The sequence below is a fragment of the Hoplias malabaricus genome, chromosome 1, assembly GCF_029633855.1.
Source record: "Hoplias malabaricus isolate fHopMal1 chromosome 1, fHopMal1.hap1, whole genome shotgun sequence".
Classification (NCBI taxonomy): domain Eukaryota; kingdom Metazoa; phylum Chordata; class Actinopteri; order Characiformes; family Erythrinidae; genus Hoplias; species Hoplias malabaricus.
Window position 1 is genome coordinate 38,513,062 of NC_089800.1, and position 69,203 is coordinate 38,582,264.

Sequence of the window (69,203 nt, forward strand, 5' to 3'; positions counted from 1 at the left end):
TGGTCTATGGGGCAGTGGGTTGGCCTCGGCTGGCCCGGACGCTCAGCTTCTGCATGATGATTGGATGATCTGTCTGAAGCTGAATCCCTTTTTGATTGACAGCGAAATGAGCGAATCAGCGATTCTTTGGTGTGAGAGCATTACATTTTCATTCTGTTCTGAGTTGAACCAGACTTTCTTAAACCTCTTAGCGGCATTTTCTTTGTTAAAAACGACTAGTGACAAATCGAGCTTCTATTTCTGGTGTTTTTTTTTTGTAGCTGCTTGTGTTTGGAGACTGACTTCTTTTACTCTTTCTGACTTCTATCGCAGTTTCTGTCCAGCAGGTGCTGCTGAGCCCCTCCACTGTCACCAAGTACTCACAGGCGGACACACTTCACATGGGCCAAGGCCGTTTAAGCAGCCTAGCTCTGCTGGCCATTGATAGGACACTAGTCAAGTCCCTGGAAAAGACGCCTTGTTGGTACGACAGGGTCACAGATCATTTTCTTGAAAAGGAACAGAGGGTAGAATTTACGTATAAATAAACCTTTACACATTTTATGATGTAGGCCGAAATTGAGCTTCCCCTCCTTGAAAGACAGGCATCCGCCACTGGTGTATATATAGTCCCTTTGTTTCAGTGTTCCCTTGTCGGTTATTGTGTGTGTAGATGTGTTTCTATGTCAATTGTCTTACACATTGCCACCAGTTCACAGTTGTTATGTTCCTGTTCTAGTTATGTTCAACTAAGTTCTAGTTTGTATCCTTGTCTCCATGCTTGTGTTTGTTTTCTGTTTATGTTTGACTTGGTTTAGTTTAATTAAATATTCCTTGCGTGTACGTCCGCTTCCTGCCTCAATTGTGACAGGCGCAAGGTGGGAACACACCCTGGAGGGGGCACCTGTCCTTCACAGGGTGACACACACTCACACTCTCAGAAAAAAATGTACAGTAGGAGGAAACCCACGCACAGAATTCCACACAGACAGTAACCTGGAGCAGGCCTTGAACCCACAACCCCAGGACCCTGTAGCTGTGTAACAGCGTCACTACTTGCTGCGCCACCATGCTACCATAAAAAATAATTGTTGCAATGAAATATGATTAGAATGGACAAGTGGACTCTATCACAGTAAACAAGATAAGGCTAGATAAGTAGTTGCTGGTGGTCCTAATTAACATTAGAATTTAAGTGTTGCCTCTCTGTCATTCAAAAAAGTCAAGATTGATCTCCAGTGGTCCCTCAGCCATCAGTGAACTCCAAGGCAAAATGATCTTCACTCTCTCTGAGCTAGAAGGATGTTGCTCACTCCACCTACAACTCTGCATAATTATAACCAACACTGCCTCCAATTAGAACAGTGGTTCTCAAACTTTTAGACCAAGTACCATCCATTATCAAACCAAAACCTCCAAGTTCCACCTATGATTTTTATCAGAAACATGTGCGCCCCTGGTTCTTCCTCTGTTCCAGGGGCATAAGGCAAAATCTTGCTTGAATTTTGGCATGTCTTTGTTGCTTTTTATTTTTATTTGAAATTTGCATGCTTAACACAAAATGATCTAAAATAATTACTAAAAATTATAGGGAGAATACAAATAACTATAGGCCTAAACTGATTTAAACACCATTATACATTTATGAGAACATATAAAAGTTAGGGGCAATAAGTGTTTTGAAAGAAATAAAAACAAGAAGAGGTCAATATAATACCAGTTATGTGCTTTAATACGCTACAGGTGAAAACAGCACGGCGTATTAGGTGGAGATTTTCAAATACCATGCCATAAACCTGTAAAACTACACTTGGACCCTTGTGGTTTGCCTTCTCTGATTGCCAGAAACTGCTTTGGAATAAATAAATGTGCAATATACTTTAGGAATCCTGTAGTTCTGTTTCATAATTTCAGTATTTTTTTGCTTAAATGGAGGATAATGTAATTCTGTACCTCAGAGGAAGCTGCAAAATGCTCTGATGCCTTTGAGGCAGATATGGAAGGAGTGTTGCTGCCTCAGAGAAAGCTGCAGAATGCTCAGATTCCTCTGAGGCAGATTTGGAAGGAGTCCTACTGCTTCAGAGGAAGCTCCAGAATGCTCTGATGCCTCTGGGGCAGATACGGAAGGAGTACTGCTGCCTCAGAGGAAGCTGCAGAATGTTGTACAATAAAATTCATGTCTATGAGGCAGATGCTAAAAAAGTACAATTGCTCTCTCTGTAGAAGCTGCAGAATGACATGCAACAAAGCTGCAGGAACAGAGATGAAGACACAAGAGAAGGGCCTGTGTGTGCAGCATCAAACTGTTGTATAAATCGGTATTAATCCATTAGCAATGTGATAAAGAGCAGTGAGGTATGGATGAGTTGATGAACTTGTGAATCCAGAATTAAACCAACATGCCAGAGTGTCTGCAGCTCTCCAGAGGTGTGTGCTTGTGTGTGTGTGTGTGTGTGTGTGTGTGTGTGTGTGTGTGTGTGTGTGTGTGTATGAGCAATCATAGCCTCACACCACTGATACACTCTGACAATGTTGTGGCAGTGCAGCTCGGCCATGAGCGAACACAGCGCGCTTCACACGGAGGCGCTTTTGTGCCTCTCAGGGCAGCCCCCCTCAGCAGGACTGTGCTTTTGTATGTCCAACGCAGGCCGACAGGGACACAAGCTCCGGATATCCTCTTGGCAATGACATGTTCTGGGCATCAAACTAGCTCCATAAAGAAAAGAAAACTTTGCTTGGATTTTCTCATCCCTCTCAGGCCCTTAGACTTAGAGATTCACGTCTCTCCCACTCACAGCTCTCAGCTCATCTACAGCAAACTCAGTCCAAAACGTTGTTCCAACTTCACCAATCACTACTCCCTTCACAATGTCCCCTCTACCACAAAAAAACAGTTTATATCCAGGAGAGGCCTATACTCTTAAAGTGTAAAGGATTCTTTAATAAAGACATGGGTTTTACTTTGAACTGTGAGTTCTGTAAACTATTTGCAGTGTTAGAGGGGTTACTTTTATAAATGTATTTCATTACATAATACATGCCCTACAATGTCATTAGTAATGTATTCCCTTACATTACTCAGTATAAGTAACATATTCTGAATACTTTGGAATACCTTAGCATTTTCTTATATTTTGAAGCAGTATGAATTGTACCTAATATGAGTGTTTTAGAAATTTCCTGGATGTATATAGCATTAACTGTAAAGGATTAAAGACTATATGTAATGTATATTAGGAAGAAAAAAGACACAATATTTCCTTCACTGTTTCCAGTATTGTTGGGACTGAAAAAACTTTAGACAAACAAAATACTTTCATCTGTTGTTTTTACATCAAATTAACTGTTGCTACACATATTTGCCGCAACGTTTAAAGTGGATCTGAGGGCTGAAATATGAACTGCTACACAGTTTAAAGTGGGACAGAATAGGAAGCATGGACACATTACAAAAAAGTTTTTTGGTGTGATTTTGGTGACTATTTTCAAAAAGGTGATCCATGATACCAAATACAATACATTTTCCATCTGTTGGAAAGAAACAATTTACCATGTAAATGGTTCTATATAAAACTCATTATTCTAAACCAAGAAACCATTGCTTTCATTAAAGAGTGTATTCCATTTATTCCATTCAATACATTCAAGAGTGTATTCCATTTATGAGCAATGAGATCACACTAATTAAAATACCTTAAAATAACTGTGATGCTCCACTGAGCTTTAATAGGTAGAATAAAGGCAACTCTGGATACGTTGCTGCACTACGTGTCTTTTGGAGCAGTGCAGGCCTCCTCCACTCCCTTTCACCTCCACTTTGTTTTCAGAACAGTGCTGTAAAAGTTGGAGGAGATGGCATGATGGTGCTGCAGGTAGTGTCGCTGTTGTGGAATTGAGATTAGCTCCAGGTAAGGGTTTTGGTGTGTTCTCCCCGTGTCTGTGTGGGTTTCCTCCGGATGCTCCGGTTTCCTCCCACGGTCCAAAAACACACGTAGGACTGGTGCCCAATCCAGGGTGTGTCTGCTTTGTTCCCAGTGATTCTGGGTAGTCTGACCCATCGCGACCCTGAACTTTATAAGCGGTTACAGACAATGATTGAATGAATTAAATGTAGTCCAGAAAAAAATATACCACATCTTACCTAGCATTTTTTATTTTTTTTAATGGGCCTCATTCATGAAACGCGAACAGAACAAATTCGCATGTAAGTCGCTTTTTCGTCTCCAGATTCATCAAAAGTCTCAAAATGTTCGTAGGTACGAACAAAATTTACACCTGCTCCTGAAAACATGTAAAGTGTGCATAATGTCTGAAAGACACTTAAAGTATTGCCTAAAATGACTGAAATTTAAATAAAAGTTATTAAATATCATTTAAAAACATTGCTCTGCACCCTGTTGCTCCGCTGTCATGCACCTCTAATATTTTATAACTTGCTTCATTCACATTTAAAGGAACTCGAATAAGGAACAAATGCACAGGCATTTATACCTCTTTGAGAGACTACAGAGAGTGTAAAATGGGCCAAAAACTCATAGAAGGAGCTTGTATGAAGAAAAACACCTTTAGCTTCTGTGCAGCTTCCCCTGCCTTTAGCAGAATTGTGCAGCGCAAATTGCAGTGAACGCGCAGTACTGTGTAAATGTGACAGGCCCTTAAAATTATCATTATTTAAAATAATGTATCTTCTAAATAAGAGTGGTGTTTATATAAAATAATATAATTGTATTATTATATATAATAATATAATATATGACAGAGCGTGAAGAAAAAAGTTCACACTTTATTTAGCAATTTTTTTTATGAAGTATGATTACCTCAAATAAAACTGCACTGCCACGAAGAGACGTGTTAAAGGTTAAAGAAATACATTAACACAGAGAAAATCACTACTTACTGTAATAATGTTGGTTTTTAATTTCTATTTGACCACATCTCAATAGAGAAAAATCTCCTACTGCTCAGATAAGAGTTTTTTTTAAATCTCATCTTCTCAGGTGCCAACAACTTTTGCACAGTACTGCGTAACTCAGCTTTTAGGCGGCATAATCAATCTAATGCCTCACATATATGAGCAAATAATATACATAGAACTAAACTAAAAAGTGCAGATTTGAATGCACTTCAATAAAATAGATTTCTGCTCACATCTTTTGTTTACCTTTACTTTTTTGTGGAGATGTTTAAGGCTTTTTTGCTACGGTTCCACAGTCTGAGATCTTCCTTATAAGGTGGGCATTTGAAATTCATGGGTGGGGATTATGGTTATGGTATGTATGTTAATTGCAAAGAAATGTGCACGCCCACCCAATTTGTAAACATTTAGTATTCACTAACATACCCCCTTTCTGCTAAAAATGCTGTTGTTTATTCAGCATACCTGAAAGCTTTTGGAAATGTCCATTCCCTTATGAATTATGCACAGTTTGCTTTTGATTTTTCATGAATGAGGCCCATTGTAGACGATTCTGGAGAAATACTGAGAAATACCGCCTCATGTTTGTTTTCATTCCAAAACTCTGCAACTTAAGTAAGTGTTTACTTTCATCGAAAGTTAGCCATTGATTTATATCCACCTTAAGTAATACATCTGAAAGGGCAACAGTAAGTCAGTTACTCATCTATGGAGTTCTGAGGTCTCTCCACTGTCCAAATGCCTCCAGATTCCATTTATTGGCTGTGGCTTAACCAGCAAAACAGAGAGAAAGCCTGCGCCATTTCGGATGGAGACATTTAGTTTCTTTCCCATTTACAGAGCCAAGGCTATATGTAAACCCTAAAGCATTCTCCAGCATGCAAACATACCAAATGTGAATGGAGATTTCTTTTAAAAAAGTGTATTGGCTTAAAATCCCAAACATCCTGAGAAATATGTGTGATAAACAACTCTGCAAACCCAAAATAAACAACTGTGACCCTCAATCCCTCAGACACCACTGCATTCTAAACCAGCGTGCTTCTGTAATGGATATTCACGCAAACCCAGGAATAATTTGACAAAACCAAGAAAGCTGTTTAAACTTTAGCAAAACACTCTTTAGGGAATGGGTCATCATTCTGGATATAGTCCGACAGTTGCTGCCCTGGCTCTTGTCTCCCTTTTGGCTACAGCACATGCTTCCCCCCGTGCTGCATGAGAAAGTGCTTAATGTGGTGTGGGAAATGTATGCATTCCACAACCTGCTGCTGACCTGCCTGAACTCAGCCAGTCTTTGTCCACACACACTAACACCTCATGACTGCATTTAGCTGCAGGAAAAGAAGGTCAAGCACTCACACACACACACACACACACACATATAAACATATACATATAGGCATATGTGCTGGTAACTTCAGTGCAGCAAAAACAAGCCTCCTAAACACAAAGGGCTCCACCAACCATGTGTTCTGGCATGACACACAGCAGGCTCATGAATTCCGTGGGCATACCAAAATGCCTTTGAAAATATTAACATTCAGTTTTGTTAACTGCCAGATATCCTTATATCTGATTATAAATAAACCATGCTATATCTCACGAAAGAAGAGTGGACCAATGACTTTGTTTAAATGACCATTTACATTAGCAAGTGGCATGCTAAGTGTCATCACATCTTCATTAAGCATTGCTTCAGGCCCTGTTCACAGTCTGTACCATCTTCATTCTTAAGCACTGGATTAGTTTTACCAGGAGAGGTCATGTAATATAAATTGCAGGGGATTGGCCTGGACGATTCATATGAGATAAAGTATATATGAATATGTCCTGTTTAATACAACCTAATTACTAATACAAGTGTAATATCTTTGCTGTTTTATTTTATTATACATATATACACTACAATCTATAACATTATGACCACCTCCTTGTTTCTATATTCACTGTCCATTCTCTCAGCTCCACTGTCCAAAGGAGCACTTTGTAGTTCTACAATTTATCCTATTATATTATATCATATTATAATCCATCTACTCTTCAGTGGTCAGGACCCCACAGAGAACCCCCCACAGATCAGGTATTATTTGGGTGGTGGATCATTCTCGGTGCTGCACTAACACTGATGTGGTAGTTGTGTGCTAGTTTGTGTTGTGTTGGTATGAGTGGATGAAACATAGCAGTTTTAAATCCATGTGTCTATTCATTGTCCACTCTGTTAGACACACCTCCCTCCTTGGTCCACCTTGTAGATGAGACAGGAGCTCATCTGTTGCTGCACAGTTTGTGTTGGTTGATCTTTAGTCCTTCATTTAGACCTTCGTGGTCTTTGGAGGTCAATTTTGTGGTGAACTGCAATGGTGTAATGAAGTGGACCAACATCCAACATGAGTCCCTCACCTTACTTACTCTTGAGGGGCATATTACCTATAACAGCTTTGAGTACTTTGGAGAAATTGCAAAGTATCAAATGCATTGCTGTATATAGTCATTGTCCAATTAAAATTATATATATCCAAAAATAGTAACTTTACAGAAAAATAAACCCTTAATTTCAAAGTCATTCTTGAACATTTATATTGGTGAATTCATCATTCCATTTTTACATAATGTGAAGGACAGCTGCTTTGTTCAAATGATGTAGTAAACTAAAAATGGACAAATATGGAGATTCCATGGGAGAGCGATGATATTAATGTTAGAGAAATCAACCACCATAACTTCACAATACATTAATAATTGTGCCTAATTTAAGACGAATTTAAGCAGATGGACCTTGCATGACTTCAGGTCATGTTACACAACATAGCTTTCTCCAGTCGGATAAACCAGGACACATCTCATTACATCTGAGTGAGAAGCCTTAATTAATGCTTCCAGTAATTATTCATAATAATGTAAAAAAAAGATTATTTACTTGTTATATTCACTTATAAGTTAAACATAACTTATATTAGACGCTTTCAATCAGCACCCAACATTCAAACCACATACACACTGGCGACAAGCGGCAGCCAAACACGCAGAGTACTCTCAACCAGGAATGACCGTCCACCTGGAGGACTGCATCGGGCACTAGGGTTTCACCCAGGATAGAGCACCAATCCATATCTGGGCACACACATATTCACTCACACATACAGACATTCATTCACATACACACTCATTCACTCACACTAGGACAGTTATTAGAGAAGCCAATTCACCTACCCCCATGTTTTTGGACTGTGGGAGGAAACCGGAGACACCGAAGGAAACCCACGCTGACACAGGGAGAACATGAAAACTCCACCCAGATGGGACTTGAACCCAAGATCCCAGCGCTGAGAGGCAAACGTGCTATCCACTAAGTAATAAAAGAATTTCCCAAGAGCTTCTTATGAAATAGATGAGGCTTACATTACAACAGACAGTGTCTGATCCATTAGATGTTGTCTGTGTTAAAGAACAAGAAGAAGTGAGACATAGTGAGACTCGCCCTCTCTGCAGTCTGCACAGTGGACCATCTGGACTTTTTAGGTCTGATAAAAGCAGGTGTCTTTACTAGTTGCTGGCAATAGTTAATTTTATATCTATGACACTCAAATAAGCTTTAAAATAAGATCAGTGACTGTTGCGATATGATGAACTTAAATACAATGTTAGACTTACTGGTGAATAACTGTTTTCATTATAAAAACTTATTGATGCTGAAGAATATTCTACACACTTACATTAGACATCTGTTCATAACCTCAAAATACTGTGATGTTTCACTGAGCTTTAATAGGGAGACCAGAGCCACTGTCATTGCTTCTCTGGGCTCAGCACTGCAGCAACTGCACTATGTACTTTTGGAGTATGGCAGGACTGGTGCTGTATCCGTGGTGTGTCATTGCTTTGCATTCAATGATTCACGATCCTGATAAGAATATAAAATGGTAACAGAAGATGAATGAATGAATAATATGCTCTAGCTTGTTGGTTTAAGCCTTTGCACATCATGTACATTTCTGACCATATCCTATTGGTCCATTTAGAATTAATGTTTTCACAGTCTGAGGGACAGCTACTGTGTTCAAATAATGAAAAAACTTATTTTTTTGTACAGACAATTTTGAACAAATATTTTTAAAACCTTTTCTCCTCCAATACTACACTATGCAGCATCATTTGGAAGCACAAAATGCTTGGAAGAGAACAGATTTAAAGAACTTCCTCTTTACTCAAAAGGTATGTGATCATTTGAGCTGTTCAACATGTGTTTCTTTAGATATGAAATTATGAAGTTATTTGATATGGATGTTAAAACCTTCCTAAACAGCATTTGTCATATATTACACATGAACCATGTTAAGCTGTTAACAGGGAAATCCAATTATTTTTTTAAAAGTCTTGTATTATTCATTCATTCATTCATTCATTATCTGTAACCGCTTGTCACATGTAGGGTCGCAGTGGGTCCGGAGCCTACCTGGATTCACTGGGCGCAAGGCAAGAACACTCCCTGTAGGGGGCGTCACTTCTTCACAGGGCAACACACACGAATGTTCACTCACACATACACACCTATGGACGCTTTTGAGTCGCCAATCCACCTACCATCGTGTGTTTTTAGACCGTGGGAGGAAACCCGAGCACCAGGAGGAAACCCACGTGGAAATGGGAAGAACACACCAAACTCCAAACAAGAGGCTTGCCTCAATGCAGCTTTGGCTTGCAGAGAGGAAAACTTTGACTGTTCTGTGTGCATATGCATGCAACAACAGCTCAGAGTATTCAACTTTCTTGGAGTTAGTAAGTGGAGTTCTGGAGAAGATTCCATGCACTGACTTTTTTGTTTTGCGGTGTAATGTTATTGGACTTCTGTGCTAGTGACGGCTTGTCCAGAACGAACTCCAAGTTCAATTACAAGGTTTCTGATACGTGTACATGGTTCCAGAGCACCTTGGGTCAAAGGTCAATGATTGAATTTGTGGTCATGTCTTCTGATCTGAGGCCATATGTTATGGACTCTTGGGTAAAGAGAGGGGCTGAGCTGTCAACTGATCACCATCTGGTGGTGAGTTGGGTCAGATGGCAGGGAAAGCTGCCAGATGGACCTGGTAGGCCGAAACATATAGTGAGACTGTGCTGGAAATAGCTGACAGAGGACTCTGTCGGGAGAGATTTCAACTCTCACCTCCAAGAGAATTTCTCACATGTTCTGGAAGAGGTAGGGGCATGGAGTCTGAATGGACCCTGATCCGGACTTCCATTGTGAAAGTGGCATATAGTGGTTGTATATAGCTTGTTAGTGCCTTGGCAACCCAAGAACATATTGGTGGACATTGGGTTGAGGGAAGCTGTCAAGCAGAAGTAGAAAGCTTTTTGAGTTTGGCTGGTTTGGGGAACTCCAGATTCCACCAGTGGCAGATGCTGGTCTTTCAAGGAGGGGAAGCTCAATTTCGGCCTACATCATAAAATGTGTCGGTTTATTTATACGTAAATTCTACCCTCTGTTCCTTTTCAAGGAAATGATCTGTGACCCTGTCGTACCAACAAAGCGTCTTTTCCAGGGACTTAACTAGTGTCCTCTCAATGGCCAACAGAGCTAGGCTGCTTAAATGGCCTTGGCCCATGTGAAGTGTGTCTGCCTGTGAGTGCTTTGTGACGGTGGAGGGGCTCAGTAGCACCCGCTGGACAGAAACTGCGATAGAAGTCAGAAAGAGTGATAGAAGTCAGTCTCCAAACACAAGCAGCTACAAAAAACACTCACCAGAAATAGAAGCTCGATTTGTCACTAGTCGTTTTTAACGTTTAAGTTTGGAGAGGCCAATGACTTCCAGGTGACCTCCAAGAGGTTCTGGAAAACACTCCAACAGCTCAGGAGGGCAAGGGGAACAAGTTGTGCTCAGTAAACATGGTGAAACTCTGAACTCAGCTGAGCGTATTGTCAGCATTGGAAGGAGCACTTTGAGGAACCTGGGAGACATCCTTCCTGTGCAAGAGGTAGGGCCAGAAGTGTCTGGAGTGTCAGATTCCATTTCCTTTGCTAAAGTCACTGAGCTGTTTAAAAAGCTTCACAGTGGCAAAGCCCTGGCAGTGGAAAAAATTCACCCGGAGTTACTTAAGGCCCTCGATACTGTGGGGCTCTCTTGGCTGACATGTCTTTACAATATTGCATGGACCTAGGTAACAGTGCCTTTGGATTGGCAAACAGGGTTGATGGTTCCCATGTTTAAAAAAGGGGACTGGAGAATTTGTGCAAATTATATTTGCATCACACTTATAAGCCTCCCTGGGCAAGTCTATGCCAGGGTGCTACAAAGTGAATCTGTCCGATAGTCGAACCTAGGATTTTTGGGGAACAATGCAGATTTTGCCAGGCCTTGGAAATATGGACCAACTCCTTACTTCCTCACAGATGATTGACAGTGCATGGAAGTTTGCTACTCCACTCTACACATGCTTTGTGGATTTCGAAAATGCATAAGACTGTGTAAGATAGTAAACGAAGCTGTGACTTGTCTCCACTTTTGTTCCTTATTTTCATGGACAAGGTGGCAAGGCATAGCCTGGGACAAGAGGGCTTCAGCCTCCAGCGTTCACTTGAGCAGTTTGCAGCTGAGTGTGAAGTGGTCGGTATGCGGATCAGCACCTCCAAGTCTGAGGCCATGGTTATCTCCCAGAAACAGATGACATGCTCCCTTCAGGTAGGGGGTGAGAACCTACCCCAAGTGAAGGAGTTCAAGTATCTCAGGGTCTTGTTTGCGAGTGATGGGGAAAGGGATTCTGAGGTTGACCATAGGTTAGATGCAGCATCTGCAGTAATGCTGTCACTGTATTGGACCATCATGGAGAAGAGAGAACTGAATCATAAATCAAAGCTCTGAATTTAACAAGTCAGTCTACATAAACACTCTCCCCTCTGGTTATGAGCTCTGGGTAATGACTGAAAGAACAAGATCATGAAATTAGTTTTCTTGGATTGATTACTGGGCGTACTCTGTGTGATCGTGTGAAGAGCTCAGGAATTATGAAGGAGCTCAGAGTTGCCTCCTACTGGTATACCAGGCATGTCCAACTGAAAGGAGGCCCCATGGTAGACCAGGACATGCAGGAAGGATTATGTCTCCTGGCCTGGGAGCATCTGGGGATCCCATAGGGGGAGCTGGTGGGAGTTGCGAGGGACAGAGATGCCTGGGTTTCTATGTTAGCTCAATTGCCACCTTGACCCTGAAATGGATGATGATGATATTTATGTTTTGAGAAATTATATATGAACGTGATACCTCTTTTCACAACAGATTTTGGAGGTGTACTTAAACATGACTTGTTTTTCTGTGTCACATTGCAGGGAAATCATGGATCCTTGCAGAAGTATAAATAAAAGACACAGCACAGACTAGCTATATGTAAAGTTATATGTAAAGAGATCACATTTGTTTTTATATCCAACTTCGTGGTCTTTTGGGGAGGTCCAAACTTTTCTTGGATTTGTGGTTGACTATTGTCTCCAGCAAGAGCTGGACAGTGCAACAAGGAACAAAAAACTCTGTTCTGTCTGAAGTGGGGTGCGGAGCTGTATTTAATGTTAATGCCACAATTTTGTTGTGGGTTCCAAAGTCCGTGGTTCCCATTAGAGTATTTTTCCATGTCATAGGCTACATTTCTGGGTGTAATGGAAAATCCTCAAGGTACTAATTACCAAAAATCAAGTAGAGTCGGGTAGAGTAGATACCATGCTGTGGAAAAGCACCATAATACAATATGGCATACTGTTAAAGGCTATTGTAACTGGGAGAAAAAAGAAAAAAGAAACACTTTTTATATAAAATTCAGAAGAGGTTTCCTAATTATTTATTACTCTTGTACACTGGAAATATGTTCACAAGGTTCATCAAGGTGCTAATGTGTCCATAAATGTGTCAGTAAACAAGTAAAACACAAAGTCATGTTAGGCCTACTTTCTCTCTGCTCATGGCAGAGAAAGGGCAAAGAGACCTCAAATTGTTGAAAATCAGGACATGAGGATATTTCTCTATTCCTGCTCCGTAGGTGGGTAATATTGATTTAATTTTACTGTTTCAGATTATTTAAGTAGTAGCCTACTCTAAATTAGGGAGACTGCTAACTGCATGAAAGTAAAGCACAGATGGAAAGTGCTATAAATCTAAACAACTCGAGTTACAAATGAGTTTCTGTGGTAATTCGAATAGTGAATAATCTCTAACAGACAAGTTCAGTTTCAGCCACATACAAAACAGAGAAAGCTGCAGTTCCCACAATTGTAGACATTCCCTTTAAAAGAGAGAGAAATTTATGTCCAGTGTAGTTTTAGTTGTGAAAATTTGTCCACATATAAAACCCAAGGACTTGCACTTTAAGGGTTGTTGCTCATACACTTGTCTGCAGACTCTGATCTTTTGAGTTAACCTCATTCATTAGCTCTATCTACGGACTAATGTGTGGAGGCAGCCAGTAGACTGCATGAATGAGCTCATCAGGATAATGCACATCCTCATCAAGAGCCAGCAGATACTGGAGAACCCAGCACAGGAGCTTAGAGAAGCAGATTTAAAAATAAATATATAAATAAAAATAAAAAAACAAGAGTTTATTACGTGCACAGTTGACATAATTCATGACATTCACGCTCGTTGCACGTTTGACCTGTAATATTGAACAATCTGCATGATACCAATGTCCTTTTAATTGGGAAGTCTGTCCACTCAGTGGCCATTTTGGGAAAGTTGCAGGGTTGTTATTTGTACTTCTACAAGATTAGGCTTTTATCTCTTTGAATTAGCAGAAGCCTTCAACCCTAAAACTAAAAGACAGGGATGTTTCAAAAACATTTGAAAACTCTGGTGAAATTTAAAAATCATTACCATCAACTAGAAATACTTACATCAAATAGTGCAAAAACACATATTTGCATAGTCGCTGAAGACTGCTATTTTGGGCTTTAACAGGACTGTCTGTAATTGTGGGGATCTTCAGTTCTCTGAAGTTTGTTTACATTCAGAAGCTGCACATCTTTTGATGTGAAAAGGTATGTTTGAGGAAAAAACAACTTGTTTGTATGTGGCTGAAGTTTAACTTGTCTGTACGTTTTTACTCACTGTTTGAACTACCACATAAACTCATTTGTAACACAAGTTGTTTAGTTTTGTAGCACTTTTGGTTTATTTACATTCATGCAGTTAGACGTCTCCCAAATTTTGTGATTTTTCACCTTAAGTAATCCATACCAGCAAAAATAAGTCAATATTACTGTATGGAGCAAGAGTAGAGCAATATTCTCATTTTGGTCTTGCTTTGTAACTTGAATGAAAGAATGAATGTTACATCACCACTCAAATCTGTTTGCCGGTCTAATGTGTTTATGTCTGTAAATGGCTAAAAAAACACAAGTGCTTTCTCTCTTTCTCTCACTGCTCACGGCAGTGAATTTATTAGACAATAGAAAGAACTTAACCAGTTCAGAATCACGGTGGGTCTGGAGCCTACCTGGAATCACTGGGTGCAAATCCTGGAAGGGTCCTTCACAGGGTGACACACACACACACCTATGGACACATTTGAGTAGCCAATCCACTACCAATGTGTGTTTAATCCAGCGGAAACCACACGGACATGGGGAGAACACACCAAACTGCTCACAGACAGTCACCCAGAGTTGGGCTTGAACCCACAAAACCAGCCACCATACTTCCCCCGTAATACTACTGAATTTTCTTAAAAGTGTTTTTGATTACTTCACAGTAAGGTGACTGCCGGGTTTCCACTGAAAGGCAGGATTTGTTTCTTGTAAACAAATTCCATATTTAGATTTATGAATATGTAAGGTGTCCGCAACCCTTATACACTAAACTGCAATACTCATCTAATAAACTGACACTTTATACTTGACAATAATTACACTTTATGTTAGGTATATGTTTTTGTGTGTGTGTATGTGAATATAGTATTTGTTTTTTGTTTTTTTTGTACTGCTGTGAAATATTGTGAATAAAAGTACACTATGAGCTACTGAAACCTAAACAAAATTCCTTGAATGTATGAGCATACGTGGCCAAGAAAGCTTGATTCTGATTCTGATTCGCTGGTCTGCCTTTGCACGCATATGAACTTGAGTGACATTCCATTATTAATCCATAGTGTTTAATACAATGTCAGCCCACCCTTTACAGCTCTAACAGTTTTCAACTCTTCAGAGAAGGCTTTCCACAAGATTTAGGAGTGTGTTTATGTGGATTTTTTAGCATTCGTCCAGAAGCTCAATTGTCAGGTCAGATATTGATGTTGGACGAGAAGGCCCGGCTCGCAGTCTCTGCTCTAATTCATCAAAAAGGTGTTCTATCAAACTGAGGTCAGAACTTTGCAAAGGTCACTCAAATTCTTCCACACCAAACTCACTCAAGAAGCAAGATTTGTCACTCCAGAGAACACGTCTCCACTGCTCTAGAGTCCAGTGGTCGTGTGCTTTACATCACTGCATCCGACGCTTTGCATTGCACTTAATGATGTAAGGTTTGGATGCAGCTGCTCGGCCATGGAAACCTATTCCATGAAGCTCTCTACACACGGTTCCTGAGCTAATCTGAAGGTCACAAGACGTTTGGAGGTCTGTAGCAATTGATTCTGCAGAAAGTTGGCAACCTCTACTATGTTGCTGTTGTTCCCAATCAATTTGTTATAAATAATACCACTGACAGTTGACTGTATTTAGTAGCAAGGAAATTTCTATCCTATCCTGCTACCATGCTGGAATTCACTGAGCTCCTGAGCACGACACATTCTTTCACAAAGTAGAAGCAGTCTGCATGCCTAGGTGTTTGGTGTTATACACCTGTGGCCATGAAAGTGGTCAGAACAACTGAATTCAATGATTTGGTTGGGCAAGTGAATATTTTGGCAGTATACTATATCTGGTGAATTTTGCCCACTTTAAAGGAATACTAGGTAAAATCTAGTATTTTTGCTCCTGAGGTCCTCCTACTACTTCACTTTTACAGCACTGTCCTGAAATCAAGATGGAGGGCAAGAAGGGATAATGGGTTCCTACCCCCCTCCAAAAGTTACGTAGTACAGTTTCTGCAGTGCTGAGCACAGAGTAGGGATGACAATCACTTTTCTCCCTTTTACAGCTCAGTGTTACTTTAAGGTTCATCCATTGTGGACAGTGGTGTACAATCATCACACAGAAGTTGTACTATCTTAATAGAAAAAAACATTCTAAGATTTTTTTGAACCAATTTGGAACAGAGTAAGGTTGTAGAGCATATATTTCTGAAATACTTAAATGGGGTCCCAGTAATGGTGGGTTAGTTCAATTTACAGTAGATCATTAAATGTGGACACCTAAATTCTCAACCAAATTTGGTTTCTTAATTATTCCAGGAGTTATTTTCCTGATATTACATAAGACTAGGACCAGTTTTGCTGACCAATGTTCCAGTCATTATCTCTATCCTCACCATTAACTATTTTTTTCTGCAGCTCTTTTTCCGTGAACCCCCATTGAGGCAAATACCAGATGCTCTCCTTTCTTCCATGGGGCCCATATTTAGGTCCCAGCAGATGGAGAGTGCTGAGTGTGGGGGCGAGGGGGTGGGCAGTGGGGGCTACCGAGAAGTGGGGGGTTGTGGAAGTGTGTAATGAGGCATTTTGGTTTAGCTCATGCATTATGTGGCACACTTTCTCCACTGAGCTGCCTGAGGATCTCTACTCCCACCGCCCACACACAGAAAAAGCCCATGTTCCAGTGGCCTGCACGAGGGGGGGGCTGCCGTGTCCATGAGAGTCCCCCAGGGTCGACATGCAGAAGGCGAGCGGCAAGCTGGCAGCATGGCCTTTTGTTCTTGCACATGGGCTTTGTGTTTTGGATAATGGGCGTAACTTCCATTCAAACAAGATGATTTCATATGTTCCAGAGAATGGTAATTTTGTAGCTTGTGAAGTGTGCCATACTATAAGCCCACGGTGGATCAAATGAGGCATGATGCGAATGGGGTGCGTGATGTAGCATGTGTTCCACGTCTGTGAACACAAATGGGTAGATGTGTGCAGTGACTTATGTGGTTTTCTAAAGCCCATTTTAGGGTCATGTTGTGTGGAAAGTAGTAGGCTGGGGTTAAACTAGGCCTGAGCCCCCCAGAGTGGGCTTCAAAAATTAAGGAGCTAAAAGCCTTTGTAGTATTCTTTGGCATGGTACAACCATCCTTACTTCCCTTCAAAATAAGGAACTAAAAATTGTTTTCAATCTAATCTCTGTCTGCTGTCTCTGTAGCTGATAGTGTAATACCTATGTATTATGAGGTATTATGTACAAACCGGATTCCAAAAAAGTTAGGACACTAAACAAAATTGTGAATTAAAACTGAATGCAATGATGTGGAGATGGCAAATGTCAATATTTTATTCGTAATAGAACATTGATGTCATATCAAAAGTTTAATCTAAGTAAATGTAACATTTTAAAGGAAAAATATGTTGATTCAAAATTTCACAGTGTCAACAAATCCCAAAAAAGTTGGGACAAGTAGCAATAAGTGGCTGGAAAAAGGAAATTGAGCATATAACGAACAGCTGGAAGACCAATTAACACTAATTAGATCAATTGACAACATGATTGGGTATAAAAAGAGCTTCGCAGAGTGTCAGTGTCTCTCTGAAGCCAAGATGGTAAGAAAGATAGTGCAGCAATACCAGAATGGTGTTACCCAGCGTAAAATAGCAAAGGCTTTTAAGTTATCATCATCAACCGTGCATAACATCATCAAAAGATTCAGAGAATCTGGAACAATTGCAGTGCGTAAGGGTCAAGGCCGTAAAACTCTACTGGATGCTCGTGATCTCCGGGCCCTTAAACATCACTGCACCTCAAACAGGAATGCCACTGTCAAGGAAATAACAGAATGGGCTCAGGAATACTTCCAGAAAGCATTGTCAGTGAACACAATCCACCGTGCCATCTGCCGTTGCCAGCTGAAACACTACAGTGTAAAGAGGAAGCCATTTCTAAGCAAGCTCCACAAGCTCAGACGTTTGCACTGGGCCAGGGGTCTTTTAAAATGGAGTGTGGCAAAATGGAAGACTGTTCTGTGGTCAGATGAGTCACAATTTGAAGTTCTTTATGGAACACTGGGACGCCATGTCATCCGGACCAGAGAGGACAAGGATAACCCAAGTTGTTATCAATGCTCCATTCAGAAGCCTGTATCACTGATGGTATGGGGTTGCATGAGTGCTTGTGGCATGGGCAGCTTGCATGTCTGGAAAGGCACCATTAATGCAGAGAACACATTCTGCAGCAATCACAACATCATGGCTACGTAGGAGAAGGATCCGGGTACTGAAATGGCCAGCCTGCAGTCCAGATCTTTCACCTATAGAGAACATTTGGCGCATATAAAGAGGAAGGTGCGACAAAGAAGGCCCAAGACGATTGAACAGTTAGAGGCCTGTATTAGACATGAATGGGAGAGCATTCCTATTTCTAAACTTGAGAAACTGGTCTCCTCTGTCCCCAGACGTTTGTTGAGTGTTGTAAGAAGAAGGGGGGATGCCACACAATGGTAAAAAATGGGATTTGTTGACGCCATGAAATTTTGAAACAACATATTTTTCCCTTAAAATGATACATTCTCTCAGTTTAAACTTTTGATCTGTGATTTGTGTTCTATTCTGAATAAAATATTAGATGTTGGCACCTCCACATCATTGCATTCAGTTTTTATTCACAATTTGTTTAGTGTCCCAACTTTTTTGGAATCCATTTTGTATTATACTATGTATTTACCTCTTCTTTCAAAAGAACTAAGAAACTCTAAACAAACTTTCTGTGGAATTGTTCATTTAATAAAATACAGTTGAAATTCTTTAGGGAACGAAAGGATGCTCTTTTACTGCGCATTTGCTAACATTAACATATTGAAGAAAAAATAAAACATAAAATGTGGCCTGTACAAAACTTGCAGAACGTTTTATAATTTGATGTTTAACTGTTTAAAGCAAGGGTAGATAATATTTTTAAAATTGATGCTTCAATTACCTGTAATACAGAAAATAGAGCATCTGTCATTGCTACACTGAGAAACTGCACTGTAACTTTTTTGCAACCCATGATTTCAGTACAAGGCTGTAAACAACTGAATTACAATAGAAAGAGAAAATAAATAAATAAATCTTACATAATGTTTCTTTAATTGTTGGAGGACACCAGAGCAAAATCCCCACAGATGATTTGAACAGGGCCACCTCTACATTGGGAAACAACTGAGTATTGGACTGATATTAATGCTGGGAACTCCCAATGATAAAATAAAGTGAACAGATATAATGTTCTCTCATGAAAGAAGTAAGCTTAACCCCTGATCATCTGACCAGTTATATTGCTCAAAGTTGGCTATTCAAATGCAGCCACATTTTCACTAAAGCATGCCAACAAGGGACTCTCTCTAAGAGACAGTTAAGTCTCTGAAAGTAGAAATTTAGACAGGGGCCAGACAATACAGTCCATCTATTGAACTCAATCTGTTGGAGGCTTGATCTTTGCCCAGGAATCAGAGGTTTCAATCCTGAGCTTATGTGTAGTGGCCGCTGGCAGAAATATGATTACATCTCTCCCCAAAGACCTGTCTACATCCCAGAGGGGCTTTTAGGGTCTAGATTCAATAGGACTTGCTGTTGCTGTCGCCCCCTAGCAATTTTAAACGGTATTACAACTCCTGATACACAAAGGTCAATCCTTTCTTTTGTCCCCTAAGATGGACTTACTACTGAGCCCAGTTTTATGAGGTTATATCACTATCAGAAAGAAAACACCCTCCACCCTCCGTAGGCAAATGTTCTGTGTCAGCGTCTGTGTTGGCAAAAGAACTAAACAGTTGATTTGAGTTAGTTTTGAACTGTGAAAGTGCAAGATCATCATCTTGTGGTGTAAAAGAGAAATGGCAGGTCAGGGTCTTATAAGGCCTCTTAACGGAGTTGTAAAGGTCTGAACCAAACATTTAAAAATAAATTTGTTATTCCACAGAAGTTATTCCAATTCAGATTATTTAAATAACCTCTCGGTGGATAAGCCTTTTTTGAAAAATTGCCCCAAGTCAAATTACTATTAACAAACCATTTTGTGCATATCTCTGCCCCACACCCATAATTCCCTATACCAATTTCCTCTGCACTTAAAAAAAGGCAGTTGTATTAAACAGAACATATTATGAAAAAAAAACGTTTTCAGTGCATATTCACATTAATTTGGGGAACAGAAGCTTACCAACCCACAAACTGTGAAATAAATCAACCCAGTCACTTTTTATGAGCTGCCTAACGCACTAAACATGGAATAAAACCATATTCTGATCTTCTGTTGCTTATTACATAGCATGCAGAACCTTTAGGAATGTCTCTTCATCTGAGTCCCTCCAATCCCAGCACTGGACTGTGTTTTAGTGAGAGTACAAAGATGAGGTTAAACAGAGTGCAGAGGAATAAGTGTGCTGGTTAATATGGTGAAAATTGGAACTTTGAATAAAGAGAACAAAGAGAAAATGGCTAAAATCCAGAGGTTCTGTTCTTCTGTCCTCGATCCTGCTCTTGCACTGACCTGCAATTCTCATTTAAAGGAATGGTGGCCGAAACGGATTGTTCTGAAAAGGGTTGTTTCGACAATGGGAGAATGGTGCTGTGGTGTTCGATCCTTGTGTTATTTTGACTAAAGCATGTCACAGATGTTTAATTAAGACCCAAGATCTGTGGAAAACTCTTGTGAAAAAAGACTTAAACTTAGCTTAGCTAAAATTTTTCAATACATACGGATTACCAAGAATAACCTAGACAGAAAAGAAAAGGACAAAAAAAAAAAACCACAAAACAAAACAAATTGTAAACTGAACATGTAGGATGAGTGTTGGGAGCTACAGAAAGCAGTTTCCACAGTAAAAAATACATGATTACAAATTAGCTGGACTAACTGGACTATAATACAATAAAATGACAGTGCAAAAGGTTAGGAGAAAGTTTTAAAAGCCACAGCAAAAATAAATAAATAAAAAAAATAGAAAAAGAAAAAAAGCTCAACCACAGCACTTGGGGAGACTTGGATATCAGATATAAAGTGAAAATGATTGCCAAACTTAACACACAGCCATGACTAATCTTGAAACAGTTCTGTATGTTTTCCACATTCAGAACATTATTTGAGTCATTTCATTTTGCAATACCCATGGGTTTAAATGGTGTTATGAGGAATACAGAACGAAGATTTTCATCAATATCAGTGTCGCACTTTTTACACGTATTTCCTGTGAAAAAAAAAAAAAAAAACAGTCCGAAATCAAGAATGGCAGAACAACAAGACAAGGTACTATTTTTTCAGGATCTATTCAAAATTTTGACCATGTGCACAACAAAAAAAAAGCAGGCCACAACATTTCAAAACATTCAAAGGTTTTGGCTATTTCCTTATGAATTTGACAAGGATTCTTGCTTATAAAATAACATTTTTAAACACCATTTATATTGTATTATCAGTGTAAGCAGACAATTGTATTGGGTTTCTGTTAACTAGGAATAGTGTTAGCTGGTTTGTTAGCTTAGCTGGTGATAAATAAATTAATCTTTCAGTAATTACGATTTTTTGTATTATATTGCTTTGTTTCAGAATTACTTTTAAAGCCACTTGGAGCCCAATGTGTCTACTTAAAATTGTTTTCCTTGACACACACTGAGCTGTTAAGCATTGTTTGTGTTGTTTCTAATACTATATGAAAGGCTATTATCTATAAAAATGGACAAAGCAAAGACAAAACCTCAGATCTCATAATGGCTGACATTTTTTTTTCTAGCTATGCAGCATTTCCTGTTTTGTACAGATTACGGTGCTATACTGTTTCGAAAACTAAAGTAGTATATTTTGCTTTACTTAACAGCTAAACATTATTTGAGGCAAGTGTGTGATGATTGTGGCATGCAGTTTGTACAAATCTAATGGTCTTTGTAGCTTTTCTGGGCCTAAATTTATTTGTTAGCTACATTAGCCTTGTAACTCCAGTGCAAATCTAGGCAGATTTTAGACACCAGAAATGTTGTTTAAAGTAATGACATTTTGAGAACATTTTGCCAAACTATTTCTTTAAGATAATTGTGTAGGAGCTTTCTTTTGTTGTAAACTGAATATTAATAATATTCATATTAATAATAATATTAATAATATTAATATTAGGTACATGAGCTTTGCCTGACGTAAACAAGGACTACTGACGTACAGACTGACCAATTAAATGTTTATAGAGAAGGTTATCGACCAATAACGGTAGCTCTACAGTCAGACCGTCCAATCAGAAAATTTTATGCTACTTCACCACTCCCCCTTCTCACTCAAGCGAACAAAACGGAGTAGGGGAGCGCGGGACTAGTTTGTGAACGAAAAGCTTCTCGAAATTCTATGTAAGCTGTAGAAAAACTAAATCCCAGACGTTTGTGAAATTCCGCTCACATTAGACATTTTTTTAAGTCTAAAAAAAGAGTACATGTCCAGGTAAAAGAGGACGTCTGGTCACCCTATTAAATAGTAAAATATTAAATAAAGTAAGTAAGATGTATAGCCACATGTAACAGCATTGCAACATTTTCATGTATTGAGACCATAAAACATATTTTAAAAAATGCTAAGTTATTGTGTGTAGAATATATTTTTACAGATTTACAGATTTTTACAGATTCTACAAATCTGTCTCTTTTGTCTAGATTTCTGTACAGTGTCAGGATGATCCATTTGGGTTCCGAGCCCAGATGGTCTTTGGGGAAATGTCCTATCCTTTAAGGAGGTGTACCCCTTTCTTGACTACCTATAGAAGACACTCTGAGGAATACAACACATCCAGAGGTGACACGATTTTATTGTTACCTTTTTAATCTGTTTAATTGAAATTAACTGTTTTATTCTGTCATCGGGGGTTACAAAGTTGACCCTTAGTTATGCCTTAGCCACCATTTCTGGGAACCCTAGACAAATTACCTAATGACCTAATTCTCTCTGGGTTTGTAAGATGGGCCACCCTTTCCTCATCACTTAACACCATGCTTAGCACCAGATGTCTGTTAACATAACAGATTTAACAGGGGTGACCTGTTTTCTGTCCATAAATCCAGTCCATTTCCTTTTCCAGAAATCCAAGCATCTGCACTCTATGAAATTCCAATCATTCATAGAGAAATTGAGAATAATCGTAAGTATAGACCCTTATTTGACTGAAGCGCATGCTGTTCATTACAATAAATGCACTTAAACACACGTTTTACCCCTTTCAACAATAACAAGGATCTGGAAATCCAATAACTAATGAAGACACTGTGGATAACCGTAAGTATGGACTCAATTAGTATGTAAACATTTTACTTTTTATCATTGTTTAGAAGCTTGTTTAGTAATACTTTACAGAATTCACATCTTCATTTTTGTCTGTGATCAAATTTTGACAGATGGCCTTGCTACAGATGGCACACCCTGCAGAGGGCGCCAGTCCTTCGCAGGGTGATGCATACTCACACCTATGGTCACTATTGAGTCGCCAATCCACCTACCATTGTGTCTTTTTGAACCGTGGGAAGGAACTGGAGCACCCAGAGGAAACCCACGTAGTCACAGGGAGAACACACCAAACTCTTCACACCCAGAGTGGGGCGCGAACCCACAATCCCAAGACGCTGGAGCTGTGTGAGGGTGACACTACCTGTTTCTCAACCATGCCACCCCTTTCTAACACCAAGTGTGGCAAAATATATTGGTGGTTCCTCATAATCTAGTGTTCAAAGTACACTGAACAATCACTGGATTAGGAACCACAGAGGTGCACAGTGAAATGAGGATGAGAAAGTATGCACAGAAATGTGGACTACAGTCTGTAATTATAGAACTACAAAGTGCTCTTGTATGGTCAGTGGAGCTGATAAAATAGAGAGTGAAAGTAGATACAAGGTATGTGTTACTTATCCAGTGATCGTTCAGTGTATGTTGCAATTATAAAGTGGGAAGGTTATGAAAGAAATACATATGGGCATACTAAGGAAAAAAATAAAACTTAAGAACAGAAACCAATATGCCTTGAAAATAGAAAATGCACAACAAAACAAATGAAAAACAAACAGACATAAACAGGATTCAATGTTTGTGACAGAATGTACAGGGGTTGGATAATGAAACTGAAACACCTGTCATTTTAGTGTGGGAGGTTTCATGGCTAAATAGGACCAGCCTGGTGGCCAATCTTCATTAATTGCACATTGCACCAGTAAGAGCAGAGTGTGAAGGTTCAATTAGCAGAGGGTAAGAGCACAGTTTTGCTCAAAATATTGCAATGCACACAACATTATGGGTGACATACCAGAGTTCAAAAGAGGACAAATTATTGGTGCACGTCTTGCTGGCGCATCTGTGACCAAGACAACAAGTCTTTGTGATGTATCAAGAGCCACGGTATCCAGGGTAATGTCAGCATACCACCAAGAAGGACAAAACACATCCAACAGGATTAACTGTGGTCTCAAGAGGAAGCTGTCTGAAAGGGATGTTCGGGTGCTAACCCGGATTGTATCCAAAAAACATAAAACCACGGCTGCCCAAATCACGGAAGAATTAAATGTGCACCTCAACTCTCCTGTTTCCAACAGAACTGTCCGTCAGGAGCTTCACAGGGTCAATATACACGGCCGGGCTGCTATAGCCAAACCTTTGGTCACACATGCCAATGCCAAACCTCGGTTTCAATGGTGCAAGGAGCACAAATCTTGGGCTGTGGACAATGTGAAACATGTATTGTTCTCTGATGAGTCCATCTTTACTGTTTTCCCCACATCCGGGAGAGTTACGGTGTGGAGAAACCCCAAAGAAGCGTACCACCCAGACTGTTGCATGCTCAGACTGAAGCATGTGGGTGGATCAGTGATGGTTTGGGCTGCCATATCATGGCATTCCCTTGGCCCAATACTTGTGCTATGTGACCTGGCTTCACTGCCAAGGACTACCGAACCATTTTGGTAGAACCATGTGCATCCAATGGTTCAAACATTGTATCCTGAAGATGGTGCCGTGTATCAGGATGACAATGCACCAATACACACAGCAAGACTGGTGAAAGATTGGTGTGATGAACATGAAAGTGAAGTTGAACATCTCCCATGGCCTGCACAGTCACCAGATCTAAATATTATTGAGCCACTTTGGGGTGTTTTGGAGGAGTGAGTCAGGAAACTTCTCCTCCACCAGCATCACATAGTGACCTGGCCACTATCCTGCAAGAAGAATGGTCCATACTAATAAATTACTGTGATCTAAAACCAGGTGTTTCAGTTTTATTGTCCAACCCCTCTAACTTAATAGTTGCTTGAAGAAAATCCCCACTCATTTATAATACATGAAAAAAGACTCAGGGGAAATAGCATGCCAGTCAAACTCACCAATGTGCTTTTCACTGCAATGTTGGACACTTTTCTTATTCCACTGACAGAAAATGTGTGGTGATGTTAGAGTAATTTTTCAGGATAATGTAGCCACATAGTAAAGAGTGCTAAAATTATTCTTCAGGAAAGGCATCAATTCAATGACATGAGCAGCAGTCTGACTGAAAATGTAGGTTCAACTGCTATTAAAGCAAGTTAGAACAAGCTTGGAGTAGAATTTAGTTCATGTGCCAAAGAAATCAAGTTGTTTTATGAAGCTAGAATTTTCAGGAGGTAAACTAAACTGGTGCCATATGTGTGATGTGTTTATAAGTTACAAAATAAAAAAAATCTGGTGAGCATCCTCCAAGTGTACTTATGCCGTCATAAACTATTGCAAACCGCCTGTAACACATTCTTCAAACCATGTCGTATTATCTTGAATTATATCTAATATACTTGCTGTAACTGATGTCTAAGTCCAAAATAACAGCACCTCCAAGTCGCTAAACTCACTCATTAAATACAAGTGAGTTTAATTATGTACAAAACCCTTGCACACGTAAAATATCAACTTTGTCATTTTCATCTCTGGTGGTGTAGGTTCCTCCAGGGGCCGAGAGAGGGAGCGCTCCCCCATGATAGCTTTAGATTTCACTGTTTTTTGCCCTTTAGCAACTCTGCTAACACAAACCCAAGGAAATCTTTAATTCCGCACAAAGCTTTACTGAACATTAAACCTCTAAAATTTAGTTGTATTATTGTGTTCTCGTTTGCTTCACTCTCGGGGCTAATACAGCAGCGAAGTGCTTCGCCTGACTTCAGCAGGCTAGCGCTTAGCTCTCCTAAGGTTGGTAGTAAAAACAGTGCCTCTAAACCAGTAAAAACGTCTCTACTGGCGATTATACGAATATTACAAGTAAACCTCTTCAGGTCAAAACAGAAACATGGATCGACTGACGTCATTTGGAAGTAAGTAATGCCTGGGAAATAAATGCAAATTTTCTTAATCGCCAGATTCTTGTTGGAACTATCCGTTCCACCTTAAGTGTAATGTGGCTGAAGCGCCGTTTAATGTGAAACGGGGCATTGGTATAAGAAGTTTAGTTAACTTCTCTCTGTCATAGGTAATGGTTATTCAACAGGAATAAGAGAGTGTGCTGTTGGATTAAATTATGAGCTACCAGCCGCCTAGTTACATGGCGTGGTCGGTTTTTATGTATTCATTGTTATTTTATTTATATTAATTAGTTAGCAACAGAAAAATACATTGGGGTTTATTTCCCACTCACTGGTCACTTTGAGGTCTAACTTTACCCGTCTTAGATATTAACACTGTATTGCCAAAATTTTCACTCGCCCATCCAAGTCAATGCATTCAGGTGTCCAATCACTTCCATGGCCACATGTGTATGAAAGCAAGTCCGCTTTCAGGAGAGAACAGGTCGCTCTCAGGAGCTCAGTGAATTCCAGGCATGACAGGATGCCACCGGTGCACCAAGTCCGGTCATTAGATTTCCTCGCTACTAAGTATTACCCAGTGAACTGTCATTGGTATTTTAACAAAGTGGAAGTGATTGGGGACGACAGCAACTCAGCTACAAAGTGGTAGGTCATGTAAAATTACAGAGAAGTGTCAGTAGATGCTGATTACATAGTACGCAGAGGTTGCCAACTTTCTGCACTCAATTGCTTGTAATTGCAATTGCAGTGGAGATATGGAGCTTCTCTGTCTGGCAATCCGGTGGATGAGTCTGGGTTTGGTAGTTGTCAGGAGAAAGGTACTTGTCTCACTGCATTGTGCCAAGTGTAAAGGCTGGTGGAGGGGGGATTATGGTGTGGGGTTGTTTTTCAGAAGTTGGGCTCTGCCTCTTGGTTCCAGTGAAAATAACTTTCAATGCTTCAGCATACCAAGAGATTTTGAACAATTTTATGCTCCCAAATTTGTGGGAAAAGTTTGGGGACATCGCCTTCCAGTTCCGACATAACTGTGCATCAGTGCACAAGCAAAGCATGAGCAGGTTTGGTGTGGAAGAACTTGACTGACCTGCACAGAGTCCTGACCTCAACCTAATAGAACACTTTTGGTATAAAATAGCATGATGTCTGCAAGCCAGGCCTTCTTGTCTAACATCTTTGTCTGACCTCACAAATGCGTTTCTGGAAGACTTAGTGATGCATGATATATCAGCGGCCGATATTTTTATGGAATTTCTTTGTTATTGTTACCTCTTGATGAAATTATTTAAATATATTGAAGAAAAAAAATGTAAAACAGCAAAAAAGGAAAGCATTAGTACATCAGGATCATTTTTGAAAACTAATAATAACTTCAGGCAGTAGGTAGGTTAGTTTACTGTACACCATAAAAGTGAGGGGCCAGTGAATATAGAGTATTAAACCAGGGATGAATGTAAAATGTTCTTACACTCATTATTGATAATCATGCAGGTTAAAACACACTACAAAATTTCTACCAGAGACATAATGCACTAATAGGCTGTAGAAGCTGTTATTTCCTGGCCAACTTAGTACACAACACAAGGAGCAGGGAGCAATATGAGACTCACTAAACTTATCATCAAAGGTGCAGTGTGGCAGCATTATTTATTTTCAACTAAGAAGAAGCATTCTTGATTCTACTTTTTTTTTTAATCTGGTAATTTCAATATTCATAATTAATAGGTTTTATATATTATGCTCCTACTGGCCATTTGTAGATAAGTGAACCTGTATTACAGTAAATCAAACTGGTGATGGTTCTTACAGTTGCTGAGCACGGCTCCTTATGTGCGAAGCGCACTAAAATTGTGCTGTAAAAATTGACTGATAATTCTGTGACAAGGACAATGCAACAAACATATTTAATCATTCTATTTCTGCAGATGACCCTTTCGACAAACCTCATTGTCGGGGATGTTCTTCATACTTGGTGGAGCCATACATAAAGTGTGCAGAATGTGGACCATCTCCTTTTATCCTCTGTCTTCAGGTACAATTTTTTTTATAGCAAAATACAGATTAGGTTAAAGCGCTGCGCTTACTATCTGTATGATACAATTATAGTTCATTGTTCTTTCTGTTACAGTGTTTTACGCGGGGCTTTGAGTATAAAAAGCACCAGAGTGACCACAAATATGAAATTATGGTAAGTAACATGTAACCTAATGAAAAAATGGTAGTAAGCTTCCCACAGACCAAGTCTAATTTTGAGTGGGTGATGTTTCTTCTAAACAAACAATAAGTAACTCTAGGAGTTGCATGACTAGTAGGTTTTTTAAGTATCTGATTAATCAGTGTTTTTATGCCTAACATGAGACACAGAAACTGGACTGTTTGAGGCTTTTATTGTAATTGTTAAATTGTGATTGACAACAGCAAATAATGTGACAAATCATGCTTAAATTGTAAAACATTGTAAACATTTGGTTATTTTGTAATCAACAATAATTTACGATGGCTCAGCTTTTGTATAAAAAACAAAAATCTACCACAACACTAAATTTTCCATCATTCTTGCTGCTTTGCCTAAATTACTGGCATCATTAACCTACGCCATATTATACGTAACTGCATGACATCATTATGTAAGCATTACGTAAATAGCTCAGAATATTCTTATTGTCTTATTTTTTTTCTTATTATTTTTTTTAATAGATTTAAAAATTGCACTCAAAGTGAACAATAAAATGTGGCAGTGCCCTACATAGTGATTTCTTAGAATAAACTTCTTAAGCTGAAAATGAATAAATGTGCAGGGTCTAACACAAAGTGGAGTTAAAAAGTAACAACAAACTTACCTGATGTTCAATTAAAACTATTATTGTCCCAGTCTAGTCAACAGAAATAGTCTACTTATATTCAGATTTGTTATTAGACAATATCCTTGGTCTGTTCCCTTGGCACATGTTCTGAAAAATCTGAGATGCTTTCCTACCTGTTTCCAGTATGTTCCATCTAGCTGTTTATGTTAGCAAATGAGATATATATATATGCAGTAGTATATTCCAGTGTATAGAACCTTGTTTGATTTTGAATGTACACTTACTTTCTCAAAATTAAACAGTCACATTAACTTTTTTTATAATTTACAGTTACTCATATTTTTCTTCTTTCTCGTAGACATCAGATTTCCCTATACTGGAACCTGGCTGGACAGCACAAGAAGAGATGGCTCTCCTAGAGGCAGTAATGGACTGTGGTTTTGGGAATTGGTCAGTGTAGTTTGGTGCTTCATGTATTACTCTTTTAGCCAAAGTTATATTTATAATAACAACATTATCTTCTGTAATCATACGTATTGGGTGGCTGTGATCCTGATATTTGCATATTTCACTTTAGCAGCCACAATCATGAAATTGTAGAGATATTTCTACTCAAAAAAGCAACAACGTTTTATAAATGTTTAATAGTATATTTTCAGTTGCGTAGTTCCAATGATGCACAAAATTCAGATGAAGGGAAAATATAATGGAGTAGACTGTGTGAGGAGCATGTACGGTGTTAATTTAAGCAATATTAGGCGAGACCTGTACAAACATATACATTACAAAATCTGTAGGGGTGATGCTTATGTTATGGAGACAGATTTTTAATTTACTGTAAGAGTAGCTGCTATTGAGGCAGTAATGGTCTTCTCCTCCAAATACCCTTTATCTCAAGCACACTATTGAAAGTTCATAGAAGTAATGTGACATGCAACTTGTTATTAGCAGAGAGGTCAACTTCAGTATCAAGGTGCTCCAGGATGACTGTTATGGGGTTTTCTTTTATTGACCTGTAAATTATCCAAGCAACAAAAACATTAACGCCGCAAAGCCTCTCAGTGTTAACTTTCCGGTTGTTTACTTAAGGTAACGTTAGGGTATAAGTCCATCAACATTGAACACTCTCAGCACCAACAGAAATGACCAAATAAAATACTTACTCCTCATAGACTGCACAATCAAGTTAGCTTTCCATTCCACGTTAAATAATGTGGCAGATACATGGCATTATCTGCACCGTTTAAGGTGGAGCAGAAACTGAAAAATTAAAAGATGCCTCATGAAGCTTTGGGAAGTGAGTAGTGTGTTTTAAACAGTTGTGTTGGTGCTGTCTGTAGATTTAGAACCTCTACAAGGAGTAATGCAGATGGCAGCTCTTTAGCTATTTTTCAATAAAATTCTTGCACTTTTCTCGCTCATTAACAACATCATACATGTTCCTTGTGATTTATCAGTTGAAATGATATTAAGCGACTGTAAACGATGCAAACCAAACAGCTACATCAGAGCATCTCATAAAGTTCCCAGTGAATAAAATCACTTCCTGTTCTCCTCCTAGACTTCACAGTGATATGACATAATGATATGACTAAACCTATAAATACCTACTTTTATGCAGTAACTAAAAAAGGATATGGTTCTTGCCAAATGAATGGACAAACTAAAATAGTTCCAAAGAATGTCACTTCTCAGGAAATGATTTGATGAAATAATGTTCTTTTAAAACTAGATAAAAAATCATCAAATCATAATTTAGTCAAAAAATAGTCTTCATACAAATGCATTTGTAAACATGAAGCTGAATACTAACTATAGGTTCGCTTTGAACTTACCTTTGCATGTGCCTTGTTTTATGGCAAATAGTGAAAACGTATTGGGAAATAAGTTACATGAAAAGCAACGTCATGTTGCACTAACACTGATACATTACTACAGTTACAATGCACATGCTGTTGATGTTAGTATTTATAATCTTAAGATCAGTTTATATTTGTCGCTGCTCCTTTAACATACGAGTGCCACTCTGCAGTGCAATGTCTTGATTTCATTGGTAACTCAAGGATTATTTGTTTCTGCTCTTAATTGAAATGTTTTCTAGGCAGGATGTGGCATACCAAATGCGCACCAAAACCAAGGAGGAATGCGAAAGCCACTACATGAAGAACTTCATCAACAACCCTCTGTTCTCCTCCACGCTGCTCAGTCTTAGACAGATGGAGGAGTCTCGAACAGCAGAGAGGGCGATTCCATTCAAACGTAAGAGTCTGTTTGAGATTGCAATGTGAAATGCTAACGTGTAGTTTTCTAATATTTTTGTGATTTATAAAAATGACTTTTAAGGATTAACATTATTTTTGGTTTAGGAAATTTATAATAACAAGTATTGACTTTTAGTATTAGTGTCATTTTTCATCCCATTTGCTGTTATTAATATTACAACACAAAAAAGATTTCAGCTTATCATATCGACACATTAATAACTACACTGAACCCGACTGCATTCTACCATTCTGAGTTAAATACGCATATTATTTTTTTAATTACCATTAGCCACAGATGATCCTCCTAGGCCTTCATTTGACTCTCAGCTGTCCAGAGATATGGCTGGTTACATGCCTGCACGAGCAGACTTCATGGAGGTTAGTGCTCTGTTTTCTAAATGAAATTTGCTAAATTGATAGGCAACAGAAGATTTAGGAAAAATGCTTTAAAAACAACATGGAACATATGTCATTGTTTTACAAACTTTGTCATTAAGGCACTGTCCACTTTAATAGACCCCCTTCGTTTCAGTAAGGGTTTGTTAATAAGCTGACTGTTGGAAGCAGGGAATTACTGAAGGGTGTTGAGCAGTACTGTACAGGCTCAGGGTCATCAATCAAGTGTTGATTTCAAGTTCCTATTTGACACCTTTAAATCTCATCATATTTTGCACGAAATATGTATATATGACATATATGTTTAGAAAATGGGAATGATGTGTACTTCCATGGTACTGTGTAAATGTTACTGAAATTTGTGTTGATGCATTTTTTATTTATTAAATTTTTTTTTTTAAATGTCGGGATGATGGTGTGGAGCTGAAAATTAACCACAGATTAGGCCAGCAGTACAGACCCTGTTATGCCAGTTTTAGGTGCAAATAAGATGCTTTTGCCACACATCTCGTGTTATGAGTGACATATAAGCATAAATATACAGTTGGTTCAAGATGTGCATCCAAAGAATGTTAATGCCTTATATATACACTCCTGAGGGAAATTTTTAAAAGAAATAGAAAACATTAGTAGAGATGTACTACAATACAGCTGTTGCTGGAAGTGTGGTCAGGTTTAGGTGAAATTTCCAGTGCCTCTTATGGAGGATTTCTAAACTAAAATGCTGTATTTAATCTCTCTGAATTAAAGAGCTCACATTTTGACTTTAAAGGCATTTACTTTCCTAGTTTTCCAAACAATTTATGTTTAAATGTAGTGACAACTTGGAAAAGTTGGCTGGAATACATTAAACCTTGTTTAAATATATAAACATTTAAAGTAAGTATGTGTTGCAAAGACAGTCATATTACCTACTAAGAGGAGAGCTACGGTTTTATGCAGAACTTTTAGACACCTTGTTTAAATGACACATCTTGTTAATGTTCAAAGTAAAAAGGTAAATAACCACATCCTGTAAAGAGAACACAAATACTGAATTAATAACATTGGGGAAGAAAAAAAACATGTCTCTTAACTTCTGCACAGGAAATGTTTTATGTTTATTCTCCATAAGAACTTAACATATTTTAACTTACAACAATTTTGGTTGATTTTATATTAGTGATTGGTATCTATTCTTTGTAATTGGATATGTTTCTTTTATTTCAATCATTGTAGATGCTGCAGCTAACTAAATGTGGCAAAGTAACACAGCATTGTAGCTAAGAAAGGTCTTGTTCCTCAAGAAAGGTTTAGAAATCATTAACCTGAAAGAACATATGGGAGAGAGGGTGCAAACATGTTTACATTAAATGAGCAGCCCACCATGGAGCTGCATTAAGGAGTTCTCATTAAGTATCCTGCTTTGCTAATGACTTGAACCAATGTGGGGGTTTTTAAACCCATGTATGTAGAGTCCTATGAAAATTTTTAGAAACCCATTATTTAAAAAACACATAATGTACTCTTTGCCAAATACTACAACATTTAAAGGTTTCTTTGTATTTCAATATCTTAACCTCAGCAAATACATAGGAATTAATTGTTCACTAAAATGTGCAGTCAAATTCCATATTAATTTAAAAAAATGTTAACATGTATTTTCACTTACAAAATATATAACACATTTAATGGTGTTCATTCTGTTTGAATAAGTGCATAACTCTGCATTGCACTGTGTATTTTTGTAAAGACAACATAATCAAATTAATTATCAGCACCTTTTACAGTGCAGATGTCTGCTTACAATACATTTTATATTGGCCATGTAGCTCAAAGACACATTGTGAATGCCTATAATTATTCTGTGAATGAGTAATATAGGTGATCTCCCTCTCTCTAGGAATTTGATAACTATGCTGAATGGGATTTGAAAGATATTGATTTTGTTGATGACGACTCTGATATTCTTCACGGTAAGTGCAAAACAGGAAATGGAATAATAGGCACTCCTTATGAAAACAAAAATATTCTGAAGTCAGCAGCACAAATATTCAATATTAATATTATGGCTGAACATTAACCTTCACATTAGTAAGCAGTCATTAACAACCCATCTGTTTTGTAATGTAGACAATTTTCTTATTTGGGTTGATTTGTCATCTTGGCTTCAGTCTTTTCTTGAAATGCAGTCTTAGTGTGGGACAATACTCTGTGTCATAGCCTCTGGTCTTTTCAGTTGCCTACGATTCTTATTACACAAATATTTATGCTACACTTGTTGCTGCACTCTAAACCAAACGGTTTCTTCTGTTGATCTCCTTATCTTTTCATAAGGCTTAGCTCAGCATTTTGTGAATTTTTGTTAGCTGCATAGCACCCGATGGCTTGCAACTTGTAACTCACTCACTGTACTTAGTGGCCTGTCCATCATATTGATTAAAAAAAAAAACCCAAAGGCAGATTCCATTAAATTCACCTTTAACCTATTTGTGAGCTCTCCTTTTCATGTGCTATTTGATGAAGCGATGCGCATTGTACCTCATGGTCATCTGGCATGGTAGTAGGGATAGGAATGAAGGACTGTGCTTCAGTTCTCATTGGCCTCAAATTATCGTTACCATTATTGTGCACATAAACTCAATTTGTAGTGTTCTGGGATTAAAAAAAAAAAAGTACCCCTTTTTACAGACGGCAATATAGACTGTGCTCCGGTCTCCTCCCTTGGTCCAAAAACATAGTAGGTGGAATGGCGATTCAAAATCGCCTATAGGTGTGAATGTGTGTTGCCCTGTGAAGGACTTGTGCCCCCTCCAGGGTGTGTTCCACCATGACCCTGAATTGGATAAGTGGTTACAGACAATGAATGAATGAATGAATGAATGAATGAATGAATGAACTATAGACTGTTATGCAGTCTATAGTCAATGATATGCACCCACTATGCATAAGGTTGCTAAATTGCTAAAGTTACACTGCTACTGTGTACTCATGACCATGAGTCCCCAGTGTGCAATATGAGAACAGTCACAGAGATGAGTAAAAAAAATGTATATATTTGTTAATAATAAGTGAATATCATCAGATGCTGGAAAATAAGTTTTGTATACTTTTTAAAATTGTGCATGCATATAATGCAAATTAATGTTGTGCCATGCTTTGTTGTTCTAGCGCTTAAAGTTGCTGTTGTGGACATATACCATTCAAGACTAAAAGAGAGACAGCGAAGGAAAAAGTGAGTTTGAACTGCACTTGAATTTGGATCAGAGAACCACTAGAGGGTGTTGCACACCTTTATAGAATGTCAGACTCTATCTGTAGCACACAAGTGTATAATAGTTATGATTCCCTAATCAACACACTTTGTGTTGGTTTAAATTCCATGGACAACTTTTCTTATATGTCACAGATCAGGGCGACTTTATCCTGTGTTCTGTACATGGTAACCTTGGGTTTGTTTTTGTTTGCTGCACAGTTGAGTTGCTCAGAACAGTGTTCACTGTAAAGGATATGGGTGTAAATCAGTTTTAATGAGCTGAAGCTGTCCATGGCAGTAGAGCACCATGTTATGGCAGTCGAGGTATACAAGGACCCTTAGACCTGTGCACTTTGATTGCAGTGGGCTGAAGCTGCTAGGCAGAGACTGCTTCTATTTCCTAGGCCTACAAGGTGGGAATGGATGTGAAGCGCCTCACGCTAGATTTGCTGAGCTAGATCTCATTCCTCTGCTCATTTATGGTGACTGATGAAGAACAGATCACTAGCTCATACCACAGTGCTCCATTGACCTCTCTTAGAATTGTCACCCAACACTTTATAGCTATCAAATTTACAGCTCAATGTTAGGTGTTTTTTGAAACCAAGCGCTGCATGATAAGTAGTGGAAGTAATTCTGGCTGTATTGCTACATTGTGGAGATGTGATGTATCTGACAATAACATTAAAATTAACATTAATGTGCAATTTGTCATTGTACAATGTGCAACGAAATGTGTGTTCTGAATTTAACCCATCTGTGACAGTGAACACACACACACACTAGCGCACTAGAGACTGTGAACACACACCCAGAAGGGGGTCAGCCATCCCCGGCGCCCAGGGAGCAATTGTGGGTTCAGTGCCTTGCTTGCTTCAGCCATGGATGTTCCTGCCAGTCTTGGGGATTGAATCAACAATCTTCCGGTACCAAGGCCGGCCCTTTAACCATTAGGCCACGGCTGCTTCATTGGGGAATCATTATGACATTAATAATGGGCATTTTTTGCATGTTTTAAGCAAAATAATTGAGGATTTTAGGTAATAAAAATATCTTCATTCATCAGAACACTTACAGAGGTACTAATGACCCCTGCACAAAAGGCTTAGTAGTTGGCAGCTGACTATCAAATTTCTATAAGTTTTATCCACAAAGGCCTGGTGTGGCTATGTTTTATTATTATTTTTTTTAGTCAATTAAAACACTTTAATCTGCCATGTGACTGGTGAGAAACCTCATTAGAACATTTTAGCCTTCAGTGATACTCTTTCTATACCCTAAGATTATGCTATCTTTGTGCATATGGGCTTCTGTTCATTTTTCTGAATGGGTTAAGGGGAAAACAATTCCTGGACTGAAGAAGGCATGAACCTCCCTGCTTCACGTCTTTAAAGATTTATTTGAAACATTTAAAATCTAGAGTGATGTACCATTGCATCAACAGTTTGTTTCATGGGGTTGTGTTTTTCTTGTAGCCACCCTTTTTTAATGTGCCTGCTCTTACACAGCAGATGGCTCTTTTTAATTTCAGTCAAAGGCTCTGACCTGTCAAAGTTGGCTATTGTTTACCATGACCTACTACCTACAGATTCTGTGTGGATAGGCTGAACCTGGCTTGCAGGACTATACACCATGAGATTACTGCTCAATTCTGTGTCCGACTGCAATAATATCTGGTCAGGTCAGAGTGTATAGTAAATCCAAACGAAAAAGCCACCGAGGATGTGTTCAAGGCTCAGCTGTAGTAACTGTGCACAGAAAGGCAGTGGTTTAGTTTGTTTGTCCGCATATAATGAAACTGTTTACAGTTTGTTTTTTGTCTTTCAGGATTATTCGGGACCATGGACTCATTAATCTACGCAAGTTTCAGCGTAAGGCGTCTTTTGAAGTTGTTACTTTGTATTTGTTTATACTTTGGCACTATAATCATAGTTTCAGTTTAAAGTTAATTTACACCACTGAAGCATTACAGGCACCAAATATTCAGCTGCTAAACAATGTGTCATTGTTCTGACCTATCAATCTTGGCACAAATCAGACTCAGATTACTAAAGTGGCACACATACACCTATAGATCTCAGCTAGCATCTATGAAATGAATCTCCCTGAGCACCATAACATAAGCATACAAAGTGTACAGCAAAAGCTCAGCATAGTTTGATTGGCTCCGGGCCAGAGCAGCGTCTAGTGGCCATAATTGCTCTTCCATGAATAGTCCACCATGAAATGAACACCCTGCTTCTAATGATAAAAGAGACAGCAGCTCTGTGAGCTTCTATTCATCTGTACTTTGCGGGAGCACGAGGGTCAGCGTTATCAGTAAATGGAAGCCCCCACCTGTTTGTGTTACTGAAATTTCTGCTGGCTATTAATGTTTATCCTACCCAGTTGTTCTTTGTTTTCATGGGTTTTTTAGTGAGCAACCCTGTTGTGTTTTGGGGAGTTCATGAACAGCTTCGAGCACTGGGTGCACAAGGCCGGCTTTTTTTTTGTTTGTTTATTTATTTATCAGCCCTCTGCCACCTTCCTTATCTGCTGCTCTCTCAAGACAAAAGAGAGCCAATAGTTACCGTGGAGCTGCAGGCTGGTTGTCATGGAGACTGTCTGAAAGTGTGTGTGTGTTTGCAAAAGGCGCACGGTAAAGCAGTGGCCGAGGCTTCGTGGCTCACAGCAATGCTGGTTTTTCCCCTATTGTAGAGCGACGCAGCTTGACCTGATGCTCAGTCTTATGGCCATTAGTCCTCATGCCTCTCTGTTGTGCCCAACGAACCAAGTCTAGAGCCTAGCACAGCTGGATCGACATAATGCTCTGCACAACCAGGCTACTGCCTAGGGTTCCAGGAACCATAAAAATATCAATTAATTTGCATGGTTACACAGCACCACTATTCATTGAATTTCTAATAAAAACCAAACCTTAAATGTAAATTATATACTTTTAGCTCTTTTCAGTACACAACAAGTTTAGCCATTGTCTTTACTTAGCTTTCCTTCTATGGAATTAATTTCTGAGAGTAGTTTTATATCTGCCATAATTTTTTCTCATGCTTCCACAGTTCAGTCTTAAGCCACTTAAGACTTAAGGTAAAAGCAAAGTCACAGTGCGATTATTCCCCTCCATTTAGACACTTGCTGACTCTATGTCCTGCATTTCCTGCTGCGAGAACACAGAAAATCTCTCACTGTGCGCCATGTGTGAAAGGACCACTCTGGGATATCTCTGGACACGATACTCCAGAGTTTCTCTAGTGTTCTCCAAGTTCATGTGTGAAAGTGGCTTGGTACATGCTTCTCATATACCAGTAGTCACCAAAACAATTCAGTGATCTTGAGGTCTGGGCTCTGGGGTGGCCAGGCCACAAGTAACTTTGTATCTTTTCACAGCTAATGATTCTTGATATACACACCTCTTCACACAAACAGGGGTTGGTCTGCTTAAAATGAACTGTTATTTGCTATGCTGTTATTTTGTTATAAACAGCATATAAATACTAATTCTATAATGTCTATAATGCTGTTTTTTTTTTTACTTATTTAATGCAAATTATATTGTTGTAAATAAACTGAGGGCATTTCAGTGTACATTTAACATCAAATGAATGTCTGAAAGCAGACTGTCTGTTCATTCTCAACTACCCCATGAGAAAATTATATACAGATCAAAACAAGGCATCACAGTGGATGCTGTTACAGAATTTTTACAGGATTTGAATTGGATTTATTCTGTTTTCCTGCTCTCAGCTCAGCTAGCTAATATTGGACTTGTACCAAAAGCTGGGATTATTATTTTAACACAGAAGTGAGATTTGTTAGTGAATCAGATTAGGTTATTTTTTTTTTTCTGCTGGTAAATACACATCAGATACTGGCTCTTGGAATAGTCTGCAGTCACAGGGATTACTTTACATACGGTTGGCTTTGCGAAAACCAAGACAAATGCTTCAAATTGGGGTGTTTCTAATCGCCTTGCCTGTGTAGGGTTGATGCAGGTGTGGGTTTTACCATTTTTTTTTTCTTTTTGATGCATTTCTCCTCTAAAAACATTGTGCAGGTGTATCAGAGAGACATTCCAACATCACCTTACTTACCCTTATCACATCTCACTCTTTCTGCTTAATAACCAGCAACAGATGTGTGATGCTTCTTGCTGGAGTCTTTAAGGCTCTATTCACATTATCAAGCTGAGGTGACACAATGAAATGGGTTTTTTTTCCCCTTCCCCCTTTATAGGGACAAACATGATTTGAGACATTGGTGGTTCTAGATCATATACGTATACCATATGTGGCCATGCAACTTGGATGTTAACTGCCACATCATAATGTTATGGCTGATGTGTATAAGCCCAAACGAATTATGACCACCTCCTTGTTTCTACACGCGCTGTCAATTTGTCCAAGTTCCACTGACTATACAGGACAACTAAAGCATTTTGCTTTTGTTGCTCTGTATACTTTTTAATCCCCCTTTTTCCTCGTTCTTAAATGGTCAAGACCCCCCCCCCCCCCCCCCCACACACACACACACAGGACCACCACAGAGCAGGTATGATTTTAGGGGTGAATTATTCTCAGCGCTGCAGTGACGCTGACATGGTGATGGTGGTGTCTGTTCTGCTGGCATGAGTGGATCAGACACAGTAATGCTGCTGGAGTCTTTGAACACTCTGTCCCCTCGCTGTCCATTCTGATACACCTACCTCATTGGTCCCATTTGTAGATGTAAAGTCAGAGACAGTAACTCATCTGTTGCTGCTCATCAGTTTGTGTTAACCATCCTCTAGTCCTTCATCAGTGGACACAGGACATTTTTGGTTCTTGGACTATTCTTAGTCCGTCAGTGACACTAAGGACTTTAAAAACTCCAGCAGCCCTGCTGTGTCTGATCCACTCATACCAGCCCAACACACCCTAACACACCACTGGCACGTCAGTGCCATTGCAGCACTGAGAATTATCCACCACTCAAATCATACCTGCTCTTTCTTGCTCTCACTTTTTAATTCTGCAGTCACATAATCTTGATATTTAGCAGAGATGGTGTTTTTGGAGTTTCTTTTATGCATATCTTTGGGATAGTGTCATTTGGTTATGTGTCTTTTGTGTTGACAGTTCTGGAGCGACGGTACCCTAAGGAGGTACAAGACCTGTATGATGCAATGAGGCGTTTTGCCAGAGTGGTGGGACCCATTGAACATGACAAATTCATTGAGAACCATGCATGTGAGTATTTAATCCAGCACACCACCTAACATTGTAAACAAACTGACCAGACAGGCTTACATTAGAGATGAGGACAAACCTGAGTAGCATTCTACAGTCTTTGAATACTCATGTTTTCTTACCATGTTGGTGTAGTGGAGTTTTAAAACTTGCACCATAATTTGGTACACTGAATACAATTATATACACTGATCAGCCATAATATTAAAACATCCCCCTGGTTTCTACACTCATATTCCATTTTATTAACTACTCATTGGTGCATTTTGTAGTTCTACAATAAGACTGTATGCATACTTACTGAGCCCCCTTTCATTCTGTTCTTCAATTCCCAGAACTGCAGTGACACTGATGTGTTGGTAGCAGGTTAATGTGTTTTATTATTGTGGGTGGCTCAGTGTTTTTTATTATTTCTCTTGCTAACAGTGCTCAATCATTCTTTCATCAGTGGTCACAGGATGCTGTTGTCTGGATACTGGATATTTGTTGCTTGTGGAAAATTCTCAGTCTAGCAGTGAGATGCAGCACTGCCTTGTCTGATCCATTCAAACCAGCACAATGCACACTAACACACCACTACTACCTTAGTGTCACTGCAGCACTCAAATCATACCAGATTTGTGGTGGTTCTATGGGATTTTGACCATTTGAAGAATGGTTATAAATTTTATTAGGTTATTCACCAAAATTGAAAGCTCTAGCAACATTGCCTGAACATGAAGTTAAATGTTGTATAATATATCTGCATTTTTTTTTACCTAAACCTTATTATTTTTCTTTCTTTCTTGGAGTAGAGAATTGAGAAAATTTATGTCAGGAGAAAAAAAAAGCAAGCAGCCCATTGTGCCCTTCTGAGAGGCAGTGCACAGTTTAATTTTCATCCATTTGTAAGTTTTTGGATGGCTGTAGAAATCTATTCTGTCTAATGAGCAGCTGTGTGTGTGTGTGTGTGTGTGTGTGATGAGTTGTGAGATGTATGGGTCATGAGAAGAGCTATGTGAACGGATTCACTCCCTCATTGCGTGTCTCCACACCAACAGCTCTCTGAGTTTCTAGGGTGAAAAGTTCACATCTGTCAGGGGTAAGCAGAAATGGTAATCTCATTCTCATGTTCCTCTTCTGCCCTTGTCCTAGTGGAGTTTGAGTTGAGGAAGGAGGTTCGACGGCTACAGGAATACAGAAGGGAAGGCATCCAGTCTTTCTGCGGTAAGATCAAAACTATGTTCCTCCCCCCGAGGCCTGTGCCTTCCATTACTCACCAAAGCACAAAACCCGCTGCCCTGGCAACCTCACCAAAGTGGCACACTTCTCTTATATTCAGAGGGTATTACTTTAATCCATGTGCATAGAGAAGGTACAAACATAAGATTTATTACATTGAGGTATCCGTTTACCTTAGAGAGAGTTCACATTAGGTAGTTGGCCTCATTCACATGAAGTTCCATTTAGTTTTATTTAGAGTTGTCCAGATTTGTCTATGCATTTAGCGCTATTAAGCTATAACTTTAAGGTAATTTAGAACCTCTCTAGATTTTCCTTTGAAGACAACTGCTATAAAGGTGCGCAGACATGTATAAAAGCTTGTGCCTGATAGTGTCAATTCACCCTAGTAAGTGTTTATGCCAATGACCAGTTTTATTGGCACTTGTTATAGTAAGCCTTTAAAGATGTTTATTCAGGTTTATGTTATGAAAAATGTAGGTATGTATCATGTAGCCTTATGAACGATAAACCCCAGAATAGAATTTTGATGCTATATGTGAAATGGTGAAAATAGCAAAACCAGAACATCACCAGTAAAAGAATGGGAGTTATGTCTCAGGTTTAAGAAAAGAACATAATAATTGCATTTAGGATGCTGAACCCTCACTGAATCTTCACCTTCCGGTTTCATGTTTTTGTTATTTAACTTGAATTAATGCTTCTTTTTCGTGTTGTCAGGCACTGAATGCATATTGCAGCAGTAAAAGCAAAGCCTGTAATTAAGATCCTCTGCTTGCACACTCACTGCAAATGAACATGCATTGCTAATGCACAACATCTGGAATAACATTGGAATGGGCTGTAATTTCTAAATAATTCATCACTCCTTCTAGCCTAATTACAGCCTCTTTAGACTGTGTTCCAACAAATGCCATTATATCCAATGGAAGGAGATGGGTTCTGCTGACTCCATGTGTTCTACAGCAGAGTGCCAAATTTTCACCCATGAAGCAGACATTTTCTGCCACAGATCCTTGTTTTAAGAGTAGGGATGTACATTATTACCATTCATAAAAATCCATCATTTGCAAATGTACTTTTACATATTGTTTTTGTTCACTCTTCCGTTTGAACACAGCCATAAGCCCTATTCGGACAACATAAGTTTTACATGTGGTCATGTCAGTATTTTTGGTAGATTGGCATGGGATAAATAATCTGAAAATAACAGAGCTGGAAGAAGCTAGATTTTTCACGTCACCGCCACAAAGTGTAGATCATATACGTTAGAGTTACTGGAAGTTTTTAAACTGTCACTTGTATATCCAGCCCCAACAACTTTATATAGTTCTTAACAGATGGGTGTGAAGATGGCAAAACTTTACTAATCATTCACACAACTATCACTGATGCTGTAAACCGTTTAATGGTAACTTAATGAGTAGGCCCCACATTCATAACATGTATGTAGCTGCTATTGTGGAAAAAAACCTACCTACAGCTTCCTGAAATTTCTCTCTAGTGAGTGATCCTTTAGGTCGTTTATGGATTTAAATGTTGTGCATCGTTCAGCAGCTGAGCTTATCCTTGTACTTGAACCATATACTTCATCACTAAACACCTCCTTCAGTGTGGGGGATATGGAAGGATATGACGCAATAAACACCCAGATGTCAATTCAGAGGGGATTAATATAATCTGGGGTCGATTTTACTGCTCATTTTACAGTTGATAAAAGACTCCCGAATCTTTCCTGAAACAGGCACACCCAGTTGAGGAAAGTAACTGAAATGGTCTATTACACAGGATTAAAACTTCTGAGATACTCCAGTAATAATTACTTTACCCCACGTCCACAGGTAAAAATAATCCTGTCTGAATCTGACTTCAGTATTATATGGATGTGTCTAACTCTCTTTAAATGAACGAGATATTAACTTTTAACATTCTCCAAACAGCACTCTAAAAACGTAAAATATAGCTTAAGTCTGAAATATTCATTTTCTATTGAAAAGAAGAAAAAATTATTTCTCTGATAAACACCTAGAGGCCTGGATGTTTCTGAGGTTCTGTCCTAAACCATTTTTAAACTTAGCTGCCCCAAAGTAGGGGATCTATTTTAGGGAGCGTAAACTAGTTATTTGGGGGAATACAGTAAAATAAAGCATCCTATGTGAGTTGCACTTCCTAGAAGAAATATAAAAGTAATAAATAATATTATGTTTTATGGTTGTTAAATTATACACTGCATCATTAATCTCCTTTAAACTGTGTCAAACTGACACTGAAAAGGTGTCTATGAAAAGTACTGCTTTGTGGTAGAGAAGTTGTGTATTTTTAATAAACCTAGTCATGACTTGGATAAATCAAACCTCATTAATACATCTACTTGGAGGTATTGCTGCTCATAGCTTGAATAAGATGTTTGCTTCATTTCACAGGTGCTAAAATGTATGAGCGTGTGAAACGAATGAGGGAGGAAGAGCGCAGTAAGAGGAGCATGCTGTGTGAAGTGCTGCAATACATCCACGATGGACAAGCCTGCCAGCAGTGGCTCCACAAACAAGCCGCAATGTGAGTTTTTGTACTCCAGCTCTCATCCTCTATACGAGCATGTAGGTTACCCTTGGAGTATTTTGTTGATTTTTCAAAATGAAAGCAAGTACTACTCCTTTAGTGAGAATACATATCTGCACAATTAAATGCTTTAACATTTCAGCAAAAAAAAATGTACTACAGTTGTTTATAAAACCACTAGAATGATTACATATTGTTGCTGTCCAATTAAAAACATGTATCTCCATTTTTGTCAGTTTTTAGTTTACTGCATCATTTGGACACAGCAGCTGTCCGTTACGTCATGTGAAAGTTTTCTGATGAATGGGCCAATAGAAATGAATGAATAAAGGGTTTTTGCATTGTGAATGAGTTCTGGAGATTAATTGAAAATATACTCTAGATGGATCTATGTAGCACCAATAACAGTCTACTGTTACAGTGTCAAGCTTGTAATAATAGAACAAAGTTTTTTGTCGGCATGTAGAACCCTTTTCTAAAAGGCGCTATATAGAACCATCTACAACACATTTTCCATCAGTCTGAAGAAATCATTCATAATGCAAAGAACCCTTTAATCATGCAAAAGTGTTCAGGATTCTATATAGAACCATTTCCTTTAAAAGTATACACAGGAAAAACATCCTGTGTTCGGGACTAGTGCATGTTTCTTCACAAATCACCCCTGGCTACAGGAGATATTTAGCTCTGACCTGCTGTGTACCGTATTTTCCGCACTATAAGGCGCACCTAAAAAACTCAAATTATCTCAAAAGCCGACAGTGCGCCTTATAATCCGGTGCGCCTTATATATGGACCAATATTGAGCCACAACAGGTCTCGCAACTACGGTAAGCAGCCGCCTACTTCATTTTCTTCCGCGCGCGGTGCATGCTGGATATATACCGGTATATATATTTCATTTCCATTTGTTTTTTATGTAAAGACCCCAAAAGGATTCGTGGATGAGGAATAACTTAGTAAAGTGAGCTTTACGTGTTTATTTTGTGTGTTGTGTGATTTTAACGTTTGAGCAACGTTGAGGTATTGATATATTGTTATCGCTTTGCACTATTTCGAGTGTTACTATACTGTGATTATTATTATTATTGAATCGAGGAAAAGTCCCCCCCCCCCACTATGTGGGGTATATTAACATTGCACTACATGTTTTACCTTAAACTACGCTGGGTTGTAATCTATTAATAAAGTTGAACTGACCTATCTGACTGTTTTGTTGACATTCCCTTTAGCGCAGCTCCATCTAATTGATGCATAACGTAACCCCCAGCCTCTACTGTAGCGTCTATTGTATGCGCCTTATAATCCGGTGCGCCTTATATATGGACAAGGTTTTAAAATAGGTCATTCAATGAAGGTGCGCCTTATAATCCGGTGCGCCTTATAGTGCGGAAAATACGGTACAACTGGTAGTTGGGTTGTATCGAGATTGGTGCAGTGTTCCGGGTCTTGATCCAGAGTTTATTTGGGACCAGACCAAGACCACTTCTTCTCAGGGGTTTCAATGAGGTTGTTTTGGTCCGCATCTGATTATTCCTTCAGAGTCTTAAAATATTTAAAAATTTAAAAAAATTTTTAGCATTGAATTCACACTTCCAAAGTTCATTCATTCTGGTGGTTTAAATTTCTTCTCCTCAAAGACAAAATAATCTCAGCATGCAGTGATGCCGAGGTCAGGGTTATGGAGAGGGCAGTTGTTCTGAGAAGAGCAGACTATATTGTTGCACACCTTGCTAATGAGAGTAGAGTAGGGAGGCAGGAGTAAAGCTGTAGTGAGCTGGATTGATAGTTGTAGTGCAGTAGTGACGCTTTTCCCCCCTTTTTTTTTTCCCCAACCATGCTGAGCAGGTCTCTCTGTCAGCTTTCTGTAGGGTTTACACGTCACGATTTAGTACGTCAATCACCACAAAATGCTGAGCTCATTCAAATCCATCACAAACTCGCGGCTTGTAAAATCTAGTCAAAAGTCGAACGTGCAACAAGGAAAACTGATCTGTGAGAACTGGGGTGCCGAGCCATATTCAGTTTAAAAAAACAACACACCAATACATGATGAGTAAATTGCTTCTAAATTTACCGCTGCTGTTGTGGTTTTCAAAGCCAGCGATTACCATAAGAAATGGGGTTTTGCGACTTCACTGGCTCCATTTCCCAAGGAAGCTGTGTTAGTGAAAAATTGCTTTGAGCGAGTCGAGTCGAGCCGGATTCATGCGGTGGAAAAACACCATAATATATATGCATTATCACAATGCACTCTGACACGTACTCTATACTATTAAAGTTATCTGGCTATCAAATTGGATTTGGAGCATGATGTCTGTACAGACTGGGCTGGGTTATTCTCCAGAAAAGCAGGAAGTATGCAGAATCATGATGATTCAGATGAGTGTGTAACTAACTCATCTAATGACTGATGCTGTTCTTCTCTCGCAGTGACGCTGGCATTACCCCCATGGTCACTACCATCACTACCTCAGGTAAGCTGCTGCACACCTCACCCCTCTTCCAGATACACACACACACACACTCCAACCTTCCTCTCTTCAAGGCTCTATTACTTTTTTTCAACATTCTGTTCTCTCTTTTCAGCACATAGCCACAGGCTGAGGCTCTGTAATGTATTCTTAGGGATGTGCAGTAAATACACTCAGCAAATAAAAGCACAAAGCAACATCTACCTCTTCTGCTTCTCTCTCTGCTGCTGTTCCTTAACCTCTAGTACACAACTGGGCCAGATCTGTGCTCAACACTTGCTATATTTATGCATTGTATCAACCTTTCCTATATCCCAGCTCATAAATTCAGTTTTGTTCTATTTGATATGAAGCGCTGTGGAAATTAGGGCAAGGCATGCGCTTTTGCCAAAGATAATTCTAGTTCTACATTAATTGGAAGTGTTTTTCCATTCAGTGCAGGGCTGCACTATCAAAATATTTATATCATTACTGAGAAATGACTGTCCATGATAAACAGATCTTCGAGGTCTGCAACACTGGATCGGAATTGCATTACATAAACACAACACAGGAGAGACGGAATTAGATTAGTGAGGGTGTGGCTGTGGAAGCCAGGCCTAATTACACAACCTTTACTATCCCACAGCGAGTAAGTGACTTGAACACTCTGCTGTAAAACATAATATCTTAAGAACAAGCCTGTAAAAATACCCCAAACCTATTATTATCACTCCCAGTGTTGTGTGGAAATGTGGGTATCTGTAATGACTACTATCACAACATACTTGCTTCACCATAAGGAGTTTTTTTCACTCTGTAAGACAGACGCAAAAATGTGGCTCTGCTGGGGGTTTTTTTCTTTAAACTAAGCAAAAAAATATGGGTAGATATGTATTGAGCTTGACTGAAATTATTGAGCTGATTTAGAGACAAAAGTTTTGTTCATTTTGGGGGGAAAACTGAAATTGAAAGGTCAAATTTTGAAATTGAACTTTGGAAATATATAATGATGTATGCAAAATTAAAAGCGTATGGGTGTTTTTGTCAGCTAAACTTTAATTCAATTCTGGAATTATTGAATCAATTGAATCAAAATTATCAAACTTCTTTTCAAACTAAAAAAAATCCTCCTTAAATTTTGAATATACTACTATATAAGTTCATTAATAAGCATGTCACACTGCGGTTGAACTTTAGTGTTAACTCATTAAAATAAACCACAAAAAGGCATTCATCAATGAATGATGTTGGCTCAGGAAATAACAGCACATCCAACAGAAACTGATATGTTTATAGAGTGCAGGTTTTGAGTACACTCCTGTTTTCTATAAAACATCAGGGTTCATATATTATCTTAATGTCCATTAGGTTTATTAAATATCCTGAACATCCTAATATGATGCAGCCAAGGTTATTGTCACAGTGTATTTATATAATAATGTATATAAATACAGTAATGTTCTTAGCATGTCTACCTTCTACTTCATTTAATAACTTGTTCTCTTTACTCTATCTAGGCAGGAGAAGTGCACCCCCATTAAACTTAACAGGGTTACCAGGTACAGAGAAACTCAACGAGAGAGAAAAAGAGGTATAGCTCCCTATTTTTCCATATCTCTGCTGTGGATATGTTTTCAACTGTTTTGCTGTTTTAAATATCCAAGTAAAATATTTTATACTGTTTTTAATCAGTAATTTTGAGTTTCTAATCAGAGTTCGTAATTTATTTGCTGATTGTGTTGTGATGTTCTCTCTGGTCCTGCTTTACATATTAGTTACACATGACTTGTTTAAAAATTATAGTAGAACTGTCTTGGCACACTCCTTGGGTGATGACACAGACTAGTCTAGGAGTGCAAGAGAGTTGCATTAGCCTAGCTATTTAATTCAAGTTATCTAACATAACCTCATTACACTTTAAGTGTGGTGGCGGGTATGTCTTCACCCTCCCAGTTTGGTAGCACTGTGTAATTGAGGGAGGCCCAACTAATGAATAAAGGGAGAAAAATAGGTAAATCAAATAATTCAAGTTTTATTATAATACAATAGGAAGATAATGACCATTTCCCTTGTGTTGTGTCTCGTAGTTGTGTCAGGTGGTGCGTCTAGTGCCTGGTGCTTATCTGGAATATAAGCAGGCGCTGCTGAACGAGTGCCGGCGGCAGGGTGGTCTACGGCTAGCGCAAGCCCGCTCGCTTATCAAGATCGACGTCAACAAGACCCGTAAAATATACGACTTCCTTATCAAAGAGGGCTACATTAACAAAGCCTAGTTCTGCCAGAGACTGGACTGTGCACTTCTGGCAGGCAGAGAAGTGTCCACACATTCCACATTCCTCAAGTTCTCAGCACTGAGAGCTAACATGACAAATTGATAGTGTGTATTGTTTAACTGTAGTCTTTTTGCAAAAGTGCCACGTGTCCTTTGTTAACAAAAATGCAGGTGAATTTTTGTAAAGCTCTGTAAATTTATATTTTGTGTTGATGTAATATTTAAACTCCTGGTACTTCAACTTCATAAATCTGTAAATTGCCTACTGTCCTGGTGAACTTTTCATTTTGGCCCTTTTTTCTTTCATACACTAAAGCATTTTTGTCAACCAACATCCCAGAGATCTACAATGTATAAATGTTACAGGAGCACTCGGTAGTATTTTAACCTTAAAGTTACAGCTTTAAAAATAATTGTGGTGCTTCACTGACCTGTAATAGGAAGAATAGGGTCTCCTCCTTTTGCAGTGCTGAGCCCAGAGTAGCAGAAACTGCACTATGCAACTTTTGGACAAGCCAAGGAGAAGAAATGCTAATTCCTACATTTTGTTCCTTTAAATTAATCTAAATAGGGATGTGCTATGAAAAGAGAAAAAAAAACCTACTTTCAGTGCATGTGCACATTATTTTGAGGATCTGAAGTGCCTTCCATCTCACAAACTGAAACGACAACACAGTCAGACACCAACCCAGGGACATCAAAAAACAGCCAAAACAAAACAGCAGGATAAGAAAATCACTAGAGGATTTAAAAAACAGCAAAAATAAGTTCAGAATAAAAAGAACAATGTTATAATAGAGTGTTTGTTTCATTTTCCTTATATGGCTGCTTCACAATGTGTGAGCAAGCTCTGGGTGAGCTGTGTTGCATGTTTTCAATTAAAGGAACAGGTGCTGAATCCAACTGTTCTGAACAGGACTTTTAAGACAGGGAGAAATACATGGTTGTTTGACATTTGTGACATTTTTTGCATGTCACCAAGATTTCATTTAAAACCCAGGGGAACTTGTATAAAAAGGGTTCGAATGTGTCCTATTTTAATTTAATTATTTATTCATTTTTCCCCAGCACAGTCTTGTCCATCACACACACAAGACAAATCAACTTTTAAAATATTGAAAATCACTTAATTCCATAGGGAGGGAAGTAAGTCCATTTAATGTGGAGGGAAAAATGAAAACTTCACAACATATCGCTGTCCAATTAAAAGCATGCATCTCTTCAGCTGTATAGTAAAAAAATCATGCATTTTTGTATCCAGATGTTTAGTTAATACATCATTTTAACACAGCGGCTGTTTTTACACACACAATTATGTATTTTTAAACACTGTATGGAAATGCTATGATGAATGAACCAATAAAAATGCCCTAAAACCGACTTCCATTGAAAGTTGAGTTTTTGGCTTTAGCTTCTCCTGTACAGTTGCTATTTTGGGAGATAACGTTTTTTCATTGGACAGCAACTATATATTCAGGCTCTCTCATTTATGGAGGACCAAATTTGCCAGAATACAAACCGGATTCCAAAAAAGTTGGGACACTAAACAAATTGTGAATAAAAACTGAATGCAATGATGTGGAGATGGCAACAGCTAATATTTTATTCAGAATAGAACACAAATCACAGATCAAAAGTTTAAACTGAGAGAATGTATCATTTTAAGGGAAAATATGTTGTTTCAATATTTCATGGCATCAACAAATCCCCAAAAAGTTGGGACAAGGCCATTTATTTCCAACGTGTGGCATCCCCCCTTCTTCTTACAACACTCAACAAACGTCTGGGGACAGAGGAGACCAGTTTCTCAAGTTTAGAAATAGGAATGCTCTCCCATTTATGTCTAATACAGGCCTCTAACTGTTCAATCGTCTTGGGCCTTCTTTGTCGCACCTTCCTCTTTATGATGCGCCAAATGTTCTCTATAGGTGAAAGATCTGGACTGCAGGCTGGCCATTTCAGTACCCGGATCCTTCTCCTACGTAGCCATGATGATGTGATTGCTGCAGAATGTGTTCCCTGCATGGTGCCTTTCCAGACATGCAAGCTGCCCATGCCACAAGCACTCATGCAACCCCATACCATGCAGGCTTCTGAACGGAGCGTTGATAACAACTTGGGTTATCCTTGTCCTCTCTGGTCCGAATGACATGGCGTCCCAGTGTTCCATAAAGAACTTCAAATCATGGCTCATTTGACCACAGAACAGCCTTCCATTTTGCCACACTCCATTTTAAAAGACCCCTGGCCCAGTGCAAACGTCTGAGCTTGTGGAGCTTGCTTAGAAATGGCTTCCTCTTTACACTTTTCAGTTTCAGCTGGCAACAGCGGATGGCACGGTGGATTGTGTTCACTGACAATGCTTTCTGGAAGTATTCATGAGCCCATTCTGTTATTTCCCTGACAGTGGCATTCCTGTTTGAGGTGCAGTGACGTTTAAGGGCCCGGAGATCAGGAGCATCCAGTAGAGTTTTACGGCCTTGACCCTTACGCACTGCAATTGTTCCAGATTCTCTGAATCTTTTGATGATGTTATGCACGGTTGATGATGATAACTTAAAAGTCTTTGCTATTTTACGCTGGGTAACACCATTCTGGTATTGCTGCACTATCTTTCTGCGCAACAATGGTGGAATTGGTGATCCTCTTACCATCTTGGCTTCAGAGAGACACTGACACCCTGAGAAGCTCTTTTTATACCCAATCATGTTGTCAATTGATCTAATTAGTGTTAATTGGACCAGCTGTTCGTTATATGCTCAATTTCCTTTTTCCAGCCACTAATTGCTAATGTCCCAACTTTTTTGGGATTTGTTGACACTGTGAAATTGTGAATCAACATATTTTTCCTTTAAAATGTTACATTTACTCAGATTAAACTTTTGATCTCTCATCTATGTTCTATTACGAATATAAAATATTGACATTTGCCATCTCCACATCATTGCATTCAGTTTTTATTCACAATTTGTTTAGTGTCCCAACTTTTTTGGAATCCAGTTTGTAAAAGTAAATCAATTCAAATTAGAATTAAAGAAATGAAAAAGATTAATATAAAACATATAAATAAATAAATGCTGAAATATAAAAATGACAAAAAAAAATTCTGGGTGGGGACTATAATACAATTTTATATTTATGCATTTTTTTATTTTGTGCTTTTTTTATTATTCAATATATTTATGTATTATTTGCTATTAGTCACTCCTATAAATATTTTTTTTCTTTTTATATTTTTAACTTTTGTTTGATTTACATTTAAATTAATTTATTTATTCTGTTTTCATTTATTTATTCTGTATTTCCAATGCTAAATTTACACTGCTCCGGTGTGTTGATGGAGGCAAACACATTGGACCTCTCAAACTGGCCGCATATATTTGGAAAGCCCTTTTAATATTACATCATGTGACAGGATTTACATTACAGACATCATTAACTTATGACTAGACATGATTCTAAATTAAGATATCTCTAATTATATATTGATTAGGTGAAATAATAATTTGAGATATCTTTAATTCCATTTTGACTAGTGTAAGGTTTACCATTTAATTAAACGTAATCTCCAATTCAAGATATCTGAAATTATTAACTATCATAAACTTAGATTTCAGATATCTACAATTACATTGACTAGTCAAAACACCTGGCAGCCATGGCTGCACATGGGGAGACTAATGCACAATGACTAGAGATCAGACTAGTCAGATTGTAAATGTAGATATCTTAAATTGTCATTCTGACTAGTCAAAATATAAGTGTTACTAGTCAAAACTCAGTTGTAGAAATCAAGGATTTAATTAAAGTCAGACAAAAGCTGTTAAAACATCTTGATTCAGTGTGTGGGCATAAACAGGGGTGTTCTCTACGTCGTTTGATTAAATCACGTGTTGGTGTTTGCACCTATCGGGCAAACACCAGCTATCTTCTGATTGGATAGACACATCGCATTGGTCGGATTCATTTGCATAAAGTTAATCTTGTCTCAGTTGTTGCCGCACCACATTCTCCAATCTTGATACCCCTGATAGCAAGGAGACGGCAGACCACTGTTGGCCCACTGAGGGCGAAGTTGGAGGTCCACCTGTGTTTTGCACAGTGTTTTCTGGGCAGACCACTGGTGATTAAACAGAATTTTAGACAAAATGCTACACTTTAGCACTTTTCCATTCACAGTCCAATTTATATATTTTTTCCTTCATTAAGTTATTTTGTTATTCTTTATAAATAAGATTAGTAAATAATTTTAATCCAGCACAGTGTCAACATTTTCAGCATAATCATCTCAGGCTTATACTCATTATTACATCACTCATAGTTGTTGGTAATATCTGTATTAGTTTGTTTTCCAGAATAAATGTCTCTATGAATGTAAAATCTGTTTGAGGAGATTATAAATGAGCTATATCCTGTACAGGACAGTAATCTGAGTGGTCCAGTGGTGGACCAGCAGTGGGCTACAGTCAGTGGTGTGACAGTCTTTTAATATCAGTGGACCGATATATGGTCGCTGTCTGGGGAGCTGGATCCATGAAGCAAACCCCAGCAAAAGGTTGTGAGAGATTAACTTTATGCAAATGAATCCAAGAACTTCTGTTTACGTCCACATGTGGCCAGTTGGAGAGGTCCAATGACTTCACCATTATAGCTATGTCTTAAGTAATTTTTTCCCGGAGAGCTCAGAATTTTTCCTTTGTTCAACATTTTAATTCATCCCTGGCACCCATGCCATGTATGAGGAAATTTCTTGCTCTGAATGTGCAGTCTGCATCTCTGTGTGTGGAGGAGAAGAATTCATATTCCTATTCTTCAGTTCTTGAGCAATGTATGTGAGCTTGTTAAATGTGATGCCACGCCATTTTTGTGGGTCCATTCGTCTACATTCATAGACGTGTTTACTGTTTGAATAAAGCTGAATAAAGCATTAATCTTGTGATCTCATTTCAGGAGTTCAACGGATTCAATGAATTCAACGTAAAATGAGGCAAACATGTTTTTGGCAGCACTTTTTGCACATTAGTTGGTAATTTTAATCCGCGTGAACTGCCATGCCAACTGTTCTGCTTTGTCTCTGGGAGCCGAGAAGCTGCGCAGAGGGAGCTGTGTCTCCCGATGCTCTGCCCCTGGGAGCAGAATAACCGCAGAGATAGAGCTGTCTCTCCTGCACACAGTCAGTCCCGGTTGTGCTATGATTTGTGCTACGAGTATATTCTGTATAGTAATGTAATGTACATTACTATACAGCTGATAAAGCAAGACCAGTACAGTTGATCTACAGCATGGGGCAACCAATAAGAATGTTTAGACTCTGTGACATCATTGATGGACAGCCCCCTTATTATCATATAACAGCAAGGAGAAACGAAAAAAAAAATACATTGAGAAATAAATGAATGCAAAAAATACATAGTAATATGAAAAACAATATAAATAATTAAATAATAATAATAAATAACAAAAATATATTTAAAGAAAGAAAACTTCATTCATTCATTCATTCATTATCTGTAACCGCTTATCCAGTTCAGGGTCGCGGTGGGTCTAGAGCCTACCTGGAATCATTGGGCGCAAGGCAGGAATACACCCTGGAGGGGGCGCCAGTCCTTCACAGGGCAACACAGACACACACACATTCACTCACGGACACTTTTGAGTCACCAATCCACCTACCAACGTGTGTTTTTGGACTGTAGGAGGAAACCGGAGCACCCGGAGGAAACCCACGCGGACACAGGGAGAACACACCAACTCCTCACAGACAGTCACCCGGAGCGGGAATTGAACCCACAACCTCCAGGTCCCTGGAGCTGTGTGACTGCGCCACTGTGCTGCCCAGAAAGAAAACTTAGGAGAAAAAAAGTAAAGACATTTTAATTTACGTATAGTTTTATATATTATTTTCTCTGTGTTTTTAAATTAAATGTTTATATTTATTATAATTGTTATGGAGGAAATTAATTCCATTGAGTCATTTATACATTGATTTATTTATTTTTAGTTTTGGCAGGTTTGGCCCTCCATACACCATACCGATTATTGACACAGGTTTCAAGTTGTGCAAATACAGCTTGTCTCCATAGAAAACACTAAAACGAAATTGGACACCTGCACTTACACAGAAGCTTAAGTTTGCCCTGGTCAAGGCCAAGCATGGACTAGAAGTGCATAAAGCCCTCCAGCCTTAGGCTGTAGAGAAGTAGATATGATGGTTTAGAAGGAGTAGTGTGTGTGATCTAGAACTAATCATCCAACATTAGTATTTGACTTCACTAATGTTTCCATGGCTGAATGCTTAGAGGCTCACAGCTAGTGTAAAGCTTTTCCTTAAGAGCAGAGTTTGCTGCTGCATCCGAGGGAGACATGTGACTTTACAACCCCATTTCCAGAAATGTTGGGATGCTGAGCACAATGTTGAGATCTGAGATCTAAGTTCTTTCTCCAAATTTGGAAACATCATATCACTTGGAATTCACCGTCATGCATACAGTGAGGTTCAATTTTTATTGAACATATATTACCTCAGAATATCACTTCTTGGGCTAAGGTCAGTTTTCTCAGGATTGGTATAGTGTATAAGATCTTTGACCACCCTTTATATGTCAAATTATTTTCTCAGGTATTATAAATTTTTTGAGATAATGATGTATTTTTAATAACTTTTTATATCCCTACATTTAATAAGAATGTATTTAAAAAATTAAATTGTGACTTATTTCTATCTTAAAACTTTCCACAATAAGTTGACAAAAATAAATATTTCTTTAAAAAAAAAACCATATCAGTCCTAGGTCCTATATTTCACACTTGAGTTTTACCCTCACTCATTCTTTCTGTCACACAAACTCTCATTCTTTGTTTTAGTGAAGAGTGTGACAGCAGTGTGAGGTTAGAACTGTGACTAATGTTGGCAACATTAGCGGTGTGATTAGCATTAACAGCTTGACTACCACTCCATATCTCACTTTTCCTGATAAGCTGCAACTCAAATGAGTGTTATGACTCAGTGAAGCGCTGTATCTCCTGTGTGTGTGAGTTTTTAAGTCATCTAGTGGTTGAAATTATACAGTTACATTTCTGTGAAGTAAGTCATTTTTGTGTTTTGGAATATTTTGCATTCTTGGAGTTTGGCTAAAGAAACAGGAGGGAAAGCATGATTCTGAAAACCTACGGAGCCCCTAAAGGGACTGTTCAAATGGAGGATCATATAACTGCCTTTGAGGAAGCTGCCGTATGTTATAATACTCTGCTGCTTCTAAGGCAGATTCTAAAGGCATACATGTTGCACATTTGAGTTATGACTGCTACCTCTGAAGGAGCTACAGAATGACATACAAAAATGCTCAGCTACCTCTGAGACAGCTATCATGTGCTATTCAGCTTTGTTGTAGTCTCTGGCTCAGAGGAAGCAGAGCATTATTGTATAACATTCTGTAGTTCCTTCAGAGGCAGCAGTCATAAGTGCAGGAAAAGCAAAACCAAATAGTGAGATTTTTGCAACGCCTCCAACAATTTACCACTTTATGGCATCAGAATTTGAAAAGCTTAGTCCAAGGCATACTAACCAATCAGGTTCATCCCCGCCTATGGCTGATAACCAATTACATTTCTTCTGCTTCAAAGGCAGCTCTGCCTCCAGAACCATTTTAATTAGTGATTTTGCACACAAGCGCCAAGCTCCATCATCATCATTTTTTTTTTAAATCTATGTCAGAGATACTGTTTTTTCAACCAATGTATCAATTAATTATGTAGACATGCTTGTGTGTTTATATTTAAATAATTTACATTTACATTTGATTGGCCTATATATATATATAAACATATTAAATATAACCCCCCTCTTCCTCCCCTCTCTCTCTCTCTCTCTCTCTCTCTCTCTCTTGCCCTCTTATGTGTAGATGCTGAATGCAGATGTGTTTTTTCCCGCACCTCCCACTCACTTTCTGTCAGTGGGTGTACTGGTGTGATCTGGAGATTTTGGAGCTGGGTTTCTCACTCATTTCTATTCATCTCCACATCATGCCCTCACCATTGTGTTTCCCATGTGCAATTACCTTTTCATGCTAACCTTGTTGCCCATTTTGTTGGAGAAAATGAGTAAGATTATGTCCCAAAGCCCAGGCAACTATCACAGAGTGTGCTACCATTCTACAAACAACTGTCCAGCTGCCTCTGTGATTAGCTCCTAAAAGTTTGGAAACACTTCTTCAACTTTCCTTCTGATATTAGAGTGGACATATTACAAATTTACCCAGTACACTGGCAACTTAATGAAATGTCTGAGAAATCTCTGCAAGTAAGCAGCAAGGCCGGAAACCAACACTGAATGCCCGTGACCTTCGATCCCTCAGGTGGCACTGAATTAAAATCCGATATCATTCTGTAACGGATATTACCACATGGGCTCAGGAACACTTCAGAAAGCCATTGTCAGTGAAGTCACTCCATCTACAAGTGCAAGTTAAAACACAAAGTGAAAGCCATATATCAACAACACCCAGGTGTTGTAGGTGGGAATAAAGTAGTGAAGGAATCATATGGCATGTCAGTAAAAATGTAGAACATTTTATTTAAAGGCTAAGCATCACTTAATGGACCTCCATGAATATTTCACATTATTTTAGCTACTGACATATATAAGTATGAATTAAAATGAAAATAGCATGCTTAATTTGCTTTAAAACTGACAATTTTATTAAATTGACGGAAAAACCCGAGCTCGCTACGGAAATTCTTGAACGCAACCGTGACGTCACTGGTGGACAACAGCTGAACAACGCCGCGATAAAACTCTGACTGAATTTTATGACAGTATCTAGCTAGCGATAGCTAAATAACAAACATTATTCCTGACAATAGCCTCGCAATAAGCTAAACTCAAATTTAGAGGTACTGTTATTCTTGTAAATGTGATCGAAGTCGAACTCGAATTCATCCGAATAAACCTCCGTAATGCAGCCGAGTATAATGTGAGCCACCAAGTTTAGCAAATAAAGCTAGCGTTAACTAACACCAACTAAAACAGGCGAAGTAAGTGTACTTACCCTTTTTACCTCCATGTTACAGAGGCTCTTGAGCACCTTTCGTTGGTTTCCCACATGTCCATATTGTTTGAAAAGCACCAGTGAAATGAGCTACAGATAACGGAGTGAGCGGATGGTCCTTTCCAAAGTGCCCGTTTAAAGTTGACAAATTTAGTTCATTTTCTGGATATTTTGGGATCTTCAAAATTATAGGCTAATTTTCACAACTTATGTAAACCAGCTACACTCTGTTAATGTTATTAATCTCTCACCTTTTTTTTTTTTGTTTGTTTTGTTTTGTTTTGTTTTAGAAAACTTATTTTCATTCATTGTCTGTAACCGCTTATCCAATTCAGGGTCACGGTGGGTCCAGAGCCTACCCGGAATCACTGGGCACACACCTTGAAGGGGGCACCAGTCCTTCACAGGACGACACACATTCACTCACTCACACCTAGGGACACTTTTGAGTCACCAATCCACCTACCAACGTGTGTTTTTTGGACTGTGGGAGGAAAGCAGAGCACCCGGAGGAAACCCACGCGGACACGGGTAGAACACACCAAACTCCTCACAAACAGTCACCCGGAGCGGGACTCGAACCCACAACCTCCAGATCCCAACCGTGCTGCCCTTTTAGGAAACGTTACTTTCATTAATTTACAACATATTTAAACAAGAAGTATTTAGATGTAAAGTAGCCAGGGTTGCTTGTGAATAGTTGTATTGCGCTGAAGAATTCCCAAATATCTTCATATAATATATAAATAATAACAATAATTATAAATAGCAACAATGTGCAAATCCCAGCAATAATACTATTGATCCTTTAGTGTTTGTGTTTGTACTTTTGTGTTTGTTTGGTCCACGTCCAACCTTTTAAAGTTCCTCCAGAGAACAGGCACTGCTTTTTTACGGCAAAAGTTCTTCTGGGTCATCATCTTCTACTTCAATGTCTGGTACAACTGGTTCAGAACTTCCCCTGTCCATTATCACTGCTCAACAACTCCACTAATACTTGCAACCCGTCCCATGCGTGTTTAGCAGTGTAGCAGTAAAAAAAAAAACATCCCCTGTGAAACAATTTACCCCTGCTGCATTCCAGACATAGTTAAGCTTTTTAAACCACAGTGGCCAGTATATGAAAAATTCATATCATCACAAAAATAAAAAACTGCTCAGCACTAGCTAATGCTATGTTATGTTACGTAAATGTTGACTTCATGTACACTGTGGTTAGGGATATTGCAAAGTACAATGCAAAGCTCTTTGCTACAGATGCTGTATCAGATCATATCTCAGTGTGTAAGACAGAAAAAGCTGGATGTTGAACTTTTTTTCCTCAGTGCTGAGTAGTAAAGTGTCCCACTGAGTTAATCCATTTAAGCCTCAATGTCATGACACCTATTCCTCAGGAACTGTCCCCCCTTCTTTCACTTCAGTCTTATGTGTTAGTGTTACATTTTTCTCCTGTCTCTCATTGACTCATTTTTATGGAAATTGCATCAGGGTCCTCAGAGGAAAGGCTTCTGGCACCTTTCTTCTTCTGTCTCTCTCTCTCTCTCTCTCTCTCTCTCTCTCTCTCTCTCTATCTATCTGTCTATCTGTCTATCTATTGATTTAATCCTCTCCTTCTCTTATTTTCTCCTCCCTCTGCTATCTCACCTTCTCTCTTTTAGATTTCATTCCCTTTATCTCTACTCCCTTGCACTCTTGTCTTTCTCTCTTTCTCTTCACTGTGTATCTCTCTCTGTCTCACCTTCCCTAGGTTTCTCTTTTGCTGTATCTCTCTCTTATTTGTACCTCACACTCACCCTTTCTTTTTCTCTCTGGTCCCTCTCTCTCTCTCGCCCTCTTTTTTCTGCTCCGCTTCTCTTTTTTGTCCTGTCTCATCATCATCTCTCTCTCTCTCTCTCTCTCTCTCTCTCTCTCTCTCTCTTTCTCACACACACAAGCAATTTTTCTCCCTCACTGTATGTCACCTCACTTTTTCTATCACTCTCTCACACTTTTTTTTCTTTCTCCCTCTCCTATCTCACCTCATCTCTCTTGCTCTTTTTCTATTATCCCCTTTCTCTCACCCTTTTTTCCCTTCAACATTTTTCTGTCTTCCTCTATTTACCCTCAACTCTCTTGTCTTTCCTACCTTGCCTGTCAGGATTGGTGATGTCTTCCTCTCCGCACCTCCAGTCCGTAGTCATGTATTTTATGTCCTGTAAGCGTTTCTTTTTTTTTTAATGTGTGCAAATATGTACAGATGTTGTGTCAGTGTTGGAGAATTTGGCTAATTAATTTGATTTTGGTTATGGAGGAGGTGGGGGATGCAGGGGGAGAAAGACAAGGAGGAAGAACAGTGTAAATACAGGCTGGTGCTCAGTGAGCCGTTGGCTGGATGTGGTTCTGAGGTCAGGGGCTTGGTCAGAAGAGCTCTGTGCTGGACTAAATGTGGATCTGCCTGGTTCACACAGAGTCTGAATGTCAGTGTGTGGAGGATAAGGCCCAGGTTCTGCCCTGCAGGTCTCATTAATCGCCATTCTCTCAACTCCAGGAATGACTTTAGCAAATTCCAGTTGTATTGTATAGTTTAGGGTTTTATTCCCTGTATTTTTAAGTTATTCCTGCACATTCCACAACCACATGGAAGAATTAGTTTTATTATTGAATCAAACATTTATTTACCTTTGTTTTATTCTTTCTTGCATCCTCTCTTTTCTGCTTCTGCATATTCTCTGTCTCTCGCTGCCTTTTTCTGTCTTTATAGATTGGAGCCTATGACTGAGACACATTGTTTCACATTGTCTCCAGATCAGAGGACAAACAAGACGAGTCGCAGCATTTTTTCCCACACGTCCGTCCTGCTCCTTTTAAGGTAAACAGCTTTGACATTGGCCTCTCTCCCTCCCTCATACTCTGCGTCTCTCAGACACTCTTCTTATCCTATTTTTTTTTCTCTCTCTCTCTCTCTCTCTCTCTCTCTCTCTCTCTCGCTCTCTCTCTCGATCGCACACACACCCCCTCTTGTTCTCATCTCTCTGTTTCTCACTCACAATCTTGTTTTCTTTACTTTGCTTCTCTCTCTATCCCTTGTTCTTCTGTTTTTCTCTCACCTAGCTCTCGTTTGCTCTCTTTGCACTCTCTTTGCCTCTGTCTGTCTCGAATTCTCCCTATCACCCGCACCTCCCTCCTGTCTCTCTCACAAACACTGTCTTTCTGTTTGGTCATCTCTCTCTCTCTCTCTCTCTCTCTCTCTCTCTCTCTCTCTCTCTCTTTCTCTCTCTCTCTCTCTCTCTCTCTCCATTTTTGTAAGACAGCGATTAACACAGAGGTGAGCTGGTCTTCCATTGTCAACACGGTATGGTTCCCTTGGCAACCAGGTTTCTGGCTTTCTGGAGCAGAAGACTGAAAAAAGGATGGGCTGTGAGTGAGTGAGTGAGTGAGTGAGTGAGTGAGTGAGTGTGTGTGTGTGTGTGTGTGTGTGTGTGTGTGTGTGTGTGTGTGTGTGTGTGTGTGTGTCTACCAGAGATTGAGCTTTGGGTTTGGGGGGATGGGCCCCTTGAGCCAACTGCTGAAGCCCTAACACTCTAAAACACACATTCCATCTGTAGTCTATACTTGAGAACTATATTTTGATTATCAATTATTGTAAATCAGTATGGGACATGTTGGACATATTGATATTGTAAGTCAACAATGTCTTTCCATCTATGTTTCTGGCATGTGAAGTCCTGTAAAGATACTAAAACAAACAAGTAAATACACCCTCAATTAAATGTTTGTTTTCATACATTGTTGGGACATTCTATAGCTTTCAATTTATATTGTGGACACTTACCATAAGTTCTCCTTACCTAACCCTAACTTTGAACCTTACTGTAACATTAACCTACCCTCAAAACATGTCTTCACCTTGAAATGACATGATTTACATGGTGAGGACTGACTTGTGGTGCTTACAAAGAGAAATCACCACAAATGTGAGGGCTTTGACAGTGTTGGGTCCTCACAACATGATTTTTACCCTGGTATATACACACACACACACACAGAAACACACCTGTAATTAAGCATATAATGTGTATATTGGTTGTCCTAACACTGTAGCTTTACCTGAAAATGTTCTAAAACAAAAACACCCATTGTTTTGTTACAAGCTCTCTCTCTCTCTCTCTCTCTCTCTCTCTCTCTCTCTCTCTCTCTCTCTCTCTCTCTCTCTCTCTCTCTCTCTCTCACCACTTTCTCCTTCTATCGCCCTGTTGCTCATGCTCATCTGCTGGGCTGAAGAGTCGTGACTAACCCAGACTCAGCACTGGATCCAGCCCTCCCTCCATTCTCACAACCCCCCATCCCCTCATCACAGCGTAGCCTTTCTCTCCATCCTGAGCAGCCTACAGCATAATCCCCATTCAGCAGTGTGCTGTTTTTAGCCCATTTAGTGTGTTTATTGAAGGTAAAAAAAATCCTTAGCTGCTTGTAAATCCTGAGGCCAGCTTGGAGCTACAGCACATGGCTCTTCAGCATATTTCATTATGGCTGAGAATTTGTACATCACATGCTCTTTTGTTTGGCAGTTTGAGTGTTTTAGTGCACTCTGTAACAGCAGTTCCCAAATCCAGATTCTGAAGTACTTCTGCCTAGAGCTGGGTAATAGGAAAACAGTATAATTTGGAGAAACCTAAAGACATCTTTACAAAACATTACACATTCTGTGGTATTTATTTCCGCTAATTTACATGGATTAAATGCACCAGTATGACAAAATGACAATATTTATACAAGGAGATAAAGCATAACTACTTGATTAACATTCAAATTTAACTGCCAATGGTACCCCCTTTTGGAAAATATATAGCCTGTTAAATGTGAATGAGTGACTGAGAGAGAAAGTGTGTGTGTGTGTGTATGCTATGAGCCAATTCTATGAGGTGTTTCATATTAATTTTTCATACCAACGTAAATAAGGAGAAGGAGCATTCTGTTAGTAAAGCAATTAAATGCTAATAAGTGTTGAAAGCTAATTTCCAGTCAGCTCATATTTACTATATTGTTGTTTTTTTGTTTTTTTTAAGCTGACAGTCTGACACTTCTGGATATTTTTTGTAATCTCTTTACAACTGATCTCAAACTTTCTTTGTGAAGCAGCATGCTGTGAAAATCTAATAATCTGACATAATTCCATAAAAGCTAGTTTTGATACAATATACTTACATTCCATATTTATTAGTATCAGTATTTACATGGGGTAGTGTCACAGTCACACAGCTCCAGGGACCTGGAGGTTGTGGGTTCAAGTCCTGCTCCTGGTGTCTGTCTGTGAGGAGTTTGGTGTGTTCTCCCTGTGTCCGCGTGAGTTTCCTCCAGATGCTCCTGCTTCCTCCCACAGTCCAAAAACCACATATTGGTAGGTGGATTGGCAACTCAAATGTGTCCCTAAGTGTGAGTGTTGTCCTTTGAAGGACTGGCGCCCCCTCCAGGGTGTGTTACTGCCTTGCGCCCAGTGATTCTGGGTAGGTTCCAGACCCTCTGCAACCCTGAACTGAATAAGTGGTTACAGACAATAAACGAATGAATGAATGAATTAGTATATCTCAAACTGGCAGTGGTTCCATTGCTGTTTTAGAGACTAAATACACTAATTAATTATCATACATTGTGCCCATCCTCTCTCCTTGTTCAGAGGTGGGTAGTAATGGACTACATTTACATTTATTTTTTACCTTAAAATTATAGCTTCAAAATCATTGAGATGTGAAAGAGAATGAAGCCTCTTTGCTACTCTGAGCTCAGCATGGCAGAAACTGCGCTGTGTAACTTTTGAAAGAGGGTAGTTTGCTCTAAAGTACTAGTTCCTAGTGCTGTAAAAGGTAGATATTGGGTTCATCAGTTCCCCACAGTGTGTAATGTACATGCTGAAAGTTGGCTTCACATTCCCCTTTGCCCTTTGAGTTTTCCAATTTACTATTTAAGGATGGACATTTGAACATTCGAATATGAAGCCAGAACTCCTGAATGACACGTCATCCCTGAAATTAAGGAATGTCCGTAAAGGTGCTGTATACCATTTTAGTCCAATTGACTTTTTGTTGAATTTACATAATTATTCCTCATGGTTCACCAGTTCTCTGGTCTGTTTGCACACGGAAAAGCATCTAGTGTTCATATTCAGCCCTGGCTCGGTAAATGGGAAGCAAAGCCAGTGAGTTGGGCTGAAAAATGCAACACTCTTCCATCTGGGGGGCTGGGGGTGGTGAGGGTGGGCAGTGTGTGATTCATGCAGGACAGTGGAAGGGGAGGAGCAGGTATGACTGAATCTTCTGCAAGTCCAGTATTGTAACCTTGTTGTATCGTTGTTACCTTAATGTATGTTATCATTTTATATTGTGTCTTTAATTAAATCAGCAAAAATCTTCAAGGATCCTCAGCTAGAGAAGCCAAACAAAAGAGCAAGCAAAAATAAGCAGTCAGCAAACAAAAGTACTTAAAAAATATTAAATAAATAACACAACAATAAAAACTGGGTGGCACGGTGATGCATCAGGTAGTGTCGTAGTCACACAGATCCAAGGACCTGGAGGTTGTGGGTTTGAGTCCCGCTCCGGGTGACTGTCTTTGAGGAGTTTGGTGTGTTCTCCCCGTGTTCGTTGGGTTTCCTCCGGGTGCTCCGGTTTCCTCCCACAGTCCAAAAACACACGACTCAAACAAAAAAAGTGTCTGTAGGTGTGAGTGAATGTGTGTATGTGTGTTGCTCTGTGAAGGACTGGCGCCCCCTCCAGGGTGTGTTCCTGCCTTGCCCCAATGATTCCAGGTAGGCTCTGGACCCACCGCGACCCTGAACTGGATAAGCGGTTACAGATAATGAATGAATGAATGAACAATAAAAATACAACACACAAAAAGAAATGTGTTCATTCATTCACATTATTTCATATTTGGCCACAGTTTCCCCATCTTTATGTTAATCAATTTGTCTACATCACAAAATATATTTTCATGAAAATTATTTGACAAATGTATTAATGTATGTAGACTGGTAAACTGTACTCAAATTTGACATATGGTGAATTCCAACTTTAATGTTTTTGTGTGCTCTGTTCAAGTTTAACTGGCCTCACATTTTTTTTTAAAAAGGGTCGTGTTTTATTAAATCATTTTGGCACAAAAGTAGCAGTAGCATTAATATACGGAGTGAATAATCACACCTTAGGCCTTATTTATGTTATTTCATTTATGTCAATTGTGTGTGGACTAACATCCTGCCAGTTCTGCTCTTGACTGATATGGATGTGATTGTATGCTATAGGCAACTTGTTTACTGAAAAGAGCTACACCCAACCTATCACAACAGACCTTTTCACACATATAAACACAAAAACCATTAGAAATAAATAACACGCTCTATTTAAATGTTAAAAATATTTGGTAGTTTCTGTTTAAAGTGAATGGACTTTTGGCCAGCCTAGCATCAGTAGCTGAAAGGAGCTTGGATACATCTGCTGAACTGTATTGTATGGTAGAATACTGCTTACTGCTCCCAACAAACACTCACACACATACTGGCCGTGGGTGAATTCTCTACTGTACCCGCTGGACACTCATGGACACCAGTGCCTGTGGGATCAGACACGGACAGATTTAGCCCTCTGCTGTGTCCAATGCTCTAACCACAAAGCCCTTGGCCACCCACACTCTCCTCCCACACTCACAACAAGAGATGCATCAGTGCCTGAAAATAGCGGCCAAAGAACTTCCTAGATGCTGTAATTCAATTTTTTATTTTTTTTATTTTTAGCTAACCAACTGTTAATCATAACAGTGCAGCATAGATACCTTTCATGTCTAATGTTAGTTTTCTATGCCAGAAGTCTACAGGGCTGGGATTAGATAAAATATCATTTAAAGCACCAAAATCCCAACACTCTTAATCACAAGAGTTGGACCTAAATGATCTGACAACATTTCAGGCCTCTAGATGGAGGGCAGTTCAGCAGGTCCTGGCCATCCAGCTGAGAGGATGTTTCGAAGGCAGCAGGACAGTCTCTGGAGCAATGGGATACTTTGAGCGTCTGCCAGCATGACTGGCACATGGCCTCTATTTCTATTCCAGATCTCTCACAGGGACTGAAATGGGTTAGGCCCATCTTTCGACATTCCTGTCCAGTCATTTAATTAGCTATTGGCCTCAATACAGGTTTTCGTGTTAATGTGCTACAAGCCAATATGTGTTGTTGTTCTGACTTCGAGAAAGGGTTCTGACCAACATTAGCTGCTGCATGACATAAAGGGATTTCAGATTATGGAAGTTGTGTTACATTTAACCAGGACTGATGAAACTAACAGTGGCAGTGAGTGTGAGTGACATTCCAAATAGTGTTAGCATTTACATAAATGTAGTAGCCTGCTGTGGCTAGGTAGATATGTAGGTGGCAAATCATCCAAGATTTTGGAAAATTTTTCAGCTGAGTTACAGTACCTAACAAACGATGTAGAAAGAACATTAGGCACACTCTGCTTGGCAGCTCACAGAATTAGTGGAAGTAGAGAAAAGGGAGAGAGAGAGCTAGCAACAAGCTCTTCACTTCAGACACGTTTTTAACCTTGCATTCATTTTTTTTTATCATAGTTAAAGGCAATGTTCACACTCTGGTCTCTGTGCACTAGAAAAATGGATGATGTTTGTACACAGTCCTGGCTAGGTAAATGGGTAATAAACTAATTGTCTCTGTCCTAAATGGCTTAGAAGTTCTCACACTGTGTCAGTGGCATGGATGAGAATCAGCAACTGGAGGTGTTTGGACGGTGGAGAGACGTCATGACATTGAAAAGCATGAAAAATGAAGAGAATGTTGCTCTATTCCTGTTCCATATGTGGGTAACATTGACCTTTTTTCTGTTACTGTTAAGTTACTTAAGGGAGAACTGAATGTTTGGGAAACCGCAAAGTACATGAAAGTAAACATAATGAAAGTGCTGCAACAATTGAGTTTCTGTGGTAATTCAAAGTTAATATGCACTTACAGACACATTAATGTTCGGCCATAAACAAGCTACAGCTGGCTTCTTACTCAAATATAACAAATTATAACCTTAAAAGTTGCACCAAGTTCATTTATTCATTGTCTGTAACCGCTTATCCAGTTCAGGGTTGTGGTGGGACCGGGGCCTACCTGGAATCATTAGGCGCAAGGCAAGAACACACCCTAGAGAGGGCCCCAGTCCTTCACAGAGCAATGCACATTTCTTGAGTCACCAGTCCACCTACCAATGACTGTGGGAAGAAACTGGAGCACCCAGAGGAAACCCATGCGGACACAGGGAGAACACACCAAACAGTCACAGTCCTCACAGTCACCCAGAGCAAGACCATGTCCCAGGAGCTGTGTTAACTGCGACACTACCTGCTGCGCTACCTTGCCACCTTGCATTTAATTACATTACTTAATGTGGAACAGACTGTAAATTCTAAAAGGAAAATGCATAACTAAACAGCTTGTGTTACAAATTCATTTCTGGGGTAATTCAAACAGTGGTTAAAAACTTACAGACAAGATAAACTTTAACCACAAACAAGCTACAGTCTGTTTCCTACTTAAACGAACCTATCCACTTTAGAAGGTATGTGAGAACAGTGGGGGTGATTAGCTAGCCCGCTAACCACCCACAACACAATCAGGGACCAACACTGTAAAAATATACATGTGTACATTTAAATAATTATAATTATAAAAATACACAGACATCTAGAACTTTTTGTATGCTTCTCCTGAACGTCAGGAAGACATGTCATATGTATTATTCTCCTATGTACAAAGTGTCAGTTCCAAGATGTCTACCCAATTGGATGAATGAACAGTCCCTACTCAGAGTAGGATGATATTGGTGGTTCTACTGACAGCCTCCCTCTAAATCTCCTGCCTCCGTTCAGCTTGTGGAAGCATATTAAACAGCACTGGCCCGTTGCCTCTGACTCATCTGCTATTTGAGGCTCACTGAAGTTCCATTGCTTCATTCTGCAGCTCATAGCTTGCTCTGGTTCACACTCGCTCATGTTATCACTCCCTGAGCCTCTCTTACTTTCACTCCTTCTACTACCAGGATTCTTCTTTTTTTCACAATGAACAGCAATCATTCAGTATTCGTGTACAGAGATTTATTTAGCCAGTTATACCTTGTATACTTAGTACATAATGCATAGCAGAGGTTTACATTAATGCACTATCCAGAATAGTTACTGTACAATCACATTTCTGATCACCAAAGATATAAAGAGTGTAAATGGAAGACTGGCATCAATGGCATTAAGGTACGACAATGGTCTTAATGATGTGTATTCTAAGAGTGAATCTTATTTTTTAAATATTTTACCCCTGCCCCTTGTTTTCCAGTGATACCTTGACCCTTGGAACATTGTTACAGAGTGTAGTTGTTAAAATCTTCCCCTACGAAACAGCACGAACCTTCAAGAGCTTGTTGCATCATCAAAACACAAAAAAGAGCAGCACTTCAGGGGTGCTCTGCTGCCATTCTGCAGTGATATCAGAGAAATACTTCTGGACTTTAAAGCAGTTAAATTTAGAGAATCATATGCCTTCAAAAGTGTTCCACAATCATATTTTATCACCCACTAGTGATGTGCAGATTGATACTGAAATATCAATACCTCAGATACTAGATCTTTATGCTCTAAAATCGATTCTCAACTCTAAATAACGATACTTTTGATACTTCAGTCATTTGAGGTAATGTATATCTTTAAAAGGAACACAGTGGAAAGTAACTAAACTACTGAGATATTTTCTAAATGATACCAGTTGTTGGTAACTATTTTTTCTTCCGCCTGGGTAAGTGCGTAATGCATAAGCGCAACAGCACACTGCTCAGTCAGTCAGTCCATCTGTAGACAGACACAATGGCAGAGTGTAAAAGAAGTCATGTGTGGAGCTATTTTAGCTCTGTCTCTGTTCAGTCTCTGGCGGAGTCCTTTGGTGCTGCACTATCCAGGTACTGAAGGAGAAAAGTAGCGCTAAGCACTGTTGCTGTTGGAGTTCTTTAAACTAATAAATATGGTTATGAAATAAATTTAAAAAATAAATACATGCTTCAACAAATATCTGCATGAGTTCATCTTGGAGTAATAATCTGTACCACTAAGATCTCACATATGCAAAAAAGACTAGATTCATTCAGGCAAAGTTTCCTTAAGAATTTAAAGTGGATTACATATGAAGCTATGATTTGAAATACACTACTTTTTTTAGATTTACCAGAAACGTTAGATGTATTTGCACAAAGTATCTGTATGAGGTCGGTATTGCCTATACCATCCTGAATTTTACTCAGTATCGGACCGGAAAGAAAATCTGTGGTATCGAACATCACTACCTACTCCTAACTCTCTGTAACATGAAGCTGGATTCAGCTGCTTATTCTGCATCATCTTGTTCAAAACATCTAGTTCAACCTTACATTTTGCAGAGGCCATACAGTTTAA

At 39.0% G+C, this 69,203-nt stretch overlaps 1 protein-coding gene and 1 long non-coding RNA gene across 2 annotated transcripts; both read left to right on the forward strand.

Annotated features, from left to right (window-relative positions):
- The first annotated feature begins 21,192 nt into the window (after positions 1-21,192).
- Positions 21,193-23,168, forward strand: LOC136694590 (uncharacterized). The gene is made up of 3 exons (XR_010802221.1): positions 21,193-21,227; positions 22,613-22,751; positions 23,035-23,168. It is a non-coding gene; the product is annotated as an uncharacterized lncRNA (long non-coding RNA).
- A 2,744-nt stretch (positions 23,169-25,912) lies between these two features.
- On the forward strand, positions 25,913-50,015 carry tada2a (transcriptional adaptor 2A). The gene is made up of 15 exons (XM_066678052.1): positions 25,913-26,275; positions 28,189-28,295; positions 28,392-28,451; positions 29,426-29,517; positions 31,169-31,326; positions 31,621-31,709; positions 33,610-33,682; positions 34,878-34,941; positions 36,790-36,833; positions 40,074-40,184; positions 41,319-41,390; positions 43,829-43,961; positions 46,398-46,441; positions 47,938-48,011; positions 48,508-50,015. The coding sequence occupies exons 1-15, from the start codon at positions 26,251-26,253 to the stop codon at positions 48,691-48,693; spliced, it is 1,332 nt and encodes a 443-aa protein (XP_066534149.1). The 5' UTR covers positions 25,913-26,250; the 3' UTR covers positions 48,694-50,015.
- The last annotated feature ends 19,188 nt before the right edge of the window (positions 50,016-69,203 follow it).

What these genes read in the sequence shown, in the direction of transcription:
- tada2a (XM_066678052.1), top strand. Translation starts at nt 26,251, where the DNA reads ATGGATCGACTGACGTCATTTGGAA. An exon ending in TCGACTGACGTCATTTGGAA is followed by an intron (nt 26,276 to 28,188) that starts GTAAGTAATGCC and finishes CTATTTCTGCAG; the next exon opens with ATGACCCTTTCGACAAACCT. An exon ending in ATTCATTGAGAACCATGCAT is followed by an intron (nt 40,185 to 41,318) that starts GTGAGTATTTAA and finishes CCCTTGTCCTAG; the next exon opens with TGGAGTTTGAGTTGAGGAAG.